General features: G+C 47.2%; 2 protein-coding genes across 2 annotated transcripts; one reads left to right on the forward strand and one right to left on the reverse strand.

Annotated features, from left to right (window-relative positions):
* The first annotated feature begins 1,169 nt into the window (after window positions 1-1,169).
* LOC119398962 (uncharacterized) lies at window positions 1,170-27,765 on the forward strand. Its single transcript, XM_049417480.1, has 8 exons — window positions 1,170-1,954; window positions 3,770-4,180; window positions 14,124-14,201; window positions 16,335-16,415; window positions 23,776-23,922; window positions 25,600-25,689; window positions 26,918-27,033; window positions 27,682-27,765. Exons 1-8 carry the CDS (start codon window positions 1,769-1,771, stop codon window positions 27,704-27,706), a joined length of 1,134 nt encoding a protein of 377 aa, XP_049273437.1. The 5' UTR covers window positions 1,170-1,768; the 3' UTR covers window positions 27,707-27,765.
* A 9,768-nt stretch (window positions 27,766-37,533) lies between these two features.
* On the reverse strand, window positions 37,534-58,136 carry LOC119400867 (uncharacterized). Its single transcript, XM_037667771.2, has 10 exons — window positions 58,007-58,136; window positions 52,247-52,293; window positions 51,412-51,450; window positions 50,617-50,655; window positions 48,168-48,264; window positions 43,756-43,889; window positions 41,875-41,922; window positions 39,550-39,585; window positions 39,034-39,196; window positions 37,534-37,593 (listed from the first exon to the last, which is right to left on the reverse strand). The coding sequence occupies exons 1-10, from the start codon at window positions 58,077-58,079 to the stop codon at window positions 37,559-37,561; spliced, it is 711 nt and encodes a 236-aa protein (XP_037523699.1). The 5' UTR covers window positions 58,080-58,136; the 3' UTR covers window positions 37,534-37,558.
* Window positions 58,137-70,544: the final 12,408 nt, after the last annotated feature.

Raw genomic sequence — 70,544 nt, forward strand, 5'->3', positions numbered from 1 at the left:
GTGCAAGCACGGACGTCTTTTAACATGGAACTCTACCAACTAGCTCAGCTTTATACTATTCTAGACATTTAAAGGTATAGGCGCGTACGGGGTTCTTCATGAAGGGGGTCCCAAGTTTCACTGCAGCGCACCCCCCACCCCCCCACCCCCGCTCCTCTTTGGTTGGTCGAGTCCAAAGCAAAGTAACCTTCGCAATCGATGAAGCAAAATTAAAATTAAGTTAGGACGTGCCTCTCACAACAGCCTGCCCTTGGTCCCCGGCTTTGCGGGGTTAAAGGTGTGGAAGTAAACATCTCGTAATGCAACATCAGGTGTCCTCGGCCGCCATTATGGTCAAAGACCTTCGTGACCATATTCAAACAGGGACAAGACAGGTCCTACCATGTAAAGGTATGGACAGACTTAAAGCATCCCTTAAAACGATCAGGGGGTGTGGGCGCACCCCCCCCCCCCACACACACACACTTCATGCACTTCCCCTGTGCGTACGTTTGTGTTCAAAGGTCCTGAAGTCCAGCCATTTGAAGACACTGAAGTAACGCAGCGTAGCCGGAAGGTAAAAGTAGATGAGAGAGCGTTTATACTCGGTGTTGCTGACGTTTTAACTTAATAGAATTGGTGACGTCACTGGCCATGATAAGCGAGCACGCGACAGGAACAAGCTGTTCTACTCAAACTATACATGAAGCAGAGACACCATTATTGGAAAAAGTTATCGCTCACGGTTCAAGGTTGATATGGGTCTGTACCGTGTTCTTCTAAAGTCTCCATTCTTTGTAGCGCTTCACCATCGTGAGTCTGTTTGCTTGGCGTTGTTGGTTTCTTTCCTCAAGGGCCACTAGGAGACCTGGATGCGTCTAATGCGGTTCCCCCGGTAACGAGGTTACCCCCGCAACCGCCCACAGAGAGCGAGGAAGGCTCACGAAACATTCGCGAACGCTGGGTCGCAAGGCGTTACCAGCTGCGAAAGCTGCTGGGGGTGAGCGTAGAGACCAGCGACGATGTCGAGGACGAATCCGGCTGCCCCTACGCCGTCAGCTCTCCCAGTACCCAGAGCGTGGCACACGTCTTCAGGTCGAGAAGGTTGAAGCGAGCGGTCGCCCTTCGGGACGACCTCAGTGTCGTCCGGAAAGGCGCGCACTTCTTACTGCTGTCGAACGGCGAAGGGCACCGCGGGTACGACGGTAGTGGGGGCATCGAGCAGAGCGCGACCGAGTTCCTGCCGCTCCTCGGAGGTGCTGCCAGAGGGCGTCCGCGCGGGCTGCGCCTTCAGCGGGACCGAAGAGTTCGTGACGGCGTCTTCTTCAGCGACGACGACGCGAACGTTCCCGCGGTGCACCGAGAAGCAGCAGAGCGCCCGGAGGCTTACGATGACTTCATCGGTGGCGGAGGTGTCCTTGTCGGGAACGACACCGACTCCTTCCCGCTGCCCGTGGACGTCAAGAGCTTTAGAAGGCGTCCACGGGGTCGCCCTCACCTAGGCGGCGTCGCCTTCGACGGGAGTGCGCCTGCTTTGCCACTGTGGGAAGACGCCGATGTGGAGACGTCGACCACCGACTCGTCGCTCGAAGTCCACCAGGAAGTCGGGCACGGAGCCGACGGTGAGGGCACTGTCTCGTCCTGGAGAAGAGGTGTCCCCGTCGCACGACTTCAAGGCTACGATGACGACGTTACCGGTGTTCCGAGGTATCCACGAGGTCCGGGCAGAAGTCTCAGCCTTGACGTCAATGAAGGCTCGAAGGAAAGCGACTCCGCCCGCCGTGCTGGGATGCGTCGTTGGAAGCTTGGGCCGAGTCTGGCGACGTTCCCTCGAAAGAACAACACTCATGGTTGGGTGACCCGATGGAACAGTGATCGACGCTTTGCGAAGTTCGGGAGCAACTACACGTCATCCGCGGGTCGGAGCATCCACCGCAAGCACCTTCACAGCAGGCGCGACTACTGGCAAGCTCCGGTAAGTGGACTCAAGCTCATCTCGACGGGACTTCAGGTGCTGTTTACACGTGTTGCTTTGTAATGTAAAGCCATCGAAAAGGAACTTCAGTAGTTTCCATGTTCTTTGTGCAGTCACTAGATTCAGTAATCGACGGAGAAGTCTACGATGAGGCGAGCTGGTCTGTAAGATATGCCCGTAAGTTTAGGGCGTCCACATGTCTTTGACATGTGGTATGAGTGTACAGGCACAATAAATATCTGTACGGAGGGAAAGTAGCCGCTGTGGTCTTTTTAGAGTGCCTCTAGATTCACTTTTAAACGATGTTAAGAAAGTGTCATAATGATGCATAATAGCCTTTCAGACGCATGCATAAAAGCTAAGACTGCTTTATTTTCTACTCTAGACTATTATAATTGTTGCGGCTTCCCAGGCAACTTAGTTACAGAACTCGGACCATATCCGCAAGATGCGTCTAGACTTTGCCTGTGGTATGTAGAAAAGCAGTAAACGTTTGTGAAGATAAATGTTATTGTGGTATTCTGCAAGGCGTCTGTGTACACGCTTTAGTTATTTTGGAGATGTAGATTCAACTGTACGTTCTTCCGAGGGCTGCAGCTTCTTAGTCGAAGAGCGTAGAAGCATATCTATAAAATCTGTCCAAGAGTTGAGATTTGTATCCTGAACTATACTGCACGCAGAAAATGTCCATAAGCATAAAGATTAACCTTCAAGGACGACTACGTTTATACCATCACCTAGGTTCATGTCGCTCGCGGCCCGCAGTCACTTATAGTACAAAAACACCGGAAAGATTATCTGTGAAGGCTGTAGATGCTTGGTATTATTAGGTGGTGTGTAGAAAAGAGCGCAGAATTCTTGAAGCATAAACGTTACATGGCAAGGGTCTATGAATGTACTTTAGATATGTTCAGGCTCCTCGATGGCAAAAAGTTGCTTGTTCCGAAGGCCTACAACCACGTCCATAATATGTGTGTTTATCATAATATCTGGGGTTTTACGTGCCAAAACGATGATAATGATTATGAAGCACGCCGTAGAGGAGGACTCCGGAAATTTCGACCATCAGCTGGGTGTTCTTTAACCTGCACTGACATCGCACAACACACGGACCTCTGGCATATCGCCTCCATCGAAAGGCTACCGCGGCGGCCGGGATAAGCGAACAGCTGTGGACGGACGGACGGAAAAAATTTTATTTAAAAAAGAGCACCTGCAAGGTTGTCGGCCCGGACACCCGGGCATTATGTGCGGTGCGGCATAGCCTTTCCACAGCTGCCAGCGCCCGCTGGATTGCCTACGGTTGTGTAGGTCTGAGCTAGTCAGAGCGCTTAGCCATCAGTCCTCGAGAAAGTCCGGTCCTATGTTGTCCTCTATGTTACCCTGATCTGTGTGCACTTCCATAAGTTATGTGCCATATCTGCGTGTTCGTGCTTGCATGCAGCATACAACTCGCTTCTGCGTATTGTCTGGAATTTACTGTTTAAGTGTACTGGATTTCGGAAGGTTCCGGTCTGCAATCTTCTCCAATCTGTCTAGTTTGTGCGCTGGTGGTGGGTATGCTTCTCGTTGTTGTTTATAGTGTGCCAGTATGTTGTGGTACGTGACCATGGTCTTTCTCTGTCGTCTTGTATCGCTGTTTGCACAGTGAGAGGTTTACAGAGAAGAAAATATATTGAAAGTGAAAGTTTGCAAGGCGTCTACATATGCATATACTGTTGCACATGTTCAGAGTCCTCTGTAGTCCGCAGCCACTTCATTCACAATTAACTCGAGTTACCTTCTTCGCGGTATTATACGTATACCAATACATAGGTACAGGTTCCTCACGATGCCGAGGCCGGTGGTGGTGCTGGACATGACAAGAGCGACGACGACAAAGAGAAACAGGTGGACGACGGCATCAGCGCCTCGCTCAAGCTGTTCACGTTGGACGCGCTGGTGGGCATACTGAACCGGTTCGAGGACTGCCGCTCCAACAAGCACTCGGCCTTCCAGCTGGTGGGACCGGACATGGCCATCGACGTGGCTTCCGCCTTCGTGGGCAACAGCAGTCCCTGGCTGAGCGTGTTCGACGAGCAGGGTGCCCCTCCGAAGTTCGACGCCGTCGAGAAGATGTCGGTCGACCTGTCGTCGCTCCAGCTGCCCGCCGACGTCGAGGGTCGACTCAAGGGATTCGACGACGACTCGCTGACGCCGCTGCACTTCGATGAAATCGGCCGAAACGTACGTGGAAAGCCTTAGGTGACTCGTGAAACGCGAAAAGTGATTGTCGGCGTCAGCACGAGGGATGTAAGAAATCATGTGATGACGTCACCCTATGAGGTTATCGTGACGTCACAGATAGCCTAAACTGTGACATAACTGCGGCTTCATTACGACGTCACGCGGAAATTGACCGTCGGCGTCAATACGAGTGATGAAGAAATCGTCACGTGATGGCATAAACATATGACGTCTCATGACATCATAGATCTCCGAAATTTCACGTAAATATGACGTGACGTCACATGATGTCATCACATAACATCGTCGCATGGTCAAAGGTGGGCCGATTCTGGAGGCCCTGCGAAACCACGTTGGGTGCACAAAGGTTTCGGGTAAGGGGAATGAATACAATCGTCTGAGAACATGGTTTTCGCCTTCTTGTTGTCTTAGGCGAATGTGTAAGGGACCGTGCGACGTTTTTGTGAAGGAGCTGGGCTGTTGTAACAGGTTCTACACTCATACTATAGTCGGACGCAACTTAAGAAGTCCGCGGCATAACCTCCTCAAAAGTGGATGCTCACAAACCTGCACCCATGGGCGCGCACTCCAGATTGACGTCATGGGCCGGACTGTCGGTGACCCCGGCTTCGGATAACACTGCCGAGTGCATGAGCGGCACTATTTCTTTGGTCGCGGGCGCGCTCTGCTGCCACGCTTCAGCCGTAAGGGCGGGGTCTCTCCGGACTGGGTATTTTAGCAGTGCCGTTTTACAGTATGGTAAGTGCGGGAATACCATACCGTCGTGGTCGGCGCCAAGGGCGTCGGCAGGAAGGGTGCGAAAGGGGCACGTCCCCCTCCCCCCTTCCGGCCCGCTTTCTTCCCTCGGTACGTCGCTTTCTTTAATCTCGAGAGCTGTGTTATCCCCTGTATTCGTCTGAACACGTTTCCGCGAGCATCGAAAGATGGAAGCTTGCAGCGATAAAAAATCCTTGCTGCCTTAAAGACAAACCCATTTGCCGAAATGGTGTCTCCAGCCACACCCCGTTTTCAAGGGTTTACCATCGCGCGCGTCGAGCAACTCAGGCAGCTAAACGGTTTCCGGATCTTGGTACATTTGGCACGGAACGCTAATACCACAGCGTCAACAGTCATTACCGTCATTGCTGAAAATCTTCAGAGGGGTTCACTATAACTGCATGCAACTTAGGAAAACGACGGAAGCACGGCAGCCGATCTCTTCCGCGACTAAAGAAATAGTCCCGCTCTTGCACTCGACGCGGTCTCCGAAGGTGGGCCACACTCGGAAGGCGGGGCGCTGGCCGTCCGGCTCATGACGTCAGTCTTGAGTGCACGCCTATTGGTGCATGCTCGCATGCATCCGCCTTTGAGGAGGAAACGCCGGAGACTTCCGAAGTTGTATCCAGCCGTATATAGTTGATTACAATCTATAGTCGGATACAACTTTAGAAAGTCCGCGGCATTTCCTCTTCAAAGGCGGGTGCAAACAAGCCTACCCCAATGGGCGCGCACTCCGGACTGACGTCATGAGGCGGACGGCCGGCGCCCCGCCTTACGAGTGGGCCCCACCTTCGGGGACCGCGCCGAGTGCATGAGGGGGACTATTTCTTCAGTTGCGGAGGCGATCGGCTGCCGCGCTTCGGTCATCTGGGCGGTACCTCTCCGGACTTTTTTGCGATAGCAATTATATGGACAGTCTCGGCTGATTTTTGCCGTCGCCGTCGCCGCCGTCATGCACACACACACACACACACGCACGCACGCACACACACACACACACATATATATATATATATATACATATATATATATATATATATATATATATATATATATATATATATATATATATATATATATATATATATATATATATATATATATATATATAGAAAAGCCACAAAGAAAAATAATTCACAAATACTTTCCGACGCGCGGAATCGAACGGACGACCCCTCCTTCCGAAACGCGCGGCGTTAGACGGCTAAGTCACGGAGACAGCGCCTTTCAGCATGCTAACGGCGAGCTATTTATATACACCATTTACTTCAGCGTGCTTTCTTACTCACCAGCGAGATGGCGCGATGTGCGCGCTGGGCGCTGGGCGCGCTTTAAAGGTCGTCGCCCCGCTCCTGCGAACGCCGAGGCTCTTCGCCCTACAGGGCGTGGTCGCCTTCGTGCGCTTATCTGAAGGAAAAAAGGAGGCGGGCGGGGGGTTGGAGCGGGGGGTTGTATGTCTTGTGCTTTCCCCGCGATGGCCGCGCTGAAGTCGCAGAGCGTGCGAAGGTCACTTCGCTCGCTGCAGCGGCCGCGTTTGCGAAAGGAGCGCGCTGTTCAAACAGAAATAAGTAACAACTGCGACATTTAGTCCGAACTCGTCTTGTGTGTACATGTTTGTTCGTTTCGTGCGTCCTGCTTTATGTTTCAGCAGTGCGCTTCAAGTATCGAGCTGTGACGCATGATAGTGCGCGCTCGTCCTGTGTGCGTTCTTTTTGTGCGTCCTTTGGGCTCGAGCGACACGCTGGCAATTTCGAGCTGCTTTCCGTTCTTCGATTTACATTCCAATTTGTTGCTATCGCATTCATTGCTTCGCCGTTGCGGCGAAACTGTGACTTTTTAAAGTTGTACCCGACCATAAGAGGAAACATAAACTGTGCCATCGGCCATGACTTTCCCGCCGAGAGAAGATTTGCATAGACACTATGCCCATAAGGGGAAGTCTTATTGTGCACTTGTCTCGTTGTACGTAAAGTGCAAAACAAGGATTCAATGTACACTTTTCACCAATACATATTCCGATACATTTACTTTTGTAAGGGAGCGGTGCCAGTTGGAGCCTGAAGTATTTTTCTTTCAGCTCAAGTAAATACTAGGCTTACCGGAATATAAAGGCCAGTGGTTCCTTTGCAAAGTAGTGCGTTTTCCAGCGCCTACTGGCACGAGACTATGATAAAATGTGCCGGGACGTTGGATTTTTTTTACCCCAAAGCAGCACCACAAATGTACACCTATATGGCTAAAGTAAGTGTCTCAAACACTGTGAAGTGTATTAAGTCATGTGAAGTACTAGGAAACGGCTCCATACAAGTGCTTCGAGGCCGCACATAATCAAATCAAATCAAATCAAGTTTATTCATCTTTCGAAGAAAGGAAAGATAGGAGCTGTCACAAAAAGCTACTACAGTGTGTAGCTTGACGAAGTGACAGTCCCTCCTTGATAGGACAGCAGCAGGCAGTGAACATAGTAGAGTACATAGTAATCTAAATTTATTCATCGAACATTTTTTCCAAACGCACAAACCTTCTATACAGCTCTCCCATAGCGAAGCACAGAGGGCTCTAAATCGTCGACTATTCTTTCTAAAGAAACTTTGTCGGATGGATTTCCGTACTAACTGGCCTTGCATTTTTGTACTTGTGTTTACAGGGTGCTTCAAGAAATGTGTCCTAAAATCCCCAAAAGTAAGGGAAATGGAACATTTGATCGCTGCCTTCATAATTACTTTTAAGAGCGTAGCTTTTGAGGTCGAGGTTAATCCTTTGGGAGCGTCGTACGCAGTTTCCTAGTGGTTGTGTGCAGCAGAAATAGAACAGCTCACTACTCACCACTGGTGCACTAAAACTGAAGTCCTCGGGCACGAGAGTATGTGACAGAGGGAGAGAAAGAAAGAAAAAGAAAAAATAGAGAGCGAGAGAGAGAGTGAAAGAAAGAGAGAAACAAAAAGAAAAAAAGAATGGGAGAGAGAAAGGAAGAAAGTAAGAAAGAAAAAGAAAGAAAGACATTTGGTTGGGAGAGTAGGAGGAAAATGTGCATGGCCTCGTTTGTACCGATGCAGGCCATGCCTATCAATGTGACGCCACCAGCTCCGCTCTTTCAGCAGCCTTCGCGACGTTAAGCCAGTGAACATGCTTGAAAATTTCTGTGGCTGCACACATCCAAAGATGGCTAGAGACGTCAATTATGACAGTAATTAAATAAATTCAATAAGTCAATTACCCTTTTGAGTAGTGCAGACTGACGGCCGGCTCAAATGGCCGAAATGAAGTCGATCCTGCGAAGAGCCCGTTGCCGCTTTGAAATTTTAAAAAAGCGGCCTCCGGTAGTTATTGCGGAGCAGCGAATACCGACCAAATTCACCGGCAATACCGAAACCGAAGCGCAGGTGAGCGACTGTAGCAGACGACTAGAATGACGTCGCTGCTCGCGACAGCAATTTCAGTGGTCTTAGTTTTTCTGCATTTGTTAACGTACAGTCGTGAGCCCTCTTAGCGTAAACATGAGAGCACGTGCCACCCGGTGCTGACAGCGGCGCCTACCTATAAAACACGAATCTTTACGCATGCGCGGTGAGTTAGCGGTGAAACCATGCTACCATTGCGTGTACCGCCTCATCTTAGCGCACCTTCGTCGAAGGCGCTCACCGATGACGCGGTGCGCGCGATAGTAAAATAACCACGCCACAAACAAACTACGCATGTGCAGAGCTTCGTGTTGGTGCACGTAGGCGTCGCTGGTAGCGCCGTATGGGCACGCGTTGTCGTGTACGTGCACGTGGTGTGCTAAAATCGAAAGCACAGCCACGAAGATAAGTCGATCGACGGTTGGTCACCGACCCTCGCTCATTCTTGACGTCTCGGAACAGCATGACAGTAGCGCTCTCCCGCGTGTCGGTTTCGCCGACAAAACTGGTCAGAATTCATCGCTCTGATAAAATTGGAAGCGTCTGCTTTTAGCGGCGAAGCACCTCAGGGTCGAGGCTTGTCCGTCCATCCGCGTCCGGCCGTTATGGTACAAGAAACCGAAACCGACAGCGCCGTGTACAATCGAAACCTAAAACATCTGTGAAAAAAAGGTTAACAAAAGGTGAACAAGCGCAAAAGCAAAATGACAAAACACTGTAAGAACAACAAAACATCTAAAGGGTAACAATAGGTGAACGAGCACAAAAATAAAATGACAAAACACCGTAAAAACACCAACATTGAGCGCCCATCAATTAAGCATGTGACAGCACAATGCACGCTGCAGTGAAAAATGGGAGAGGTTCTTCGCAGTACGTTCCACGTGGGTTTCCTTTGCGCATGCGTGGCCGTCGCCTAGCAACGGAGACACACGCCTTGCGAGCGCGGCCAGATGTTCTCCGGCGCGGCCGAGCACAGGCATGTCGGGCGTGTGGCAGTGCAGTGGTAGTGCCGCTTGGCCGCTGCGACTATATACGCTCAGCACTTGTTGGGAGCAGATTCCGTGCCACTTTTCCTGCTGCTCGGGGCACTGTGGAGCCTGCCGTGGCGACAGCACCTGAAGAAGATGTAAGGCACCTGCGGGACTTGTTAGTAGCGACTGACATTTGCGTGCGGTAGATATTGCCGTACTTATGGCGTTTACCGTACGGAGGTGCTAAGATGCCCCAATGAAATGGCCTGTACTGAAGTGCAATAAAAACTCAGGGTCCCTTATGCGTTTGCCTGAAACGACTGGAAGGTGAAAGCCATCGAGATAATGTTCTAGATGAATTACCAACCCGTTCAAACGCTCACGTTAATAGGCCCAGTTGCTGCGTAACTTCGCAGGTAAGAACTTCAGCCCAAACGAGGATGAATTACAAAGAGGATGAGACGAGCCCTGGCGCAGTGCTCGTGTTCCGTCCTATTAGCGCTGAAGTTTTCACTTTCTAAATGTACTGAAGTAACATCTGTATTGGATGGAATGAAGTAGCCCAAGCACAGACCCTTAATATTTTCATGACGCTAGATGCATGGGTAGCGGGCCGCTGCGGATGCCTGCGTGCAGCGCATATAATCGCCCATCCTAGCAGCTGCACGCCCAATACTTCTTTCAAATGTGCCCGCATGGGAGCCTTCGTCCCTTTTAGGGGCGAAGCTCCTTAAGGCGGCACCCGTTCGTCCCTCGTAGTAGTCGTCGTCGTAGTAGTAGCAGTAGTCGTAGTCCGTAACAAGTCTTACGCTTTGACCTCCAAGGTGGTGCCGGTGGGAGATTTTTCCTGTGCGTTGTTGAACAATGAAAAATTCGCAGCGTGCGCGTTAACTAAAAGCCGAATTCTTCTGTCTCTCATTCCCCATTAGCAGCCATTGGCATGTTCCAGTAGGAAACATTAGTAGAAGTAGAAGTGTAAGTGTCAGCTAAAAGCCGACTTCTTCTGTCTCTCATTCCCATTAGCATCCATTGTTTACTTCCAAGGTAGTGCCTGGTGAGATTTCTCCTGTGCGTGATTAAACAATAAAAATTTTGTTCAAAACGCCGTTGATTGATGAAATAAACCAACGAAAGACGCCAGATGTTTTGTAAAAGCAAAACGAAAGAACGCCAGATGTTTCTAAAGCAAAACTAAAAGACGCCAGCTGCTTAACGAAAGACGCCAGATTTTTCTAAAGCAATGGTTTTCTAAGCAATGAAAATTCACAGCGTACATGTAAAATTAAAGTGAGCTGCAAGTCGTCATAACTCATCGAACCTTTAGTATAAACGCGCCCGATCTCACGTCGTTTGGGCAGAATTCACGGAAGATTCACGGTTTACCGATGAACCTCCGCAGCTTCGCCCACTCATCATCATTCACTCCGTGGATATGCTGTGATTTTTTCCTATTCTTCTAAGCTTGATTTCGGCTGTTGTAGAGCGACATTTTTAGTTGGGTCCTCATAGCCGTCGGCGTGCGGCGTCTGTTAGCGCGCGCTGCCATATTTTCCAAGGCCAGGCGTTTGCGGGAGGCGGGTGCCAGTAAAGTCGAAAGAACAGGGAAAAATCTAGGGACTTTAGGTGCCAGCGCATGCTGCCCATGGTTGCCAGGCATGGCCACGCATGCGCAAAGGAGGCCCATGTGGAACGTACTGCAAAGAAACTCTCCCGTGAAAAATAGATGAGAATCACGGGTGATTCACGGTAACACCGAATGATCCCCACGTGCTTGGCCACTCATCATCATTCACTTCGTGGAGATGCGGTGATTTTTGGGAATGTCAAAGCGGCGATGGTCTCTTCGCAAGAAGGGCTCCAGTTCTTCCATTTCACCTGACCGCCTGTCTCCACTAATTAACAAGTTCATTTAATCCGTTTAATTATTTATGTAATTGATGCATCTAGTCGTCTTAAGATGTCTGCCACTATAGAAAAAGAAATTACGAAGGCAGCCATGAAATATTCAATTTCCCTTCCTTTGGAGGATTTTCGGGCTCATTTCTTGAAGCATCCTGCAAACACAAGTGAAAGAATGGGAGACCAGTTAGTACGGATACCCATGCGACACAGTTTGTTGTGAATCTAAGATTTCGAGCGAAGAGTGTGCTTAGAAGCGTATGTGCTCTGCACTCTATTACGGTAGTGCTGTATGTAGCTGTCCATAAGAATGAGACACAGTTTTGCTGGCCTTTCACGCTGTTGCACATACTGTTTTACATACCCGAAAACAGTTCAGCGTGTTTGAGAAAATTCATTTAGTCATAGAGGTGTACATTTGTGGCGCTGGTTTGAGGTAAAGAAATTGAACGTCCCGGCAAATTTTGTGAGGGCCTGATTTCGTGCGCAGCAGAAAACTTCACTACTTTGTAAAGAAACTACTGACTTTTATTTTCTTAGTGTTTACTTGAGCTGAGAGAAAAGTACTTCAGACAGACTCCAACTGGCACGGCTCTCTTAAAAACGTGAAGTAGCAGCAGTGGAGGTTTATTGTTGAAATAACGCTTATTACTGCAGCCCAATAGGGAATACAGTGCAGATAAATATACAGGAAAAGGTAGAAGGGGGCAGGGGGCACAAAAACAGAGAATTGGCTGCAAAAAAAAAAAAAGAGAAAAGAACTGTAAGCGACTGTGAGTGTGGAGAGAGAGAGTCATAATTAGAAATGCTTTTATTTTCCAACAAAATGTTTGGGGGTATCGGGGTCCTTCAGGCAAAAAGCTGCACAACACAGATTGAATGTGCCTGAAGGCCCTCACATGGCAGTAGTAACGCCAAAACCAGCATATATACACATGTTTAACATATATCCAAATATATTACACTAGTTTAATGCAACTAAAAAAGTGCGACATGTTGAATAACGTTAGTGTTTTTCTACGAACACACGGTATTTATAAACAACATAGAAATCTAATACATTTAGTGAGAGTAAATGCCAATGTACATTGTCATACATCAGAAACAGTGGTATTTACAACACTAGGAAAAGCATTGGTATAAACATGACTATGATGCACAATATGATATTAAAACGCCAAGCGCGAAATATATATTACAAAAGAAAATGAGAAAATGTAAGAACGGCCGATTTACAAAAAGCACTCTCTAATTTGTGAGTCAAACTGTTTGGAATAAATTTTTCCCTTTCCAATTTATTTAACAACGAAGGTAAGCTATGTCGCAGTGATTGCGTGAGATAATTTGTGCGTCTGTATGGTACGGACCACCTGTCTTGGCTATGAGGGCGCGAGTCATTCACTTTTTTTTTGTATTCAAGTCGCGACGTATGTTTTAAGGATTTGATATTTTCGGAGCCGAAACAAAATGAATATAGTGGGTGAAAGAAGAAAAAAAAGATAGTAGGGTGACAGTAGGGGAATGACGAGTTGTGGAGAGATTAGGTAATATGTAAGAGTAAAAAAAAAAAGCCCCACGGTCACTTATGCATCTGCCTAAGACGACTGGACGGCGGTTTCCATTATCTTCTTCACCTTTTCTTCTCAGCAGATTGTATAGGTTTCTCCCTCCCCTAAGGCTTTCCTCACACAACGCGGTTTTTCACTGCCTCCGGGATGGGGGTCATTGGAAACTTTGTCCACCTCACGTGTCTTTAAAGCGTAACTGCTAAGGTTTTCGTTACGCCGTGTGGCGACACCAGAAAACTATCGTAATCCCGTACCAGCACGCGCTGTCTTCGTCCTCTTCTCCATCTTCGCCCTCTTCGTATTTCTGCATCGCTCCCGGTACACGTGCGCCGATATGTCATGCGCGGGTTGCAATAACTCTGGTGGGCGAGGGAAGGAGTACAGAGATACATAGAAAGAGAGAGATAGAAAGAAAAATGGTTAGAAAGAGAAAGAGAGCAATAGAGAGAAAGAAAGCGAAGAAAGAGAGAAAAATATAGAAATACACAGAAATAAATAGACAAAGAGAGTAATCGAAACACACAAAAATGTGGAAAAAAGAGCAAAACCGCGTATAGTATAGTAAAGCGAGGGGTGGGAAAAAGAAGTGAAGGTGAGGAGGGAAAGGAGGAGGTGAGAGGGTAAAGCACATCATAGTGTGTGTAGTACATACCTTAGCAAGGTGCGTGTTTGGGCTAGTTGGTACTCCATCTGAACAGTTAAATAGCGATGTCTTTCGATCCCTGAAGTTTGCGCTATTTAACTGTTCAAGTGTAGTATAGTAAGGAATAGGAAAGGGATGTGAGGGTGCGGAGGGGGGAAAGGAGGAGGGCCATGTCACCAGCTCCGCTGATTCCTCAGTCTGAGCATCACTAGTGCGTAACTGCCCCAATTTTCTTTGTTCCTCAGAGATCGGCCCTACTTCCACCAAACGGCGATGTGGTGCGATGGCATCATCATGTGACGTCACGTGATGACGTCAGAAATTTCTGTGACCTGTGACGCCATGATGTGACGTCATCACATGATGACGATCTTTTTGTATCACTCGTGTTTGACCCCGACGTAGCCGACGGTCACTTTTCGAGTTTGATGAGGTATCTTAGGCGTTCGCTTGGATAAGACTCGTTTGGTTGTGGACTTACATTATGAAGCTTTAAATGACAAATATTATGCGTATTCTGTGACTGCGTGGGGTCGGCGGGAAGTGTCCGTGTGCATGTTTGAGGCTTGGTCTCGGAAAAGCGAGTTTTCCGTCATTGCTCTTGTAGTGGTCGAGGTTCAGTAGGTCTTTATCTTGACCCATGTAAACTGCGCCCTTGTTTTTTTTTTCTTGCATCAGGCGAAGAAGGCGCAAACGACCCTGGAGGGCGTCATCAAGTCCAGGCAAACGTTGCAATCAGAGCAACAACAACCAAACGTGGGTACACGGGTCGATGGTGGGCCTGTTTCTTTACTCTATAATGATCACCATCATGATCGTCACCATGATTATCATCACTGCCGTTGCTGAGTTGCAGGGGTAAATTCAACAGGTGCACTCTTTTAGGGCAATTTCGGCGATTTTTTTAATATCCACTGATCCCTAGAAAACTTTCAATATATGGTCGCTTTGGTACTCTAATGACCTGTGCAGAGCTGTACTTTAGGAAGTCATTTAATTTGCCTGTAAATAAACTTAGAGATTTTTAGTGATTTCTCCTCCGTATCATGCATTTGAATGCGGGCCACCCTGTGTTCGTGACGTCGTATCCTACATCACTATGTCGCCGAGCAGGTGGTCAAAAACGGTCGCTCAATTCGTTGCTGTCAAGTGGCGGAAAGCTGGCACACCTCTTGCCGTCGTTGAAGGATATCGCCAGCTCTCATAGGCTTGCACACAGAGGGGGGCAGCACCCACCTCCGTGGCATCTAAGGGGGGCGGGAAGTCTATCCCATGTCTGACCTGTCGCGTCACTTTAGGAAGTCATTTAGTTTGCCTGTAAATAAACTTAGAGATTTTTAGTGATTTCTCCTCCGTATCATGCATTTGAATGCGGGCCACCCTGTGTTCGTGACGTCGTATTCTACATCACTATGTCACCGAGCAGGTGGTCAAAAACGGTCGCTCAATTCGTTGCTGTCAAGTGGCGGAAAGCTGGCACACCTCTTGCCGTCGTTGAAGGATATCGCCAGCTCTCATAGGCTTGCACACAGAGGGGGGCAGCACCCACCTCCGTGGCATCTAAGGGGGGCGGGAAGTCTATCCCATGTCCGACCTGTCGCGTCATTAATTAAAGTGAAGGATTATTACCACGTAAGTTTTTGACGATAATGACGGCCAAGGACATCTTATGTTGCATTATAAGAACTGTTTGCTTCCCACCTTTATCACCGGAAAGCCGGGGACCAAAGGCAGACTATTGTAGGAAGCACTTCATCGCTTCATTTTAATTTCGCATCCTCCATTGTGAAGCGTATTTTCCTTCGGACTCGATTAACGTAAGCGGGGGGGGGGGATGCAAACAGAGAACCCTGTAAAAGCCTATGCCAGTTCTCTTTTCTCGTGCCAGCACTATGGAAGAAGGAAAAAAAAAGAAACTAGGAGGGAGCGTCACGTGATTTCGGTAACGTCGGTCCTCTGACGCCACCCCTTCTGATCAGCGCGCTGTGCCTCCTGGGTAGTATTAGGCCCCCGCAGCGCCTGCAGCAGACGCAACCAAAGCGAGCCGCATGGGCATCGACAGGGGGGTGCAAAGAAGGCTTTTGCCCCCCCCCCACCCCCACCCCGCGCCGCCCGAGGATAATATCCTACCGAAAATCATGGTACCCAGTTGCAGTTTCAGTTTCAGTAGAGTGCACTAGTTTCAGCGAGGACGGAGAGTGGCAGAACCAGGATAGTTTGTTCGTAAACGCAGCTGCCCACGTGACCACAAGAAATAGTGACGCGCGCCACTCGCGGCAACGCGTAAACGTGTTTGCGCCCCGTCAACAACTGCGGTAGAGGGCATGCGCAAGGGGCGTAGCAGCTAACGAAAACTAGAGATGACTTGGTTGGTTGTCGGTTGTTTGCATGGAAATCAAGTTGATGCCGATGTCGCGAGGTGCTCCGCTTTGCGATCAGTTGCGCGGCACACGCTTCAAAAATCATTTTAACTATCTTTTAGGCCATATTTACCGCTGATATTTTGTATAGGACGTGTGTGTGTCCACACAATCATTTTTGCAACAGACGTAAGAGAAGACTCGAAGACAGGACAGGACAGGCACTAGACGTAAACTCAGCAAGAGTTGATGACTGGCGCTCGTCTTGTCTTCGTGTCTTCTCTTGTGTCTGTGTGTTTATATTTTGCGCTGCAAAAATGATTACCAGTTTAAGCAACCAACTAGCCCACATTACCGCTTTCAGTGTTCAGACAAGTCTATCTCACGAGTTATCTCTCCTTGAAAATTTGTCAGTCCTTCTTTAAGTCCAATGACGACGCATAGATGGCAGGGGAACAAGAAGCGACGATACTGTTGTGCCTAAGTAACAAGAGAGTGCCTCTTATATGTTATTTGATCAAATTTTCAGGCTAAAAAGTACGTGGACGATGCCGTTGCCTCCCTGAACGGCATCACCAGAAACATGGAGAAGAACTTCAACGACAGCGTGGTGAGATGAGGGCGCGGGTTCGATTTTTTGTTATGGCTGCCGCAATTAAATGGGCGGGAGGTGGGGTCATGAATGCGAAAAAAATCACAGCATATCCACGGAGTGAATGATGATGAGTGGGCGAAGCTGCGGAGGTTCATCGGTAAACCGTGAATCTTCCGTGAATTCTGCCCAGTACATCATCACCGACGTGAGATCGGGCGCGTTTATACTAAAGGTTCGATGAGTTATGACGACTTGCAGCTCACTTTAATTTTACATGTACGCTGTGAATTTTCATTGTTTAGAAAACCATTGCTTTAGAAAACACCTTGCGTCTTTCGTTAAGCAGCTGGCGTCTTTTTCGTTTTGCTTTAGAAGCATCTGGCGTTCTTTCGTTTTGTTTTTACAAAACATCTGGCGTCTTTCGTTGGTTTATTTCATCAATCAACGGCGTTTTGAACAAAATTTTTATTGTTTAATCACGCACAGGAGAAATCTCACCAGGCACTACCTTGGAGGTAAACAATGGCTGCTAATGGGAATGAGAGACAGAAGAAGTCGGCTTTTAGCTAACACTTACACTTCTACAGAGACAGAAGAATTCGGCTTTTAGTTAACGCGCACGCTGCGAATTTTTTATTGTTCAACAACGCACAGGAGAAATCTCCCACCGGCACCACCTTGGAGGTCAAAGGGTAAGACTTGTTACTCACTACTACGAGCACGACGAGGGACGAACGGGTGCCGCCTTAAGGAGCTTCGCCCCTAAAATGTCTGCGTACTTAGATTTGGGCGCAGGTAAAACATTACACCATTTCCCGCTAAAGGGGACCATGAGGCGATGCGAAGCCGGAGCACTTGCACGATCGCGTTCCGTTGGCGTTCGTTGGGCATCCTACCGACCTCGCTATAACCTCGCGTCGTGGAACGGGAAGAGGAACGCTACGCGCGTCTTGTTTTCCCTCTAGCCTGGCCGTTAATTCTCACAGGGCGAGTGGGGAACGCGCTCGACAGGCGCGCGAGAGAGGGCAGCGTAGGAGAGGAGAGAGAGGGGGAGGGGACGCGCATGCGCTGGCGCTCATCGCGGTGGTGCGCAGGAGAGAATTTCGGCATGTCTAGCCCGCGTTTCAGAGGAAGAGTGGAGGGGGGAGGGGAGAGGGGAAGTGGAGAGGGGAAGGGGAGAGGAGGAGTGGAGAGGGTATGCGCATGTGCAGTAAGCGCGGTCACGTCGCACACCACCACCACCACCGGTTTGAACTCCGCTACAAGATGCTTCGCATCTAAAAAAGCATCAAGAAAACAACACATGGTTAAAATTACTTCGGAGTCCCCGGACGCAACGACGTGCCTCATAACCATATCGTGGTTTTGGCACGCCTTAAAATGTAAATCGCCCCGCCACGGTGCTCTAGTGGGTATGGCGCTCGACTGCTGACCCGAAGGTCGCAGGATCGAGTCCCGGCCGCGGCGGCTGCATTTTCGATGGAGGCGAAAATGTTTGAGGCCCCTGTACTTAGATTTAGGTGCACGTTAAAGAACCCCAGGTGGTCGAAATTTCCGGAGCCCTCCACTATGGCGTCTCTCATAATCATATCGTGGTTTTGGCACGTTAAACCCCAGATATTATAATTATTATTATTATAAAAATGTAAATTTTCTGTCTGCTGAAAGCGCCCTACGTCACCGTCGCAAAAAGATAGCACCTTTCCTTAGCGACGACCCTTTCTCGCTTTTAAACTAGTGGAACTTAACTAGTTGCCTTAGCGTACATGCCACATGCCTATTGTAAAGACCTGTATACGTCCTTGATTATTGTCGTTGTCATGATGTCCTAGATGCAGTGGCGTAGCCAGGGGGGGGGGCACACCAGGCCCGTGCCCCCCCCCCTCGAATTTTTTTTTTGCCATAGCATACACAGCACAAAATGATAGTCGGCCACATCTGCCTGCCCTGCCCCCTCTTCGGATCATGGAGGTGCCCCCCCTCCCCCCGAAAAAGGTTTCTGCCTACGCCCCTGCCTAGATGTCACTACTTTCGAATTATCTTTCATAGGCTGTTCAAATTACCATTTGTTCTATTCAAGACACAATTTCTTGCGTTAAAAACATGAAGACGCTTTTATTCACGTAACACTTCCAACGCAGTATTCGAATACTATCATCGTTCAGGCCTGTCTTTTTTTCACTCTCTAACTGTACTTCGTTCAACATGTCAGAAGAAAAAAGAAAGTTTTCTGTTGCGATTTTTGTGCAGTGCTTGTTTACCTCCAAATATATATAGTATAGAGGCAAAGCAGCTGGTGAGGATCAGGTAACATCAGACCTGTTGAGAGACGGTGGAGAGATTATGTTAGAAAAACTGGCCACCCTGTATTTTGTTGTATTGTTGTTATCTGGGGTTTAACGTCTCAAAACCACGATATGATTATGAGAGACGCCGTAGTGGAGGGCTCCGGAAATTTCGACCACCTGGGGTTCTTTAACGTGCACCTAAATCTAAGTACACGGGCCTCAAACATTTTCGCCTCCATGGCCACCCTGTATACGGAGTGTCTCTCGACGGGGAGGATACCAGAATCTTGGAAGAATGCCAACATCATCTTGATCCATAAGAAAGGGGACGTCAAGGACCTGAAAAATTACAGACCCATCAGCTTACTGTCTGTTGTCTACAAGCTATTTACAAAAGTAATTGCTAACAGAATTAATATGACATTAGAGTTCAATCAACCAAGGGACCAGGCAGAATTTCGTACAGGCTTCTCAACGACATACCATATTCATACTATCAATCAGGTGATAGAGAAATGCGCGGAATACAACAAACCCCTACACATAGCCTTCATAGATTACGAGAAGACATTTGATTCGGTGGAGACATCAGCAGTCATGCAGGCACTGCGGAATCAGGGCATCGACGAAGCCTATATGAACATAATGGAAGAAATATACAGCGGATCCACAGCCACTATAGTCCTCCATAAAGAAAGCGACAGAATCCCAATAATAAAGAGCGTACGGCAGGGAGGCACGATCTCTCCAATGCTATTCACCGCGTGTTTACAGGAGGTTTTCAGGGCCCTAGATTGGAAAGAATTAGGGATAAGAATTATTGGAGAGTATCTCAGTAACCTGCGATTCGCTGATGACGTTGCATTGATGAGTAACGCGGGAGACGAATTACAGCTCATGATTACTGAACTGGATACGGAAAGTAGAAGAGTAGGTCTGAAAATAATATGCATAAAACTAAAGTAATGTGGAACAATCTTGGCAGAGAACAGCGCTTTGCGATAGGTGGCGAGACACTGGAAGTTGTAAAGCAGTACGTCTACTTAGGACAGGTAGTAACCGCGGAGCCGAACCATGAGAGTGAAATAACTAGAAGAATAAGGATGGGTTGGGGCTCATTCGGCAAGCATTATCAAATTATTAATGGTAATCTACCACTATCCCTCAAGAGGAAGGTATATAACAGCTGCATCTTACCGGTACTTACCTACGGAGCAGAAACCTGGAGACTTACGAAGAGGGTTCAACTTAAATTGAGGACGACGCAGCGAGCGATGGAAAGGAAAATGATAGGTGTAACCTTAAGAGACAGGAAGAGAGCAGAGTGGGTCAGGGAACAAACTGGGGTTAAGGATATCACAGTTGAAATCAAGAAGAAGAAATGGATATGGGCCGGGCACGTAGCACGTCGGCGGGATAACCGGTGGTCATTAATGCTAACTGACTGGATTCCAAGAGATGGCAAACGCGTGAGGGGGAGACAGAAAATTAGGTGGGTAGATGAGATTAAGAAGTTTGTAGGTATAACGTGGCAGCAGAAAGCACAGGACCGGGTTGATTGGCGGAACATGGGAGAGGCCTTTGCCCTGGAGTGGGCGTAGACAGGCTGATGATGATGATGATATGTAGTATAAATTCACTGTAGCAATATTCACTATACCAGACCCACCATATCACTGGCCTCCATCTTCACAGTATTGGGAAGGCTCTGAATTTTTTTTCCTCCATAATGTCTCTCATAGAAAACAAGTACGCTCTCCATCTTCACAGTATTGGGAAGGCTCTGAATTTTTTTTCCTCCATAATGTCTCTCATAGAAAACAAGTACGCTCTCCATCTTCACAGTATTGGGAAGGCTCTGAATTTTTTTTCCTCCATAATGTCTCTCATAGAAAACAAGTACGCTATCCATCTTCACAGTATTGGGAAGGCTCTGAATTTTTTTCCTCCATAATGTCTCTCATAGAAAACAAGTACGCTCTCCATCTTCACAGTATTGGGAAGGCTCTGAATTTTTTTTTCCTCCATAATGTCTCTCATAGAAAACAAGTACGCTCTCCATCTTCACAGTATTAGGAAGGCTCTGAATTTTTTTCCCTCCATAATGTCTCTCATAGAAAACAAGTACGCTCTCCATCTTCACAGTATTGGGAAGGCTCTGAATTTTTTTTTTCCTCCATAATGTCTCTCATAGAAAACAAGTACGCTATCCATCTTCACAGTATTGGGAAGGCTCTGAATTTTTTTTTCCCTCCATAATGTCTCTCATAGAAAACAAGTACGCTCTCCATCTTCACAGTATTGGGAAGGCTCTGAATTTTTTTTTCCTCCATAATGTCTCTCATAGAAAACAAGTACGCTCTCCATCTTCACAGTATTGGGAAGGCTCTGAATTTTTTTTTTCCTCCATAATGTCTCTCATAGAAAACAAGTACGCTCTCCATCTTCACGGTATTGGGAAGGCTCTGAATTTTTTTTCCTCCATAATGTCTCTCATAGAAAACAAGTACGCTATCGTCGGGCTACATTCATTGGTGGTTGCAATCGCGCAATTTGACTCCGTAGCCTTGCCTTCATTGCCAAGGGAAGTTGTCCGCGTGCGCAGCGACGGTGATGCGAGAACAATAAAACCTTTCTGACTTTACTAACCGGCGGTATACGCTTTGCTTTACAGCAAAAGGTCGTTGACGTGTGTGACGAAATGCAGAAGGCCCTTACCATCAACTCGCAGACGACTTTCAAGGTCAGTGCTGCTTCGTGTGCCCTTTCTACGATGTTTGCGTTAGTTTGGGATCGACTAAATCACTGATTGTGTGGTCGTTATTAAAGAGACACTGAGGAGAAATAAGATTTTTCTTGTGCTGGTAAATTACTCTTTCACCAAAATCGCCCCGCTTGCCTCGAGAAGTCGCTTGGTAAGCGAGAAAACACGCAGAAAGGAAATGCTGGTGGCGAAACCGCGTTGAAGTACGCGCGTCAATCGCATGACGTCGCAGATTTCGACGGCGTCCACAAGGGCCTGCGTGGTTTCTAATCGGTAAAAATGAAGTAGACGGTCCTCTGCGGCGGCCGGATACTTAACACACCAAGTTTCAGAAGCTTTCGTTGAAGCCGACATCTCCAAAATGCGAAACATACACTTTGAAATCGCTGTTGTCACGCGCGGAGATTTCGGCGCGAAATTTAAAAATGAAGGATCCATGTGAATACACGGCGCTCAAGGAAACACATACGCTGTGGGCAACGGACGAGGACAGGCACTGACTGCCAACAGGAGATTTATTGAGCGTTAAAAATGAATCATTGACCTTCATTTTATCCTCTATGAACCTATGATGGTGTAATTAACGTCATTAGAGTTTTCAGAGTACAATTTATCAATCTAAACCTATTGATTGTTTGACTTTAGCGTTCCGCACAGTAACGCAGGCATGGCAAATGAGCTCCATGGGAGCGTTTTAAAAGTGTCGAAATGATATGCACCTTAACGTTGAAAGAGCAATATTTAACTGTAATGGCGATTTTACAATCGACAAATGGGCGCCGCCATCTTGGGCTGTTGAACGAATGTTTTCCTCTCTTTGTATGTCGTGACGTGGATCCATTTAACAAGGTCATGAAACGTCGAATGCACCCGGCCCAACAGTTCCTCTGCGTGTGCATCTACCGTAGCACTGTTCGCTTAGTTAAACAAAACGGTGAAGTCACTAGCCCAATATGGCAGCATAGAAGCCCATCCATAAAATATTGTATCGTTCACAGTGCCTCCATGGTACTGCAGCCACCTTCAGAACCACACTTGTTGCCGCTTGCTTAAACCGAGGGAGCAGACGTCTCTTTAGGCGAAAGCCTTGGACGCCTCATCAAATGGGAATAGTGACGGTCGGCGGCGTCGGCGTCAACACGAAGTCATGCAAAAAATTGGGGCAGCTATGCACTAGTGCTGCGAAGACTGCGGAAACAGCGGAACTGAGGCCTTGTCCTCCTCCTTACCCTCATCCTCACCCTCACTTCCCTTTCTCGCCCCCTTGCTATACTGTAGTATACATGACTATGCTATGCTTTACCCTCTCCCATCCTCCGTTTCCTCCTCCTCGCCATCACTTCCCTTTCCCACCACCCTTGCCATACTTACTATACTATACATGGATTTGATGCGCTTTCCTCCTCTCTTTCTTTTGTCAGTTTCTCTCTCTCTTTTATTTCTGTCTTTCTCTCTCTCTATCTTGTTTCTCTTTCTTTCTGTTTTTAATTATTTCTATCTTTCTTTCTCTTTCTCTCTATCGTTTTCTCGTTCTCTCGCCCATAGCAACGCAGTCTCATGGTTCCCTTAAATGCTTGGATAGCCTTGTGGTTACGACGCTGGCCTTCGGACGGTGGGTACCCGGGTTCGAATCCCGCCTCGGCAAGAAATTTTATTTCGTTTTATTTACTTCTTCTCCTCCTCTTCACTTCTCATCTCCACTCCTACTCCTTTCCTTCCTCATCTCCGTTTCGCCTAACGCTCGCCTCCCTCCTCCTTCCCGGCTCCTTGCCTCAGCACTCCTCGTGTTTACTAGGCTTTACTCTCCCCCACCCCAGGCTCCAACCTCCTTCCCCACCGCTCTCTATCACTCTCTTTCGCTCCGCTCTCTCCCTGTAATGTATTCGCTTTCCCTCGCACCTGCTGTACTCGGTAGCGGGGCTTGCCCAATTCCTGTGGTAATGGGACCTCCCGAGTTTCTGCGCACGATTTGCATAGGAACGGCCCCTGCTTAAACAGTTCCGCTGTTAAAATCGTGTGATGACGTCACCACTTCACAGATAGCCGAGTTTGTGACGTCCTTTTGACGCGTCACATATCGATACGTCACCTGATGACGTCACACCACATGACATCGTCGTTTGGGTAATGGGGGGCCGATCCCGGAGGCTCTGCAAGACCACGTCAGGCGCAGAAAGCTTTCGTAGGGGGGGGGGGGGGGTCAATGCAATCGGCTAAGAAAAAGCCTTCGAGTCGTCTTAAGCGAATGCATTAGGGACCGTGTGATTTTTCTCTTTGCCGATCGCCTCGGGGAGCCTGAAGGAATTTCCGATGTTGCGCGCAGGATTTACTGTCGTCGAACCTGGATCAGTGGCCGTATCTGACGCGGAACCTGACTGCGGGGCTGGACGGCGTCAAGGACATGCTGCCCAACATACGGAAGATGGTGTACTCGGACATCGGGGCATTCTTCGATCATGCCAGGGTTGAGGTCGGTGCATACAGCGTTAGTTTCATTTCACATCTTTATTCTACCCGCCACGGAGGTCTAGTAGTTATGGCATTTGAGTGCTGACCCGAATGTCGCGGGATCGGATCCCGGCTGCGGCAGCCGCAATTTCGATGGAGGCGAATATGCTTGAGGCCCGTTTACTTAGATTTATGAGCACGTTAAAAAACCCCAGGTAGTCGAAATTTCCGGAGCCCTCCACGACGGCGTCCCAAACTATTATTAATTACACCTTCACTCTCAGGGGGGAATATTTAGTACACTGAAGAGCAGGGTTTGTAAAAATGCGTTCCATAAAATCCCGAGCAAGCGCCCTCCCCGGCCCCTTTCTCCTCCCGCCATTTTTTCAACCTCTTCTCTGCTACAGAATCCTTCAGCTGCATTTCCTGGGAACCCAAGTTCTTAGAGTCTTTAGATATGTGCACGATTTCTTAGTGCTTTTACCGTGTGCTGCCTCGGAGTTGCATTCCGGGTTGTCACAAATTGTCGGTGCATTTGAAGAACGCCTTCATCACAAGTCACAACTAACGAAAATTCACACGAGGATTCCCTCCGGTTCAGTAAAAACAGTAAATGCATGCGTATTCAATAAAGCATTTCATTAGAAGCACAGGTGTGACTTCTTCTTAGAGGCTCTTCCGCCGCCATCTTGGTTTTTTGTCCGCGACCGAGCAAGGCCCCCGCCCCTCCAGATCTTGTCCAATCATCTTTATACCGCAGAGGGGGCGCTTGCTCGGGATTTTACGGTAAGCATAAAAACAACTAAAAGATCTACGCACGCTCTTCTGTTAAGCTAAGATAAAAACAAACGAAACATCGGTGCTTAGACTAATATAAAACAGCAGTCTTGAACGTTCTGGCTCGAGTTTTCAAGGCTGTGAAGCTATTAAGGCGAAAGCTTTTGATGCGGACGTATATTCCCTTACACTAGCGTCCGCAAGATCGGTTCCAAAAGAGTTGCCTACTTGCCTTACTCCATTTAACATTCCAAATTGTTGCTATCGCATTCATTGCTTCGCTCTTACGGAGAAACTGACTTCTTTTAGCAGCGAAGCTGTTTAGCAAATCGTTCCATGTCCGGCGAACCAAAACACTATCATCATCATAAACGGGTTTGTGCCACAGAAATTGGGTAAATCCCACTACTCTCCACTGGTCCACTAAAAATAAAGAAGGCAACAGTTAGCCCAACAACAAATGGCTGCGAAGCGACGGCGGCGAGCCGAAGACCCCCGAGTACGTACAACGAGAGAATACTAGGTAAAGGGAAAGGCAACGGCGGCTGCGAGAAGACCCCGAAGCGATGGAAGGCCTACGCCAACGACGATGTGCCCGTAGATTTATGAGAGGTGCGAACGCTTGGTTTCAGCGCGAGTTCCTGTCTCTGGAGTTTGGACATTCGTGTCGTGTCTGTGACTGTCTGTGGTTTAACTCGAACCTCTCTGCGCTGAGGATCAACGTAGAAACAACCTAGCATCACCTATCTAAAGCCTAGCTACGACCTAGAAGCAACCTAGAAACAACCTGCATCACCTAGCTAAGGCCTAGAAGCAACCTAGAAGCAACCAGATTAGTCTTCAGAATCGCCTATTTCGCTGTTTCATGCCTTGCGCAGCTTAGTGCAAGCTTCGGCAATTTTTTTTTCTTTAATTTACGCAGGTCAGAGAGAATATTGGCGACTGCCGGCCGTTCTACCTGCTCTACAGAACGACCGTGGACGCTGTGTGCACGCAAGGCTTCCGACGATTCGTGAGCATGTCTTTTTTTTTTGTGTGTGAGCATTCACTTCAGCGAACATTAAGCTACATTTCGCACTGCACGCTCGAATACACAAGGTCTTCATCGTCCTAAGAAGGTATACATGCACTAGTACTGGGGTTCATCCAGCATTTTAGCTTCATTGGGTTAAGGGGGATGCTTTGTGGAAAAAAAGTAGTTGGGCTATTTTCTCTATACGTCTATTAATTTATTTCAAATTGGCTTACGCCCGTTACACCTCTTGGTGGCGTGGGCTACCCCCATTTTCTTTTTAGTTGTTAGTGCACACAGGGAGAAAAAAAAAACTTGGAGGACGCTTGAGCCTCGCCTTCAAGAGTAGAACGCGATAGTGTAATCGGTACCCGTGCGCATCGCCTTCTCAAACGCTAGCCTAGCTTCGGTTCTCGGTGCAAGCCTCAAACATGCCGTAAGGAAACGAACAGCTGTGCTCGTAACATTGGCTGTTTCAAACTATCCTAGAATGCCTACTACAAGTTCAGTGGTTAAGTGGCCACTACGCCATAATTCTTCCTTTTTCGAATCAAGGAAGGGCCCACTACACGACCTACGCAGCTGCTCACTTAGTTGATGCTTTTGCAGCTGATGATGATTAAATATGTCTGAGCTCTTTGTAATGGGTTTGCCTTTAAAACATCCACTCGTTGCGCAATTCAAATGTTTTGACGCCTAGCGTGATTCGATCCCTCTGCAATGCAATATTAAATACGTTAAGGCGACTCCTTCCACTGCATGATATTCATGTAGTGTTTTTTTTTTCCGTAAGCAGTTTCAAGCAATGGTGTGGCACTGTGGTAGAACACCTGCTTGCCACGCAAGGTCCAATTCTCATTCGAATCGAAGATCTTTTTATTTATTTTATTTGCATATTTTTTATTTTTGGATCACGGACAAGATGATTTTTTGTTCACAACCAACAACGCCGACACCAAAATCTCTGCGAAGCGAGCTCTTTAACGCTATCGCATTAAAAAGCGCACGCATACGCACGCGCGCGCACATACACGCTGCGAACGGTTACATTTCTAAAGCTGCAAGCGTGGCAGTTTCAAGCCCCTGTCATTGAAACGAGCCAGTGACATTAACGTATCATTCTCGGGCTTACCGCTAAATCGCCACGATATAATTTAATACGGGCACAGCTGCTTGTGGTTCCGTTTGCTGATTGCAACTCACCACCCACACTCTCGTTATCTCGCAGGGTGAGTTCTGGTTTTGCGTGTGGTGCTGGTTCATCCTTGGGATTCCCTGCTTCGTCGCGGCCTTGGCGCTCTCCACGTTATACGCCAAAACGACACCGCAGGCGACCAGCGGAGAGTAAGCCCACGCTCGGCACACGCGGGGGCCACCTATTATCGCTGGGAAGACCCCAAATATACGTGATAGCTTTTTTGTTAATGCTGAAACACTTCTTTACGAACTTCACCCAACTCAAGCCTATCTATCTATCTATCTATCTATCTATCTATCTATCTATCTATCTATCTATCTATCTATCTATCTATCTATCTATCTATCTATCTATCTATCTATCTATCTATCTATCTATCTATCTATCTATCTATCTATCTATCTATCTATCTATCTATCTATCTATCTATCTATCTATCTATCTGTCTGTCTGTCTGTCTGTCTGTCTGTCTGTCTGTCTGTCTGTCTGTCTGTCTGTCTGTCTGTCTGTCTGTCTGTCTGTCTGTCTGTCTGTCTGTCTGTCTGTCTGTCTGTCTGTCTGTCTGTCTGTCTGTAAATATTTATCATTAACAAAATGCGTGGCTCGTTAGCGAAATACGTGAAGAAAAAAGGAGTGAACATTGAACTGAATACACGTAGCCAATGGCGAATTCCACAGCTCTTATGAATGATAAATTGTAGTTTGCATTTCGTTTTTTTTTTTCGATGCGCATTGACACACGCGTCGACAGTAACGAACATTGTCTACGTTCTATTCTTCTTCTTCCGCTTCAGGGGCGGTGGCGATGGCGATGCCTGAAGATCGTGTCGACTCCATTCCGTCTTCTTCCACGCCTTGATGACGTCAGCAGCGTGGCCGAAATCGATTCGGACCAATAGTTGCTGCAGGCATGCCACGGGAAGGGAGACCGTCGACAAAGATTCTCTCTCGTTAATAGTTAATCCGTCGTGTTTTCAGTCAGAGACCGCCACACACTTGTTGGGTTCTACACTTAAGCGCCCACCGATCTACTAGTCTTTCACCATCGTCTCCGACATTACGGAACATTTCGAAAAAGTGCCCATTGTATATTTACTCGTGTTTCATACCCAATGTCGTAGCCGCGAGGTCTTTTGAATTCTGTGATATTTAGGCGATCTTTCCTTATGTTCGGTGTTTTAGTTACCGTACATGTACGGCGACCTTTCTTTATGAGCATGGTACGTTTGTTTAGTACGCTAGCACTCTGACGAGCAGATACGACAGTGCTCACGCTGTTGCGGGGACTGGCCACGTTACTTTCGCAGCACGTGATTATGAAGCGAGATGTGCGCGCTCATTGGACAATCTACAACACGTGACTGGTCGCGATAAATCCTGGCTTATTATTATTATTATTTTTGATTGCGTATAAAAATGCGCGAACGTGTAGCGTTTCGTTACGAAGTGTGTCTTTACAATTACACGTTTTGTAAAAAAAGAAAGGTTTGATGCTGATTTCCGTGAGGGTAGCAGTCGTGCGTGCGAACGTACTTATTAATCAGTGCCGTGTCGACGCCAGCGTTCAAGCGCAGCGTAACATGGTGCTGCCAACAACATGCTTAGATCAAAATATCAACTACTTAATGTGCCATATGAACTTAGCAATGAGCTGACTCCCTTGGAAACGCAAGAGAAAAGAAAGAAAAAAAGAAACGTAGAGTATTCAGGGTACTTTAGTCACGGGTAACTTTTCCTCACAGTCATCTCAAGAGTACAGAGTCAAATCACGCGAGTGCTAGCGCTGTTGAATATAGTCACGTCCACGGTGCAAGAGCATATTATCTTACACCGTGATTGCGTTCCTGCTTCTTGCGTATTAAAAAAAAGCTCATTTTCTACAGGAACCTCTTTGAGACTGAACGCAGCACACACCAGTGAGAAACATTTGAGTGAATCTTTGTCCGAGTGAGCCCCATAAGCGCAAAATATATTTGAGTGACTCTGAGTGAGTTCCACGTTTTTTGGCCGACCTATGGTCCTATCTACTCAACTTCAGCATTACTGTCACCCTTATGTCGGCTGACGTTTATACTTACGTGTACTCACACATGCTCCCACGCACTAGCTTTCATATGCCAGCTGAATATTTGTTGATGAGAAACGCGAGTTACGGGCTTAAGCTCCCGCCCGCAGAATCTTTCACGGGAACTTCTAGTTTTCGATAAAAAAATATCTCTTGTGAGTCATATCAATAAAAATGTGCTCAATACATTGCAACCACTAATAACTCGTATTTGAAGGTACGAGGTCAAAACGCGTATCGTAGAGCACATATTATGCGAGATATTGGCGTTAAAGTGCATTGACAAGATGATAAAAAAAGCTAATTATACCCGAACGGACTTGTGAGTCGACTCACTCAGACTCGGGTCGAGACATGAGTTGGAGTGAGTCCAAGTAATAATGTGATGAGCTTGAGTCCAAGTGAGTCCGGTTGAGAAAAATTTTGGCGAGTCTGAGAGTGGGTCTGAGTGCGCTCCACACTTTTTCCCGTCCTATGGTTTTCAAAAAAGGGGACCATGAGGCGATGCGAAGCCGGAGCACTTGCACGATCGCGTTCCGTTGGCGTTCGTTGGGCATTCTACCGACTTCGGGCATGCTACCGACCTCGCGTCGTGGAACGCGAAGAGGAACGCTACGCGCGTCCTGTCTTCCCTCTAGCCTGGCCGTTAATTCTCACAGGGCGAGCGGGGAGCGCTGTCGACAGGCTCGGGAGAGGGGGGAGTGTAGGAGAGGAGAGAGAGGGGGAGGGGACGCGTAGGCGCTGGCGCTCATCGCGGCGTTGCTCAGGGGGGGCTGAGGCGCGCGAGAGGGACGTAGAGAGGGGGAGCGGGAGAGGTAGCGGAGAGGGCGAGGGGGAGCAGAGAGAAGGTGTGTGGAGAGGGTTTGCGCATGCGCAGTAAGGGTAGACACGCCGCACACCACCATCACCAGATTGAACTCCGCCATAAGATGCTTCGCATCTAAAACTCACGGGGTGCCTTACGGATTCGCCTAAGACGACTCGAAAGCGAAAGCCATCTTCTCAGACGATGCATTGATCCTCCCCGGGCCCTCTCCGAAAGCTTTCTGCAACAAACGTGGTTTTGCGCTGCCTCCGGCCCAACTTTGAGCGAGCGATATCATCATGTGACGTCGAACTGGACTTCTGGAGTTCAGACAACTATGCGCAGTGCTCAATGATGTTCATCAAAGCCAGCCAACACTTGGTTTCTGCTGGTTTTCGCTGCTGTTGTCGAAGTATTTTGCTGTGCAAGAAACACTTCTTTTGCTCACTGGCGTTAATCTATTGGATGTCGATAAAAGCGCGTGCATTTTTTTTTCGAAAGCGGCGTTTAAGGAAATAAGCTTCATAAGAGAAAGGAAGAGGGCGAACATTTTGTATTGGCAATGCAAATCTTGCCTGGTGCAATCAAGACATAAGCACAAATTATAACTTTTATACAGCGCAGTGTGTTCGGCTAGAGTTGTGTTCTAACAGCGGAACTGTAAAGATCGTAGTAAGGCCAGGGTCGTAGACGGAAAACTCGGCGGGTATGCACCGCAGAAATATGTGTGCCAAGCAGCTCCCAGCATAGCAATGCATAGTATAGTAAAGCAAGAGGTGGGAAAAGGAAGTGAGGGCGAGAGGAAGGAAAGGAGCGGGCGCGAGGGTAAGCATGACATAGCCTTGTAGTTGGAGAGGGTAAAAGATGACGTAGCCTTGTATAGCATAGTTTATGCGCCACAGAAAGCGGACATGTGCCAAGCAGCTCCTAGCATACGATATCCATACATGTTATAGCGGGGGCAAGGGTAAGCATGGCATAGCCTTGTAGTTGGAGAGGGTAAAGCATGACATAGCCTTGTATAGCATAGTTTATGCGCCACAGAAAGCGAGCATTCGCCAAGCCACTCCTAGCATACGATAGCCATACATATTATAGCGGGGGCAAGGATAAGCATGGCATAGCCTTGTAGTTGGAGAGGGTAAAGCATGACATAGCCTTGTATAGCATAGTTTATGCGCCACAGAAAGCGAGCATGCGCCAAGCCACTCCTAGCATACGATCGCCATACATGTAATAGTACAGCAGAGGTCTCAAACACGTGGTCCGCGGCCCGCGAACCTTTCTCTACAGGCTTGCGGCTTCGCAGGAATTAAACTTTTGCGACTTTGCTAAGTGGCATTCGCATTCTTTTCTCGCCCATTGCGAATAATAATGCTTTGTTCGAGGGAGTTACAGAACGGGGACTGTTCTCAAGCATTTTTTTTCCTGAGCCACCCCATGCGGTCACTACGTGTTGTAACATCACCGCAGAACAAACTCTTTTTAAGAATTCTAGTTATTCTGCAGATTGGCATTGATATCCGTCACGAAACCTACGTCAAACCCCTGCGGATATGACCCATATGTGAGATTTGGGAAAGGCATTACTTCAGATGGCAACATTAGGTGACATTTCGCCCCTCCCCCCCACCTCCCCCCGCTCCGACTTCTGCCTTTCTTCATTGTCCGGGCCTTCTTCAGACTGAATTTCGGGGCTGTGGCCCGATGGCTGAGGGGAGTTTGAGATCCCTGTAGTATAGCAAAGGAGTGAGGAATGAAAGTGAGGGTGAGAAGGTATGGTGTGAAGGTGAGAAAGAAGGAACGGAGGAGGGGAGAGGGTAAAGCACGGTCAACATCTCCTCTACATTTTTAAATACCAGTGCAAATGCTCGCTCCTCAATAGGAACCGTTGGTCCGCTTTCGTTCAGAGAGTGGTCGTCGTGCGACGCCACCGAAAGGGTATGACTGCTTGCGTCATACGTGCGTCTCAGCGCGTTGCCATGGAGATGTGATAGACGTGCTGTTCCTCTCCACTATCATGGGACTGTCAGATCTGTTCCTTCGTGCTCATTCGTTTGTGGCTCAAAGCAATGCCACCGTCGCCTGACAGCGCTCGTGCGGCACATCTTAAAGGCAGCCCATGCAGCAGCGTCGCTGTGACGTGTCCCCGTTGATAGCCCGCATAGCGCCACGAACGCCGCGTCTCTTAGAGAGCCAGCGTGACAGTCAACATAGTGATCATGAAGGATTCAAGACGCTGCCCCACGGATCTGAATACAACTGAACAAAAAAACAAAAAATTATCTGACCTCCGTCGTGAGGCACCACCTAAAGGGTACTCTCTGCCATGAACGCAAAGTAGACGTGCAGGCTATCCACTGGAGATGAGCAGGAAAGGGCTAGAGGAGAGGGTTGGTGAACGGCTTGATCGGGCGCATCTTGCTGGCATTGAAAGAAATAGAGGAGGCTCTGGCATGGCATTGCCTTGTACAGTAAATTTAGCAGGTGATAGGAAATTGAAGTCAGGGCGAGGAGAACTGCTGTTAAAGACTAGTGTGAAGAGGAGGAAAAAGAAGAGGAAAAGGAGGATGAGAAGGTAAACAATAGCATAACCATGAACAGTATAGCATAGCAATGGGTGGGAAAGAGAAGTGTGGGTGAGGAGCAGGGATGCGAGGGTTAAGAGGAGGGAAATGAGGAGAGAGGGCAATATAAAAATAGAAAGAAGAAAACATGAAAGAAAGAAGAAGACGAAGAAAGATGAAGAAATCGATCTGCGTTCGCAAGGTGGCGGCGCTTGCTTGTCAGCTCCGCTGTTTGCTCAGATTTCACAGAACTGGCCTGCATTTTTTTTTAGGCGAGCGATATAGCTTCCAAAGCAACCTCGATCGGCGGCACTGCTTTCATCATAACTGTGGGCATCCACGGCCACAACACTGCCCCCCCCCCCCCCGCTTCCGCACACGCACGCACAGAGCTCTCGGATTGCATCAGTGGTGGGTCACAATGTAGCTGTTGCTGACCAGCAGTGCTCTGGGCCGAATGAGAAGCGCATGCGCGTACGTGTCCTTGCCGCCGCCGCTGACAAATCCGGTGACAAGCCGCCTTCGCGGGCAGCGTCTGCCCCCAGTAACACATAGCTCAGCCAAATAGCAAGACACACTCGGAAGGTTTGTCGGCCGCTACAATAGGCTGTGGAAACCGAGACCGAGCGTCAGCCACTTCAAAATTTCTTCCTTTGCGGCATTTTAGTTTATATTTGTACGCTGCTGTGGTAATTGCCGATCTTTGCATTCGAGCTACAGCAAGCGCAGGCACAGGCTTGTCGTGGCCTAATATTACGAGCAGTGGCTGATGATCTGTATAAAGAGTGAACTCTCGTCCACGCAAGTAGCGGTGAAAATTTTTAAATCCAAACATCAGTGCTAATGCTTCGCGCTCGTGCTGAGCATAGTATTTCTGTGCTGATGTAAGCGTTATACATGCAAACGCCACTGCCTCTGGTGTCCCTCTGCAGTCTCGCGAAAAATGACAACATCCAATCCATACGGCGAAGCATCACAAGACACAGCAATTGGTTTCGCCACATCGTAAAAGGTGAGCACATTACTCTTGACAAGCAGCAGTTTCGTAGAAGCAAAAGCTTCGCTACACTCCCGTGTCCACGACCACCGTTCGCCCTTGCGCAACAGACTGTACAATGGCTCTGCCACGCAGGCAAGGTTGCTTAGGGACTTTGCGTAAAGGCTAACGTGCCTAGATAAGCTTGTAGCTCTGTTTCGCAAGTGGGCTCTGGCGCTCCTGTGACTGCCTTTATCTTTTCTTCTGTAGGATAGACACCGTCAACGCACACAGTGTGGCCGAAATAAGTCACAGTACTATGAAAAAAAAAACGACACTTTTCTTCTTTCAGTGTCACTTTGTAGTCACTAAGCCGCTGCTGGACTAGTTCCAACGTCTTTTTTTTTTTTTTTTTTGCAGTCGGTGACGTCTTTTCTCGACACAATGACGTCATCTATGTAACATCCCACCTGCGGTACGCTCTTGAGCACCCCATCCCTGAAGAAATGAAAAACGGATGGTGCGCTGGCTACACCAGATGGTAAGCGCTGGAACTCCATTATCCCCCTGTGCGTATTAATGGTTAGTAGGGGTCGGGACACGTCAGTAAGCGGAATCGGCTGATACGCGGCCGAAAGATCCAACTCCCAAAATACTTTGCCGCCATTTGTTGCACAGTACAAGTCTTCCGGTCTGGGCAGTGGGGTAGTGGTCGGTCTTTAAAACAGGATTAATTGTGACTTTGTAGTCCCCGCGCAGCCTCAGTCAACCATCTTTTTTTTTTAATCACGACTACTGGCGTCGACTAAGTGGTCCGATTCACAGGGCGTGTAACACCGCTTTTTTCTAGCCTTTCCAGCTCGCCTTCCACTTTATATCGAAGCACGAATGGGACGTTTCTGGCCTTGCCAAAAACTAGCGTACAATTCTGGCTTGGAACTATCCTTGCTTGATAATTTTTTTACTTTTACGGGTTGCTTGGAAAAAAACCCAGGGAAGTTTTCTTCCACCGCCTCTACCTTGCTAGAGTCGCTTAAGTTCACAGCAAACACACTTTTCCAATCACACCTGAGCCTTTCGAGCCAACTTTGCCCCATCAGCAATGGCAGCTGCTTGCCATGATCCTTGACGACAATAACGGGTAGTCGCAAAGACTGCTTTCCCATCGTAGCGGAAACGTTGCATAGCCCTTTTACTGGAATATGTTCCCTAGCGTATGTCCTTAGGGTGGATCTAGGTGACTCGCACTTGACATGAGGAAATGCGTTCAGCCTCACACTCTCAGGAATCGCTAGATCCTTTTACAGCAGTTACAGCAATCATCAATTTGCATGCGGAGGTCTTGCCCTTCTACGTTTAGTTGCACTTCATATCCAGAATGCACTGCATCAATAACAAGGTAAGCATCTAATTCAGAGCCACTGTTAGAGCAGTCCACCCCGTTTGCAGTCTTGAGTTCTCTGTGCTTACTGGGACACATCTTTTGTAGGTGGCCGATTTGTGAACAGCTGTGACACTGGACATTCTTATACCAGCAAACAGTAGCCGCATGCGCCTTGCCACATCTTTCGCAGACGTGCTTGGCTTCCTTGAACTTCCATTTCTTTTCGCTTCCCTTTTCCCTTATTGATATGCCATACAACGCCGCTTCCTTGCCTTTGCATGAAGTTAACGCTGTCTGTCGCGCAGCCTGATATCTGTCCATGGCTATCTTGCAAGCCTTTTCAAAGGTAAATCTTCTTCAGCAAATAAGGCGAGTTGCGTTTCTTCGGGACTTATGCCTGTCGCTATCCTCTCTCGCAGCGCGTCTTTTAGAAACTGGCCGAAATCGCACTTCCTTGCTAAATGCTTCAAGGCCACTATGGAGTCCTCGACGCTTTCCTGTCCTCTTGTGCTAGCTTGTTACGTTTGCAACGTTCGGCAATGACCGAGCACTGTGGGCTATAGTGTTTCTTCAACAGCACTGTGAGCTCTTCAAAGGACTTCTCCCCAGGAACAGTGGCTACTACCAAACTTTTGAGCACCTCGTATACGTTCGTGGTCCTACCACGCTCAAGGATACCGCGAGCTTCTTTTCCTCTTTGACGCCATTTGCGGTGACGAAGTGCTCTAAACGTTCCAGAAAAGATTCTAAATTCTGATCCTTCTCGTCGAACTCATCTAGCGTCCCTAGTCGCGCCGTTGTTCAGTAAAGGTGCAGTGTACTTATGGGGATGCTCTCACGGCGACTGCGTTGACTCTTGCCGAAGGTGTTGCCGCCGAGTTCAACCGTCCCGTGCCGCGACTGCCGTTGTTTTTGTGCTGCGTGGCTGTCGACCGTCGATCGTCCGCAATAGTGCTTTCGTACTGAGCTAATACAAGGGTGCGATTCGATTCCGCGACCTTCGGGTCAGCAGTCGAGCGCCATAATCACTAAACCACCACGGCGGTGCGTAATCCCAGCCTTTGTCTTGTGCGTTTCTCCTCTTGTGCTCACGTCGTAGCCTGCTGGAACCCTTCGCATTGTCAGAATATTTCAATCGTTGATGACGCACACAAATTATGCAAAACCCCGCAAATATGACGAACGTGGAACGGGCTATTCTCTCTGATGACACAACAGCTCCGTATAAGCAACACTTGAAAATCAGTTCCGCGGAAGTCCGCAAGGTGGCGGAAGGGTTAAGAAAGGGAAAATAGACAACCACCCATTTGTAGCACGAAGCCACAAGGAAATCCAACGGATTTCTCAAACATAAAGTCTCTTAGTCGCCGAAAAGTTCGTCCTGGTCCGGGGCGGTCGCTCTACCAATTGAGCTAACCAGGAAGCTAGCAATTGGCAGCGCGAGGGCGAATTCATCGACAACTCGAAGAAACTGGACACATATTGAAAATCAGTTCCGCGGAAGTCCGCAAGGTGGCGGAAGGGTTAAGAAAGGGAAAATAGACAACCACCCATTTGTAGCACGAAGCCACAAGGAAATCCAACGGATTTCTCAAACATAAAGCCTCTTAGTCGCCGAAAAGTTCGTCCTGGTCCGGGGCGGTCGCTCTACCAATTGAGCTAACCAGGAAGCTAGCAATTGGCAGCGCGAGGGCGAATTCATCGACAACTCGAAGAAACTGGACACATATTGAAAATCAGTTCTGCGGAAGTCCGCAAGGTGGCGGAAGGGTTAAGAAAGGGAAAATAGACAACCACCCATTTGTAGCACGAAGCCACAAGGAAATCCAACGGATTTCTCAAACATAAAGCCTCTTAGTCGCCGAAAAGTTCGTCCTGGTCCGGGGCGGTCGCTCTACCAATTGAGCTAACCAGGAAGCTAGCAATTGGCAGCGCGAGGGCGAATTCATCGACAACTCGAAGAAACTGGACACATATTGAAAATCAGTTCCGCGGAAGTCCGCAAGGTGGCGGAAGGGTTAAGAAAGGGAAAATAGACAACCACCCATTTGTAGCACGAAGCCACAAGGAAATCCAACGGATTTCTCAAACATAAAGCCTCTTAGTCGCCGAAAAGTTCGTCCTGGTCCGGGGCGGTCGCTCTACCAATTGAGCTAACCAGGAAGCTAGCAATTGGCAGCGCGAGGGCGAATTCATCGACAACTCGAAGAAACTGGACACATATTGAAAATCAGTTCCGTGGAAGTCCGCAAGGTGGCGGAAGGGTTAAGAAAGGGAAAATAGACAACCACCCATTTGTAGCACGAAGCCACAAGGAAATCCAACGGATTTCTCAAACATAAAGCCTCTTAGTCGCCGAAAAGTTCGTCCTGGTCCGGGGCGGTCGCTCTACCAATTGAGCTAACCAGGAAGCTAGAAAGTGGCAGCGCGAGGGCGAATTCATCGACAACTCGAAGAAACTGGACACATATTGAAAATAAGTTCTGCGGAAGTCCGCAAGGTGGCGGAAAGGTGAAGAAAAGGAAAATAGACAACCACCCATTTGTGGCACGAAGCTGCTGTTGTCTGTTGTCGATGAATTCGCCCTCGCGCTGCCAATTGCTAGCTTCCTGGTTAGCTCAATTGGCAGAGCGACGGCCCCGGAAAGGCGTTGGTCCCGGGTTCTAACCCGGGACCAGGACGAATTTTCCGGCGACTAAGAGGCTTTATTTTTGATAAGCAACACTTGTAGGCAGGGAGTGGCGTACCGATAATCGATGTAATAAAATAAAAAAAATGATGCTTAATGTTTATTAGGCAGGAAGAAACGGCGATTTATTTAACTTAATGGCCACGCGCTTCTTCCAGTCTGTTCGTTGTCTCTGAATCCAGCTTTTATCCAAAAGTAGGCAGGCTTGGAAGAGAAGAACCTGAAAAAAAAAAGAAAAAGAAAACATCGTTCTTCATTTCCAATGGTGTTGAGGTCAGTGAAAAACGTTCGTCCCCCGTGAACTGTCGCAAACGTCGACCAGAAACGAGGCTTTTAGTTTTTTTAACCATTTTTTTTCTATCTTTATAACGACTGTGACGATAAAACGACTCTGACAATAAGGCAATGCGAAAAGTGCGCAGTGTATCTTCATCACAGAACATTGCTGTCACCACCGTGTTCATGACAGCTTAACCGAATTGGGCAAGCTTTACAGTTTTATAAAGTCATGATAACTTTACTTTGGTAATTTTGTGGTGAACAGGTAGGCCCAGACACACTCTTTAAGCGTCTTTCATAGCTGATGGGTTGGATTAAGACGTCAGAACCTAATACATTTAACTACCGCGGTAATATAGTGGTTATGGCGCTTGACTGCTGACCCGAAGGTCACGAGATCGAATCCCGGCCGCGGAGAAGCCACATTTCGATATACGGAAAAGAGGTCCGTGCGCTTAGATTTAGGTCACGTTAAAGAATACCAGACAGTTGAAATTTCCGGAGCCCTCCACTATGGTGTCTCTCATAATCATATATCGTGGTTTTGGGACGTAAAACCACAACAATTACTGTTAATAAATTGATAACGAGACATTTAAAAACACACTTCGTCCGACTCGTTAGCTGGTGAAGCCTTTCCTGAAGGATAAATCAACAAAAAGAATAGCTTTAGTTGTATCTTGAAAAGATGCAGCTCTGCCAACCAATGCCAGGGCTCATAGCTTATGATTCCTTTTTGAAAACACTCTCTTGCCTGGCTTCTTAAGACCACCCACGCTCTGCAATGGATACCTATGGCTGACGAAAAGCTTGGCCCAATCACAAAGTAATTGCAGTCTATCAGTCCCTAATCATGTCACGAGACTACCACTACAGTGTTGACTCGAATACTAGCAGCTCTCGTTACCATTGGATGATAGTATTAAGCGGTGGCAAAACTATGCATGCTTAATGCCAGCCTAATGTTCGCTAATGTTGCCGAGCTCTGGCTTATATTGGCTAAGGTGGCTGACTGATCGATAATGATGGCTGTCGGATCCGCTGTAGTAACACCTACAACGGCTTCATTCCATGAGAACCCAATGATTCAATAAATTATAATTTGTGGGGTTTTACGTGCCAAGACAACCATATCGTTATGAGGCACGCCTAGTGGAGGGCTCTGGAAATTTCGGCTATCTAGGGTTCTTTGACGTGAACTGACGTCGCATGGTACACGGGCCTCTAGCATTTATTCGCCTCTATCGAAATGCGACCGCAGCGCGGCCGGGATCGAGCCCGCGACTTTCGGGTCAGCAGCCGAGCACCGTAAACACTGCACCACTGCGGCGGTCAATCCAATAATTCAGTACACTACCAATATTTAACATGGTACACTTACATTGGATACCGAGTGCTGTCTGTAGCGACGTCCGAATGCCAATCAGAGCCAGTTGAAGAAATATGTTGCTTGACCCGGCAGAGCTGACCGCTTGCAACAGCGGGCAGACGAAGCTCTGGGCGGCTGTTGCAAACTGGCTTGCCGGAAGTTGACGAAGCAGGCACTGGAATGTACGAAAGCGACGAAATATTTATTGCCTCGGCAGTTACAGTTGCAAATTTCGATAGCACACCGGAAGTAGTAGGGCGCCGTCCGCGCAGGATTTTACCGCAAGATTTTGTAACAGCTGAGCTGTAAATTGCACATCTGGTTGATTTTGGTGGCGTCCTATGACATGACAAATCTTGGCGGAATGTGACGTGATTGTGGCGTCATGAGATGACGTCACCACTTGATTTTCTTGCATCACTTGTGGTGACGCCGACGCCGCGGAACGGCACGCCGACGGTTAAAAATTTTCGCGTTTGATGAAACATCTAGGGCTTTTGCCTAAATAAGAAAGGATAGTTCACTTACGGCAATGGCTTGGAAGTCAGACTGGATCATGCTTGTCTGCAAGAGAAACAAGATTTCACACGAAAGCATTCTGCGAGTTGCGGTCGCGGCAAAGAACACAAAATAGGGGCAGGTGATCGCCAGTCTTGGCAGGGAATACAAAGGGAGAGAAAGGTAAAGGGAAGGCAGGGAGAATCACCAGGTTACACCAGGTTTGCTATCCTGCACGGGGAAGGAAAGCAAGAACGAATAACGCGGGCGCACACATATCAGCTCTCGCCGCGCGTAGCCAGAAGCTCCCAAACTGCAAGCTGTTATAGAAAACGATTCACAACTGCGACTTTCTTAGATTAAGTCGACTGCAATCGATGGTGTTAAAGTGACACTAAAAGCAAATATTAAGTCGACTTTGATTGTTGAAATAGTGGTCCAGAAGCCTTGTAGTGCCACTTTTGTGCCAAGGAAGTGTTTATTTTGAAATAAAATCCCGTTTCAGCAGTCCGCATCGCGTTAGCGCACTTCAAATCACCCGCCTGAGAGCGGTCTTTCTGACGTCCATGCTGCCATGCCCAACGTTGCCCGCCTTTACTGCGCGGCCGCCGACATAAGTAGCAGCATAGCGAAAGTAGCGGGAGCCACAGCAGCAACAACGGCCATCGAAGCCATCGAAGCTTGCCGCAGTCGCCACAATGGATGTCGACGGTGAACCTGACAACGAGATATTGGCTCGCGACGCTGGGCTGCAATACATCGACTTGAGCCCCGATGATCGCGGTATGCTGCGGAGGGCTCGTAGTGCCGGCGTCGTTGCGTACTACGACAGCAGCCTCGGCAGCGACTCTCTACGCGCGCCGTTCCCCGTCGCAACGCCAAACAGGTTCTTTTAGATGCGAAGCATCTCTTGCTCGGGAGTATGTCCTGCAGTGGGCTAGTCCGCACTCACACTACGCATGCGCAGGAGGCGAACCGGCCAAGCGGGTTTTCTCTGGGCTGCTGCCCGCAGGAAAGCCGGACAAGTCGGCGGGGGAGCAGGAAGGCGGCGCGGTGTACTTCCAGGGGGGGGGGGGGGGCGTTTGAGGCGCGGCTGCTTGTCTCGCTCTCCTGCTGTGGGGGCGCGAACGGGTTTTAAAGACGATAGTCTTTCTTGGATAAGTTAAACGCAGAAATTTTGGTTTGTCTGTCTGTCACCCGATTCCGCCAACCGGCCAAAGTTGAACGACTTGCCGAAGGGCCAGCCATGTTGTACTGCTGACTAGGTTCATATTTGTGTACATTGTCGATCAAAAAGCAAACATTACGCATATCTGAGGCGCAACATTCCTAGGTAAGTATTAGGTGGTGTGTTCCTTTAATAGAAGATACATAGATACGCAATTCTAAAGACCCTAGTTTCTTAAGCTGCGCTGATAATGCAGCTGTGCTGAAAATGCGACGCAATGCACGCAGACGAACGCTCTCTATCACGGAGGAAGGAAAGAACCTCCTCCGTACCCTCTGCACAACATGGCTTCCGAGATGGCAGGCGCGCGGCGGGTTTCGCGCCCGCCATCTCGAAGGCCATGTGCACAAACTCATGTTTCCCGACGTATTGCCAGATGGTGCCCATAGCTCACGCAGCGCTAATCGCGGCGACATTTCGGCGACAAGCACGCAGATACGCGGCCAATTTTTGTCCTGCTGTGTACAGCATTCCTCCCGGTTGCTGCTGCTTGCGGGCTCCAGAAGCGGGTTTTGAGGAGAGGGTTTCTGGCTCTCCGGGTGCCTTTGTGACGAGGCCGAGGTCGGTAGCATGCCCGACGAACACCAACGGAACGCGATCGTGCAAGTGCTCCGGCTTCGCATCGCCTCATGGTCCCCTTTTTTTCCACGAATCAAACAGAAATGAACAAGTAGCATTTTATTACGTCTCCTGATGCACGGAAAGTTCTTTTTTTATTGCAGCTAGTTTGATTACGAGTGATTAATTTTAGTCGGACGCTCTCACGTCATCGGGATCATTTCCAAAATGTCCCACTCTTGGCGCACGTCGTGTGATACATTTAGCTTAATTTCTCGGTAAGTAGGGCACTGCTGTTGATAATATTGCCGTTTTAGACGTTCTCATACATTGAACTTTCACTGTGTCCTAAATTGTTATTTGTCTTTAGTGTCCCTTTAAAGAAGGATTGCAAAGACTAGCTCCACTGGCTACTATTGCTTCATTTCTTTTTTGTACAGCAGTTTAATGCATTACTAAAGCTGAAAGTTCTACAGGACGCGAAACCTATGTTAAAAAAAAACAGCAATCTCATGAGACTTTATTTCTTTTCAGCAAGTTGCCTTGCTGACACATGCTGAGAAGCTTACCGTGGTCGGTGATCCAGCCGTGCACGTCATCAGTATGTCACCGGTGCACTGCGTGCATCAATGTCAACAGGTATGAGTTCGTGGGAACATCATCATGCCGATTTTTGTGACGTGATAATGAGAGAGTCAACTTCTGCTAAATTATTTACAAGAGTGAAAAGAAATCGAGAATGAACTTAAGAACTTCATGGACATTCATCGAATAAAGGATGTAGAACGGTTCCTGAAAGTGAGGGTAAACACAGTAACCAACTAGCCCACACAGCTACGCTAATAGGCTGTTGAAACGTTCTACTGAATTGTTTATACAGTTTTAAGACGGCGTAACTCGGCATTTGGCTTAATGGAACACGTCAGCGACAGTGACCTGTGATCGCATGAAGTGTCCATGAAGTGTCCGAATATACCCTCGAACTTTTGTTGCACATAATAATAATAAACTATTTTCTCTCACAAAAGGAATACAAGCAGAACATTAAAACAACGCTGGTCTTAAACTGATGCGATGTGTATCTCTCTCTTCGGGGCATCTTAAAGGGACTGACTATCGATTTTTCTCTGCCAAGCTTTTTTTTACGGCGCACTGAAAAGCTCCTCCTCGGTGGCGGTTAAACCTGCAGCGCTTGGTTGATTCCAAAAGCACGCGGATATTTTGTAAGCAGGATTTTTGTACCTGAAAAGCCGCGATGATAAGCGATAGCGATGCCGATAGCCGTCCTCACAAACTGGTCATTACTCTCAACGTTCTGCTTTCACAGGAGTGAGTACGACTGTGGTTAACCACCCTTTCACATTTTAAAATATTTTTAAGTATAAAAAGAAGGCAGAATAAGTTTTCCGAATGCTCGTCGTCACGTGAAGTCCCTTTAACGAATCACGGGCCAGGTGCTCTTGGTACTTGTCCAGCTCGTAGGCAGGTGCCGCTAGTACTACAAGTAACAACTTTCATGCTGCCTATAGTGAACTATATTGGTTCTAGTTCACTATAATGCTGCCTGACCATGAGTGTCGGATCATACGCCAAGCGAAGGTGGCGCCACAGTTATGCTCAGAATAAATTAAGGCGTATATGCACATTTTTAATGAAAAAATATTAGAATGCAAAAGTGGACTGCATTTCAACACTAAGATAGAGACCATTAACCGCGTACAGCATTAAAAAGTCCCGTGATAGAAATCATAGGCATCTTCGCTTTTTTGTCGCGCAAGAGTAAATTTTTGTGGTATTTTTGAAGGAATAAAAATGTAAATCCGTGTTCAATGAGAAAAACAGGTTTCGTTTTAGCCAATGCAATATACAGTCTTTCCACTTGTGGGGTTATCTCAATTAGTGTTGGGAGTGGTTGTCGGTCCCGTTAACGCGATTTAAACACAAGGTTAACGTGCCATATTTACACGATTGTAAGTCGACTCGAATGCTGGTCGACACCCCCCCCCCCAAATCCCCTAAAATCACAGGGTAAAACACAAAAGCTGCAGCACATTTCTTTAAAAATTTTTCACGATGTCGCTGAAGAAAACAAACTCGAATTCTTGTGCGCAACGGTGGTTTTACGGCAGTTATTCAAAGCTACGCAGGCAAGCTAGCTTTGCAGCAACACGCGGGGATCATTTTTACATAATTTTCCGCGAATCGTTGCTAAGGGAGCGGGTTATACACGAGAAAATACGGTATATGTAACCGGTAGAGCCGGAAAGTAATGTCGTAACCATGCCACAGCGTGCCTGATTTCTCGCTTGTTTTGGTTTTGGATGCAAGTCACCTTACAACCGCAACTAGTTTCGATTGTAGGTCGACTTCCCACCTTCGGATTTCAAGTTTAGATAAAATGGGTCGGCATATAATCGTGTAAACACGGTATGTTCCTTGCCGAGACGCACACTGCTCAGGTTGCCGCCCATGGCAGACAGGGCGATGTTGATCGAGCCATTGCAGGAGTCGTTCCTGACGAGGGAGCCCATGCCGAGTCCTCCTAAACCGCCCGTGTTGAGGAGGCTACCTAGGTTGGCACCACCTAGAAATGGAAGGGTTAGACTAGAATACAGATCCGTCATAATATAAAGAGAAAGTAAAACAAAGTGTCGTATGTAGAAATGCAACATCGATGACGTTTGCCCCGCCGCACAGGAATTTCTTGTTGATTTGAAGCGATTGAATATATCATTCATTTTGTTTTGAGCAAAACTGCATTAATGTTGGCAAGTCGTGACTCCAATGGCGTAAATCAAGGGGGGAGGGTTAGGTTGGGGGGACACACCATTGCAAGTGTCCTCTCCCTGAGATTTATCTTTAAAACATAGCCTGATGACTATGCTAGTCGAGTGGATATTTTGATCCCCTAGGTGGTCATTACTAATTCTGTAAAGAACGTTTCGTAGTCAACTTTTTTAAACGTATGTTTGTGTTTTTGTTGGTAACTCTGCTCAATACCCTAATCTCAGTAAGACTGTACTGAAATTGCCACTGCCGCTCGACCGGTTTCCGAGAATACTAAAAAGCTCAGTGCAACAGTCAAAACGAGTCTGACGAAATCCCGTCTCGTCGGGGACAAACATAGTAAAATACAAGAAAAACGCCGACCAACGTAAAAAGCACAAAAATGTCGACGTTCCGGCTACCGTACGTCTTCTTGAAATTTTTGTGCCTTTTACCTTGGTCGGCGTTTTCGTTTTATTACAGCACAGTACTATTACAGCAGGTGGGAACCTATGCTCGTTTTACTTATTTCGAAGCATGATTTGAATTTTTATATCATTAAAATAAAACCTGCATTACAAAATAAAATGGCCGCCATCACATTATGTGTATCCCCCCTCGTGAGTTTTCTGCATTTACGCCACTGAAACGAACACTGACCCTACGAAAAGCAACCCTACCATAGAAATTGGGCAAACCCAAGGAGGTTTAAATTGGACAAACCCGACTACCCACCATTGCACTGCTACAAAAATTAAGGGAACACACAGAGGCGGCGAACACCAACGTATATGCCACACTAATTAGGCGAACCCCACAACTCACAACTGGTCCTCTAAAATGTCGCGAAACATAGACTGTGGCAAAAAGATGCACGATGCTCAAATGGAATACTTTAAAAGAGCATATGTTAAATTCAAAAGAGACCTGCTGCACCTTTCTGTACTTTTCATGAGAATTCTGCACTTTTGCATGCATTTCTGTACTTTTAATAAAAGATCTGTGTCACCTCCGTGCATAGGTCGACAAACTCACTCATGAGTCAACTCACTCAGACTCACTCAGACTCAGATCGAGCCGTGAGTCTGAGTCTGAGTGAGTCTGGATGAGTAATATTTTAGTGGGCTTGAGTCCGAGTGAGTCTGCTTGAGAAACATTTTAGTGAGTCTGAGTCCGGGTGAGTCCGGTAGAGGGAAATTTTGATGAGTCTGAGTCCGAGTGAGCCCTAGCGCAAAATATTTTTCTGGGGTGAGTCTGAGTGAAGTTCACTATTCTTTGCCGACCTATTGTTCGATCTACACAACCAGCATTACTATCAGCCTTGTGTCGGCGCACGTTTATACTCCCGCCGACTCGCACATACTTCAAAGCACTAGCGTTCATACGCCAGCTCAATATTTGCTAGAGAGGCGTGTATTACGTAGAACGAAGGGGGGGGGAGGCAGGTTGGCCTCCCCCCGGAACCTCTTTCACAGGAAGTTCATGATAAAAATATCTCGTGTCAGTCACCACTTTCAATAAAAATGTTCTTACTAGATTGTAACCACTGTTAACTCATAATCGAAGGTTCGAGGTCAAAAGGAGCCAAGTAGAACACCAATTATGCGAGATATTGGTGTTAAAGAGCATTGACACCATGGTCAAAAACGACAATTATACGCTAACCGACCCACGAGTCCACTCACTCAGACTCAGATAGGGCCGTGAGTCTGAGTCTGAGTGAGTCCGAGTGAGTAATATTTTGGTGAGCTTGAGTCCGAGTGAGTCCGAGTGAGTCCGGCTGAGAAAAATTTCAGTGAGTCTGAGTCCAAGTGAGTAGTCCACTTGAGGAAAATTTTGGTGAGTCTGAGTCCGAGTGAGCCCTAAGGGCAAAATGTATTTCATGAGTGAGTCTGAGTGAGCTCCACATTTTCTGCCGACCTATGCCTCTGTGCCGTGTGCTACATATCTTCGCTGGTCGTTCACCTTCACACAGTGGAATGGCCCATTAAATTGTTTCTTACACCGGTCGCATAATATTGATAACGTTTCGATAATTGTGTTCGTGAAGATTTTTTTATGTGTTTTTTATTCTTCATAGTCGACGAATATCTCCATTGCAGGTTATGATGCCGATCGTGCAGGTCACAACAGCAATAAGTTGCGCGACGGAGTTCCAGAACAAGTTTTATGTGACAGCTCTGGTTAGCAAAGAGATGGAAGATGCACGCAAAACGGAGCCGGCCCAGCTTCAGGAACATGCTATCACATAGCGGAGAGTATAAATACATCATAGTCGCTTACGACCCATAAGAAAAAAGTTGGCCGCGTATCTGCGTGCTTCGCTGCAAATGTCGTCTAAAGACGATAGAAGAGGCGCTGCGTGAGATATGGACGCCATCTGGCAATACGTCGGGAAACACGAGTGCTGTGTTGCGGGCTGGTACTCCCGGCGCAGCGGCAGGCGAAGACCGGCGGTGACCAACGCGACCGGTGGGGACGCCGGCCAGCCCGAACACGCTGTTTGGCGCGATGCGCCGAAGGAGAAGAAACGTCCGCACTCAACGAGTACTCTCCACACACTCTTTTATTTACACGTCGCCTGGTTAAAACAGCAATGCCAGAGCGGCGCCCCCTGTCATTCGTACAATGCAATACTGAACCGAAACCGAAACACAACATGAGCTTGTGCAGAGGGCACGGAGGAAGACAAGTTTCAGCGCAGTCGCATTTTCAGCGCAGCTTAAGAAACTAGGGTTGTAACATTGTAGGGCGAGTAGGGCCAGAAGGACCGTCACGACGAAAACCTGCCTCCTCAGTCGTATTCGCCTGGAACGTTGGTGTGGCTTCGCGTTCCCTCCTCCACTCCTGGCCTTTCCACAAAGCTACTGCCTAAGTACGAAGGCCCCTACCGCGTCCTACGTCAAGCATCCCCAGTTAACTATATGATTGAGCCTGTTCAATCATCTACGGGCCGCCTTCGTCGCGGCCGCGAGACTGTTCACGTCGATCGACTGAAGCCGCATTATGACCCACCAGCTGTACCTGTTCCTTAGGTCGCCAGGATGGCTCCTTTTCCGCGGGGGAGTGATTTGTAACATGGTACGGCGCAGACAAGAACGCCTGCGAAAGAAGAAGACGAAGACGGTGGCTGTTGGCGCTCGCGCTTGCTCGGCTTGGAGCGCTGATCGCTTCAGCTGTGGCAATCTTTTAATAAACGCGTTACTGTCTCAACGTTAAACGCATACCATCAAGGTCTTTAAAATTGCGTATCTATGTATTTTCTGTTAAAGGAACACACCGCCTAATGCTTACCTAGTGATGTTGCGCCTCAGATATGCGAAATGTTTGCTTTTTGATCAAAAATGTACACAAGTATGAACCTAGTCAGCCGTTCACGATGGCTGGCCCTTGGGCAAGTGGTTCAACTTTGGCCGAGTGGTTGAATCGAGGGACGTGCCGACAAACAGAAAGACAGACAGAAAGACAGACAGAAGGACAGACAGAAAGACAGACCAAAATTTCTGCGTTTAAGTTCCCCAAGAAAGACTATCGTCTTTAAAAAACCCCTCCCTACCCCCGTTTATACGTGACAGATTTCCTTCTAGAAAGTGTTTGTAGTAAGCGTCTTTATCAAGTGAGCTGGTGGGGGGGGGGGGGGGGGACAACAGGGTAATGTCATGGGTATATAAATAGGCATGCGCAGGTTTCTCTATTGGGGGGGGGGGAGTTTTACCGCAGCCACAACCCCCCTCCCCCCCCCCACCCCCACCCTATGGTTAAACGAGTCTAAGAGAAAAGGAGCTCCGCAATACATGCAAAAATGAAGCGATGGCGTGCTTCCCACAAGGGCCTGCCATTGGTCCCTGGTTTTCCGGGAATAAAGGTGACAAGTAAACAGTTCTTTGAATGCAACACCAAGAGTCCTTCATCGCCGTTATCGCCAAGAAAAATGCGTAGCCGTAAGCCAGCGCATTAAAAAATGACGTGAAAGGAACGAGTGAGTTAAGGTATAGGGAAGAATTGGCGCCCCCCTCCTTTATCTCCATGGGGGGGGGGGGGGGCTCCTGCCCCCCTCGTGCGCATGCGTATGGGTTTACATGTCGCTATATCTTACCTGGAACGTAGCGGCTCACTGTTATCACAAGCAGGGGCAGCAGAGTATCGATGATTCCTTGAGGCGAACCATTGGCGACGATTCCCTGGATGGCGCACTGCGAAGAAGACATGACTGTGCGTTAGGATTCAGAACCTAGAATTCAGTGCAAGCTCGGCGCACAGCAGATCAGCAGCGCAACTGTATACCCCGTGTATCCCTTAGCGCTCCAAGCTTTTCAGGGACGACGACAAAGACAGTGGGCCTCTGCCGTGGTCCCAGTGAAGTGAAATGAAAGACTGCGTATTGTGGATTGCAGCTGGGAAACTACGGGACAAATAAAGGAAGTCTAAACAGGACGGAAGTTCGGGAGAAGGTGGACGCTTGAAGACACGGCTATTTCTGAACACGTTGTGTCGCTGGAGGCGACGTTTCGACGAATGGTCTTCTCTTTTTCAAGACAGCAACGGCCTTGAAATAGACAAGGCCACTTGCCGAAACGTTGCCTCCAGCGAAATCCCCCTCTTCAGAAATATTGATGAAATGATGGAAAGTCTGTGATTAAATGAAACTTGACGTCATTGTCCGACAGCAATACTGACTGACTGTAATGACTGGCTCACTGACTGGACTGATTGGACTGACTGAGACATGACTTAACTGGGCGGGGCTTCACTTGATTGGCCTGATCAACCTGAGTGACCGGATTTAGCTACAATAAGTGACACCTGGCAACGAGAGATGCCGCATATAGGGGGAGGGCTGTTGAAGTTTCTGAAAGAGTTGTCAGCTATTTTATGCAAACCACGATTTTAGCGACAATGTGTAGCCGATCGGCTGTCATACGTAGAGTAGTCGTATGTATAATATTATAGTATATATATATGACCGTAGCGGCTCTACATATGATATGAGAGTAGAGAAGCTACAGTCACGTAATATCACCGAGAAATCTTGTTGCAACAACATCGCGGCCGCATTTTCGATGAAGGCGAAAATACTTGAGGCCCGTGTACCTACTGTAGGTGCACGTTAAAAGAACGCCAGGTGGTCGAAATTTCCGGAGCCCTCCACCGTACGGCGTCTCTCATAATCATATCGTGGCTTTGGGACGTTAAACCACAACAATTATTATTAATATATTATTACACGTCGTTTCGCTTGCTGCGTGCGCACGGTTCTTTCGCTCGAAGTACGGTTGGGAGCGCTGAAATACGCTAGCACATGAGAGCAGTCACATGGTTTCATTTCATATTTGGGGCCTTTCTTTAAACGCTCGAAGAAATCACCGGAATGTACGTTGCCACAAAGAATATGATGGGTCGTTTTGGAATGCCCTCTACAACGTAACGAAACGCTCTTGGCCCTAAAGCGAATATACTTTGCGTAATTGTTGTTTGTTAATTAACTAATTAAACGCCATGTAAAAATACCGCAACAAGTGCCGAATGATGACAAACCATAGGTTGTTGGTTTCGTTCAGTTGCGGCTAACAACTTTATCTTAAACGTCCTCGGTCCATGTTACGTGGAACACCATGCATATATATCTGCCTAGCCGAATACGAGCAGGTCTACTGGTGCTAGAGCTGTTGGTATTTTTATAATCGCCCCGGCGGTAACAGTGCCATCCTGGTGCTATTAAATGGTACCATGTAACTTTATGCGGAACCATGTAAAGTGACGTCACGCACGTAACATAAGCACCTCAGTTTCAAACGCATGTTTGGTAACACGAACGCGTTTACCAAATCAGCACTACCACAAGCCATCCGTATGTCGAATGATCTTCCTGATCCTATCATTCCTGATAGTAACCCTTTCACGTTTCGACACAAACCTGACGTGCTCTTTCTTACAACCGCGTCGTAAGATTGTTTTATCGCTTAACTTTGAAGCTTTACTTATTTTTACGAGGTGTTGCATTTTCATTTTCCTAATATGGTGTAATCTGCTGTTGTATGTGCTGTTGTATTTCGCTAACGTACTGCATTGTTAATTTTCTTGCCTCGTATTTTTCTCGGTTGCTATTGTTTACTTGAATTGTAAACCTGTTCCTTGCAAGTTTACTTGTGATTTCATTGTAACCCCTTCACTCAATGTCATTGGGACTGTAAGGTATTTTTCAATGAATGAATGAATGAATGAATGAATGAATGAATGAATGAATGAATGAATGAATGAATGAATGAATGGCCAACATCGAGAGGATAATAGTTTACAGCTTGAGCCGACAAATGTCAACGACATCAATCACTGCATGTATTTTTCCCGAATGTAAGAAGCACGTGCTACTAGTTAAAGCTTGGGGGAAAAGAGTAGCATAAAAAAAGAGCAATATCCCTAGACAAGTGTATTCATGCATGCCAAATAGTTTCATAAGGTTGTTTGTATCATAGTGCCGTGAAGAGAGAGTAAAATAAACAATGCCTCAGTAAGAATTTAGGAATGACGGACGTTGTCCGACTTACTCTCGTTATTGTAGCGATGGCTTGGGCCGAGGCACTTGCCTGAAGAGAAAAAAGAAAAGTTATGAAGTGGAGAAGGCGTTTAAGGCACGCAATACATTCACAGAGAAATAAAGAAGGCAGCAAGAAAAAAAAATTACCGCCAGGACTGCGCGGAACACGCAGCGCAGTCACGGAAAGCTAAAGGATCGGCCTTTCTAGAACCCGTAGTAAATTCTCTTGGGGTAACTACTGCAAGTAGAATTGCAAAGTGCCCACTACGCCATAAATCATCATAATATTTGGTAGGAAAGCACCCACTATGCCTGTATTCACCATCCTGCGGAGAAGCGAGGTACTCACTATACACATCTCTAAGGCATTATGTGCACTTTGTTGTTGCTGCGGCTGATGACAATGAATAAGTATGCCTGAGCCCTTTGTAATGGGTGGGAAGCTTTAAAAGATCCACTAGTTGCGCAATTGCCATTGTGTGACGCCTGGTTGTTACTTTATTCTAATACCACGCTATATTACATCTGTTAACGAAATTCCTCGCCTGATATAATGTCTGTATAGGGTCTTTTTGCGACAAATTTTCAAGCGCTAGTGTGGCTCTGTAATAGAACGCTCAAGTGCTACTGGCAGTGCCTGGTTTCAAATCCCGCTTGATCTTCGATATCTTTTTTTCCTCATCGGGCGCGATTGCGGTTACGGACAACCGCAGCGGCAGCGGCGGCGGCGGACAACTGCGTCACCAAAAATCGGCCGTTGTTGCGATCTCATAGCAGCTTTCGCTGTAAAAAAGGCCATACTTACATTGCTGCTGCCACAGAAGTTTGTAGAACTGCCGATACACTGGAGGAGAAAGAGGAAAAGCAAGAAAAAACAAGTGCTGTTTCACTTCAAAAACGCCGAAAGAATCAACACCAATGATCGTTATCATTACTATAGCCTATCTTATGTCTTAATAAAGTTCTTTGACTGACGGACTGATCATGTGCACTGCAGAGCGAGGGCCTCTCTCACTGATCTCCATTTTACCCTACCTTGTGAGAGCTTATTGAGTCATCCCCGTGAACTTCTTAATTCTGTCCCTCCATCTAATTCTCTGCCCTTCCAAGCACTTCCGGTCGAGCCCTCACTTTCGGTTTTCCGAACATTCATAAAAATCGTTCTAGAAAGCAGAAGATGATGCTGGTTCAAGTTAAGAGTTATACTGGATACATAATGATATCGGAGCATAAGTTACTTCAGATATGATCCTAGTAATTCGCCGGATATTTAGTGAAAATTGATTGAATGAGTTTATTGAAAGAGGAGACGCTTTTGTGACCAGCTGAGATCGTTGCGGCGCCTGGCGGAACAGATCTCAATCACGTGCCTCTTTCTACGTGGACTCTGAGATCCGCCTTGGCAGCGCGACGAGATAGAAAGTTAACCCAAAGAATACACCAGCGCACACGAACGCCGACGGGCGAGTGCCACTACAAATACCGGAGACAAGGATCAGGGTCATCTCCAAAAAAATAGTTTTTTGGTGCCGTGGTTTCACGTTTGCTACAAGCTTTAAGGACGAAGTGATACGTCATGTTTCCTCTTTGTGTGTTCTGCAGGTAAACAGGTGCGTTTAAATTGCGTTCTGATCACTTACGTTGCCGATGCCCAGTATGTTAGTGAGTGTGATGTTGATGCACGAAGCTGGAAAGAAATACCGAAAATACAATTTAAAAAGTACCAGCAACAATGATTGCAGTTCCTATCTAAGACGTCGTTCACGCAGCGCAGAAGCAGATACAGTACGGATGGAAAGAAAGAGACTAGGGGTAGGTCACGTTTTTTGTAATCTTTTTTTTTTTCCACAAATTCTACTGCCGCACGCTTCGTGGCCGATCCCCCATAGTGGGTTGAGCCGTTTCCCTAGGACCCAACCGACCAACCAACGTTCGGCTTTTGTTCGGTTTATGAACGTTCGGTCGTGGCTCGCGTCGCGATTGGCCAGAAACCAATTCGACAACTACGGCGGCGTTCTGTCAAAGCGTAAGATGTAGAACCGTACGTTCGAAATCCGAACAGTCGCCGAATACTTACTTTTAAAACATATTTTCTTGCCCTAAATCACCCGAACGCTTCACGGGAACGAGGGCTGAGAGCAAATTTGCGCATGCAGAGTTGACACAAGGTTCTCTATCTTTTTTTTAATAGCGAGGCTGTTTAAGCTGTCGGTAACTTTTGCTCCGTCGTGAAAAAACTATCGTCATCATTAACCAGCACGCGCTCTCTTCATTCTCTTTACAATGAAGCTGTTTAAGCTACCGGTTACTTGTGCTCCATCGCGCAAAACTCCTTGAGTGGGTATGCGGCGCAGGAATTGAACATAGCCCACTACAGTGTACAGCAGGTGCTAGTGTCAAACGAAAACGTGAAAAATACAGAGCGAGAGACAAAAGTGACAGAAAGAAAGAGAAGAGAAAAATAGAGAGAAATAAAGGGAATAAATACATAAAAAAGACATAAAAGCTTAGACAGAGAGTGAGACAGAAAGAGATAGAAAGAAAGAGGAAAGAAACATACAAAAACAGAGATACAATGAACAGAGAGAAAGAGAAAGAAAGAAAACAAGAAAGGAAGAAAGAAAATAAAATGAAAAATATTGGCCGCGCATCTGCGTGCTTCGCTGCGAATGTCCTCTAAAGGCGATAGAAGAGGCGCTGCGTGAGATATGAACGCCATCTGGCAATACGTCGGGAAACCTGAATGCTGTGTTGCTGGCTGGTTGTCCCGGCGCAGCAGCAGGCGAAGACCGGCATTGACGAACGCGACCGGCGGGGACGCCAGCCAGCCCGAACACGCGGTTTGGCGCAAAGCGCCGAAGCAGAAGAAACGTCCGCACTCAACGAGTACTCTCCACACCCTCTTTTATATTCACGTCGCCTGGGTAAAAGCAGGAATGCCAGAGCGGCGCCCCATGGAATTCGTACAGTGCAATACTGAACCGAAACCGAAACACAACAATGAGCTCGTGCAGAGGGCACGGAGGAAGCCAAGTTTCGGCGCAGTCGCATTTTCAGCGCAGCTTAAGAAACTAGGGTCTCTAGAATTACGTATCTATGTATTTTCTATTAAAGGAACACACCACCTAATACTTACCTAGTGATGTTGCGCCTCAGATATGCGTAATGTTTGCTTTTTGATCAACAATGTACACAAGTATGAACCTAGTCAGCCGTTCACGATGGCTGGCCCTTGGGCAAGTGGTTCAACTTTGGCCGAGTGGCTGAACCGAGGGACGTGCCGACAAACAGACAGAAAGACAGACCAAGATTTCTAAATGTTCGTAACGTCCTACGATGAAATAAACTTTTTCTAAACAAAAATTTCTGTGTTTAAGTTCCCCAAGAAAGACTATCGTCTGTAAAATTACACCATCTCCCGCTAAAGGGGACCATGAGGCGATGCGAAGCCGGAGTGCTTGCACGAACGCGTTCCGTCGGCGTTCGTTGGGCATGCTACCGACCTCGCTCAGATTGTTATCGAAGCAAAGTCGGTCGCACACGTTGCAGCTGTGCCCGAAGCTCCGGTCGAGGAATTCGCGCTGGAACCGGGCGTCGGCACCGTCGAATCCCGGGCGTAGAAGTTGTCTTGCGAGGCGTTCTGCACGGGCGTTGGACTCGCGTTGTATGTCCGCAGCCGACGCGTTGGCTCGACGCTGACGCTTGGCTTCGACGTCGGCGTTGCGTACGGCGGGGCTTGCTTGCCGACGCTGCCGTTGCGTTTCGGCATGTCGAGCCCACGTTTCATCCGTAGCAGTTTCCTGCCGACGTTGGCGTTTGCGCTGGGCTTCCCTAGCCCGGAGTCCGCTTGCCGACGTTTAAGTTGCGCTTCGGCGCGTCGAGCCTTCCGCTGCTCCACCCGCTGCTCCGCGATCTCGGCAGGCGTTAAGTGGAGAGGGGGAGTAGAGAGGAGGTTTGTGGAGAGGGTTTGCGCATGCACAGTAAGGGTGGTCACGCCGCACACCACCACCAGACTGAACTCCGCCATAAGATGCTTCGCATCTAAAAGAAAGGCCGCCGAGCTCCGCTCCTCCTTCAGACTTGGCACCACTAGTGCCAAGCTGGCATAATTTTTTTCTTTGAACACGAAAGTGTATTATACCGGGCTTCTCGAGGATTGACTGGCGTCACTTCGATCACGGTAATATCTGAATGCTACCAAATAAGACCCTTTCGCTGTTTACAAACAAGGCTGCTGGACGACTTCCGGTTTTGTGCGCCGGAGTAGCCGAGCAGCGTTGGCGAGGAACAAAAGCCATAGCGAGTAACCGGCACATTTTCAACACTTTTCTCCCTGTGTCTGGCCAAATATTTTATATGAATATTTACCTAAGCTGCACACACAACATTATAAGAGTTAGTCCTTCACTTTAAGCGCCTTCTTTTTACCTGAAAGCGGAAAATGAGTCTTTCCTTACTCTGGCACAACTCCAAAAGCACGCTTTCTGCTTCGGCATTAGAGAGTGATAATTGAAGTGACCGGAAGTTTCTTGGGTGCAACACCTGCTTCTGCTATCGCAATCTTGAAACCGGCCGAAAAGGCGATACAAGCGTGCCCCCACCTCTAGCGTCATTGGATCCAAGTCTATATCGCAAGATATCGCGGATGCCGCCTTACGCATCCTTCAAAAATGTGATTGCTCGGTCGGTTGCCTTTAATAACATGTTGTGTGTAATTACTGTTCGTTGTAGTTTTTACGAAGGTATGTTATGAAAAGTTTAGCCGCTTCTTGCGACTTTTATGAGGTACTTGATAATGGTTCAGCCGAAAGAAAAAAAAAATCTTACAAGGTCCCTGATAAATTCGCTTTAAGACGTCTCGAAGGCAAAGAGCATACGGTGTGGCTATTTTACCGCCCTCTTTATATCAAACAAACGCTTATTTTTTTTCTAAAAGTCACGCCAACGCCGCAAACACGAAGTGAACGCGAAGCTCCCGGGTGGTCACGTGACTTCTTTTCTTCACAACTCATAGCATCTTCCAGTCATTGAGAGCATAGAGTTTCCTGCAATGTTTACAAGAGGGAACTCTGGCGCTGCGATCGTTCATCCACCAAGAGAATGATGGGTAGTACATGGATTTGCCTAATCTTCATGCATGCGGCTTAGAGCGTACTTGTGGCCTTGTTTATGGTTGTGTTTTGGCTTTTCTTTCGGTCAGGAGAATGGATCGTTGTGAACTTCACGAGGCGATTTGAAATGGTGAGCTTAAAAAGCTCAAGGCGGTGAAGTTGAACTGCTGAACGTTTGCTGAACTTCGTCTTGCGACAAAGCGGCTACAGGCCACATGGAGCTAAACGGAGCCGAAAGAACTAAGCTTAGAGAAATCCGTGTGCTACCCATCATTCCCATGCTGGCTGAAGCGCCACGCGTTGCAGCGCCCCTAGATACTAGTGCCAGATTTCCCCTAGTGAATTAATAGGAACCTCTATGATTGAGAGTACTTGCCATATAAACGAAACCTTGTGGACGGTAGGACGCGATGAGGGTACATAAACCGTTATCACGTTGTCCGTCCGGTACACAGAATGTATAAGATTACGCCGCAACGCTGACTTTCAACTGAAACTTATTTACAAAGGAACCCGAAGTACACATGTAGAAAAATTTTTATGTGTTCCGTGTTCTTCAACTTCCGCTCAAGTCCGAGGTTCTCTTCGCCCTCCTGTCGGTCTTTGATCCACCTCTGCGATGTGGAGACAATGCGGAATCCCAACTAGCTCGTACTCACAGTTTGAGTCCGTTATTTAAATACAATATTTAAGGGGTTAGAAAGGGACGCAGATATTCTGTTGGTGAATTAAAGCTGGCGATCGGAGCCACGCGTTTACCAAAGCTTTATGGACAATCTACACATAATTAAAAAATATATACGTGGGCCTATAGTTAGTTCATGTTGATTCCGAGTACGTGCTCGCTTAAAGGGGCACTGACACGACAATTTCCATTTGTTATTTTCTTGAGTCAAGAGACAGACAAAGTCCTCAAGAGCCCAGAAAATGTGCTGCAAAGCGTGAATGAACCCTCAAAAAGTAATTACAGTGTGTTTTTAAAAGCTAGTTTCGGTTCCTACTGCACCCTGACGTCCCAACACGTGACCAGTGTGTGGCACGATCCCGGTGTGCCACCTCCTGGCTACGCTACTGCTATTATGTACCTGCCATGTGTTTGAGTAAACTCAACTCACCAACTCAACCCAGGAACAACAACGGTTACGTTAACAAGCAGCTTTGTTTCCTTTATGCGGGCTCTCTCAGCTATGTTTAGCAAATCCAGGACCAGTGCAAGCTGCAACAATGTGCGGTTACTGGACAAATGCGGTGTTTGGTCATCTGCACACTTTCGCTAATAACGCTATGTTTGTGAATCAGTGACATTGTTGGTCTTCTGCAGTGGCTAATAAAAGTAAAACTAACAAAAAAGAGACCTCAAAGGATCACGAATGTTGTATATTTTTTGTCTATTTGAAGTTTATGCGTCACACTCCGAATTAAGGCCTGGTAATGGAAGCCGCAAGTGATTACCAACTCGAATATTACAACAGAACTTGCCATCAGGACAGCAGAAACTCCAATTGTTATAACATAATAATTATTGTGGTTTGTGGTCCCAAAACCACGATAGGATTATGAGAGACACTGTAGTGGAGGGCTCCGGAAATTTCGACCACCTGGGATTCTCTAACGTGCACCTAAATCTAAGCACAAGGGCCTCAAGCATTTTCGCCTCCATCGAAAATGCGGCCGCGATGTTGTTGCAACAAGATTTCTCCGTATATAGTTACCACAGGTCCTGATGCAGTGACAGACCTTCCTTGTGTGCAAGAGACATCTTTTTTTCCGTTGGGACGTGAGAAATGAAGTCTGTCTTCGGCTCTCTGTTTACAACAGAGAGCCGAAGTTCTACAGTAAATGTTCGTAGTACCGCAGAAAAATATCTTCACAAAGCAGGCAGCGAATTGTCAGGACAGAGCGGTTTCTGAAATATCGCCGCAAATTTGTTGTAGCGCTACAGAAACCTGTTTACACAAAAGACACCCAACAGAGCCTCACGACAGAAGGCACGGTAACAACAGCATGCCATGTCCCAAAATGCGAAAAGACATCAGAATTCTTTGTGTATTCCGTTGTGATTTCTGACTGAGCGGATAGACCGGAAAAATTAACATGCAGGGAACGTGGTGTTTTGCTTTTCTTTGGCGATACTTGTCGAGACTTAGCGAGATTCCACGAGACATGTTCCCGTAGAACGCTTCGCCTTAAAAGTGTACTTCCTATACCTATATGGTGAAGTAGCGCACTTTGGACGGGGACAAAGGGCACAAGAAGGACACGACACTTGCCACTCATGCATATACTCACGCGCTGAGGCAGCGGCTCCCGACGCTGCGATGGCCACGACCAGAACGGCGGCCATAACCTTGGTACAACTCATGGTTGACTCTTTTCGCTTGGTGACTGCGTCACTTACACGTTACCAGGGCGTTATCTGAACTGAGATCGCGCGGTACCTTTCTATTTAACCGAAATCATCTATTGCCTATCCGGATGCGGTGACGTGAGCGCAGATGTCTTTCCGAGTCCGGGTGGAGATTTTTTTGTATATTTTTGTTATTATCGATTTTTTTTCAATCCATGTATTTGTATGGGATCTGCGCACACAGCGTGGGGAGTCATTACATGCGTATCCGTTTTTTTTTTTTTGCAGTAGCATCATTTATAAACATGCCCACACGGGGGAATAATTGTTGACGTTCTAGGAACGCAGGGAAAAATATTAACAGGCGGGGGCGGTGCGTTTACGTCCACGAAAGCTGCGACACCGCGAAAAACAGAGGAAGTGAGTGATCGAGCTTCTGTTATTTGATTTTATTTTTTATTTTATTTTATGCGCGCGTGTTTGCAATCTGTGTGACGCGCCGATTTCATTTTGTACTTAATAACCCGCCCGTTTTATCACAGCGAGAAGTCTTGCATGCGCTGCTGTGTTTGCGGCCATATTGGCCAGGGCGATGCAGGAAAGGCACCTGCGTGTGCCGTGCTCGCAGAAGCGAAAAGTAAACCCGTTGTCATACCGGATGTGAAGAGAGCGCCGCTTACAAAACGCGGCCGAGGAACAATTAACGACCGACCGACATGCCGAGTGCCGTGGCAGCAATATAATACCGGTAATAAACGAGCGAGCAGTCAAAGTATCCGGCGCAGTTGTTGATAGCAGTACACGTGCAGGATGCGTTTAAGTAGCAAGAGCTATTAACAATAAAATTGTTTGCCCCTTGACGCTAACAATGAGCACCGTAGTGTGCATGGTTAAGGGACCGTACACTTCGCGTTGAGCCTAAATTTTCGCATAAGTTCATAAAAAAAAGTAGTTCTCGCCCTGTCTGGAAAATCCCCGGGGAAAACGCAGCTTGGCGTGCGCGTGCATGACCTACTCTCTTTCTTTCTCTCTTTCGTTCTTTCTCTCTCTCTCTCTCTCTTTCTTTCTTTCTTTCTTTCTTTCTTTCTTTCTTTCTTTCTTTCTTTCTTTCTTTCTTTCGCTCTGCGCAATGCTCCCTCCTGACTTTTTCCTTCCTCCGTGCCGGGAATTGGACCTTCATTCAGGTGCTTAGCAGCGCAGCACTTCAGTCGCTACAGGCAACAACGACGGTCACGCGTTCATGTCCAGGCAACAATGAAAGGTGGCAACGTCAAATGACAAGCCACCTCGACGAAAGATCAGATTGCCAACATCAGAGACGGCTGATCGCCGACAAGGCCACGATCGAGAGGGCATCGGTTATTGGAAAACGGCGCGTACATATACGGATGTGACCGGTGCATGCACCTTCGAGGGCTGCTTTTCTGTACACTCGCCGGCGCCGGCTTTTTCGCGTAGAACGCCGCCGCCACCCCCGAAAGCGTAATTCATAACGAGGTTCGCTTGAAAAATGACGAGGTTGTTTACACGTTTACACTGGCACGTGAACGTCCTTCCGGTGAGCGACTCTGCCTTGGACACGAATTAAATTAATTGTTTGGTTAAGTAAAACTCAACTGGACCCAAAAAATACTGAAGGCCGGTTTCGTTGCACGTAGCAATGAATGCTCAAACGGGGAGCATATCATAAGCGGGCATATCTTGCAGCGTTTTTGTTCAGATGAGGAACAGAAGCGCAGTCTTACGCGCAGGACGCTGCATAGTCGCGCTGCAAGTGGGAGAAGCGGCATTCTAAAAGCTCGTCGCAAACTCTGTTAGGGCGCCCATGGACAGAGAGCATAGAATGCGGTGTTTTCATGCGCGCGCGGTTATCGGAATGCTGTCAGGTGTGCTTTGTGATCAGAAGAGTACGATGCGAAGCATATGCAGTTTGACACAACGAACGCTTACTTTGTAAACACAATAGTCGGCGTAAGCTGAGGCATGCGCCCAAGGGGGCGGGGTTGGAGGGTGAACCCTGCCTTTTTATTGTTCAGCGTTCAGGATCATGGGTATACAGGCTGTTGACGAAAATGGCCAATGGGAACCCTTTATGTTCCATTCAAAGAGAAGATCACTTTCAACGATTACCCAGGAAAGACGCGGACCTGTTGTGAGATGTACGTCATCGATTAACTTTCATTTTTGCATTCATTGGGAAGCATTTGGAATTTACCAATAGATTGGGAGAGGGGGGAGGGGTGGACGCGGTGGTGAAACTTGGCCACCCCTAAAGGAGAATACGCCCGCCATTGGACATAACACCATATGAAGGTCATGGCACGACCCCTGGGAGATCATAGAGAACAAGGTAGCATAGTTTTCGACGCCATCTTGGTTTTTGTTTTTCCTGTGTGACCATCGTTTGTATTCGTTGTCAGCAGTTATAAGTACTTGTTTGCACTCATTTGCTGCATGTACGTTCGCATTTTGGCAACAGTATAGTACCGGACGCAAGATCTCAGGCGTATCACGTTCCACTGTTGACAGTGACACATGTTTGGCCTGATTTGTTACTAGGTCAAACATGCGTCAATGTCGGCAGTGGAACGCGATACGCCTGCTATCCCGCGTCCAGTAATACTCGCGAGGCAATAAACTCATTTTAATGAAGCCATTCGATGATTACTTGGAAAACTGTTGCAGCGCCCCTTTAGGCTCACGCGAATCACTTCTTTATATCTTCCCAGTACCTAGGAAAAGAAGTGTATGCTCACTTCTTTCTATATCTCTATCTTTTCATCCCTTAATCCCCTTCCCCCAGCGTAGGATAGCAAACCGGACGCGCGTCTGGTTGACCTTCCTGCTCCTTCTCTCTCTTAGTCCTCCATCGTAGAGCATCTATTAGAGAATGTTTCCATCTCCGCATGCCCCTGTCTTCGACAGCTCACTACTTTCCGAGTGCACCAACGATCGTATAGAAACAATAACATAAGGATCCTACACATTCGTTACGGGAGGAAGAATGGTTTTGTTACTGGCGAAAATGTTTGAGCGAAAAGCGCAGGCGTTTTCGCAATTCGTTTCGTTGAAACAGCGCGTTACTAGACCAGGGACAAGAAGAGGTGTGCACAGGACGTGCCCTCAACTCATCACTTAAGTTTATTGAAAAAGAATACTTATAACATATATACTATGTATGATAGTAACCGGCCACGGGTATCTAAGTGTTGTGCAGCTCTACTGCTGACCCGATTGAATCTTGGCCACGGCGGCCGCATTTAGATGGAGGTGAATTGCCTCAAGTCCTTATATTTCGATTACGATGCTCTTCAAAGAACCCCAGCTTCGAAATTACTGAGAGGACCTTTTAGGCAGATTTTCACCTAAGTTTGACCCGACGGTGTCGCGTTATGTGTCGCTTCATGTGTAAACTTATTAAGGAGAAAGCCTTAGATGCCTCATCAAACACGAAAAATCACCGTCGGCGGCGTCAACACGGAGTGATGCGAAAGATCATCATCGCGCATGACGTCACGCCATAATGTCACCATGACGTCACATAATGCCAAAGTTCGCGACGTCATCATGACATCACATCACGTGAAGTAACATGATGACGCTATCACACGACATCGTCACGTGGTGAAAGGTGTGCCGATATCGGAGCCAGTGTAACACCAGGTGAGGTGCACAAGGCTTTTGGAGGGAGGCGGGGAAGGATCACAGGCCTGGGCAATATCACGATGCAAGTGTATCGCGATAGTATCTTAGAGATACTTTTGTATTTCTGTATCGAGATACATTCGAAAAATGCACTTATATCTCACCAGTGAAATACCCTTGAAGAGTGCGTAATCGCGACTATAGACATGGGCTTGGAAAGAAAGGCAGACACAGACGCAGCGCCACTGTCAACTAATATTTTATTTTGCACGAACTGATAAATATATACCAAGCGAACGGAAACAACAGAAATAACAAATGGACATTCAATGGGGCATATCACTGAACCGAACACGTGTACAGGGCAATACCACGACATAGCAAAAATATCACCGCCACAAAGCAAGATATTACAATTTTTTTTTTCCTTCTCAAAAAGAGTTGCAATGTCTTGCTTTGTCGGGGTAATAATCTTTGCTATGTAGTGATATTGCCCTGTACACGTGTTCGGTTCAGCGATATGTCCCACTGAATGTTCATTTGATATTTCTGTCGCTTCCGCTCACTCGGTATATATTTATCGGTTTGTGCGAAAATAAAATATCAGTTGAAAGTGGCGCTGCATTGTTCTCTGTTTTCTTTCTACATCATTTTTAGTCGCGCTTGCTCACCCTTCATTGACGCGAACCAGCTAGCCCGCCAACGTGATTTTGCAGTGAAATACTTTTACAATGTATCGATCGTATCGCGATACTTTGCAGGACAGAGGTATCTCGTTACTTTTTTGTCGGAAATGAGCTGACGTGTTTCCAAATGGGAAAGGTAGACTTTTTGTGCTAGGCCAAATAAAGACGCGGCCGCCTGTCTGCTACACGGGAGTGACAGCGAAGGGTTCCCCAGATGCACAGAATGAAGCATCTGGTAAAGCTCCCGACGCCGCTGATGGCATAATCACAGAGAGTGTATCCCGTAGGCCCCTGCCGATGGCAGTCGCTCCCTCTCAGGACCATAGATCGGCAAGCTCACTCATGAGTCGACCTCACTCAGACTCAAATCGAGCCTTGAGTCTGAGTCTGAGTGAGTCCGGGTGAGTAATATTTTAGTGAGTTTGAGTCCGAGTGAGTTCGCTTGAGACAAATTTTATTGAGTCTGAGTCCAAGTGAGTCAGCTGGAGGAACACTTTGGTGAGACTGGGTCCGAGTGAGCCATAAGCGCCAAATATACTTCTTGAGTGAGTCTGAGTGAGCTCTGCATTTTCCTGCGGAACTATGATCAGGGCCGGTGCAGCATCCCTAATTTCTTTCGGTACCTAGTTGACCCGAGAAGAGGTATGACCCTGTTGCAGGACGTTCCGGCCTTGAAGGCGGTATTTATTTGTTAAAACACGTACTTGTGCTAGTATGACGCGCTTGAGAGACTTTCATCGTTCGCGAGTCTTGAGGCCGAACCCATGTTGTCTAGAAGACAAGCTATTTGAGGAGCGGCGGTTGCTTAAGTACAACTAACGCAGCAACTTTCTCCGCAAAATATATTCTGTGCGTAATTCACTTATTTCACTGGCGGTCGTTTGTGGTTCGAGCGATATGCTTGCAAGTTTCAATGCGCTGCAACGTTGTTCATACTATTATGCGCGACTAAATAAATGTATTCGCAGGAGCGTTAGCATCTCCTAAACAAAAAAGTATTCCAGTATCGGTATTACTGTATTTGTATTCCTGGATACTTTTTCGTCTTTTTAGTAAAAGTATCTCCGGAATATCCCGTTACGTCCAAGACAACTGTATTTCAGTATCTGTGTTTTAGGCTTCCTGCACATGCGTTTCGATATCCGTATTCCGGAAAACGTTTCTGAGTATCTCTGCCCTGCCTTGGAGGATGAACACATCGACTAAGAAGAAAAAAGAAGATGGCTTTCGCTTTCGAGTCGAATCTCTGGAGCACTTCTTTCTGTCGTGCCGAAGATTTAAAACACAAAGGAAAAGACTACTAGAAGAACCACTACGGAAGTTGGACTTGAATTTATCACTTCCGGTGATTCTTTCATTTGGGGCAACCATATTTGGTTTTAGTCACAGGAGCGCTTTTCAACGCTGTATCTAATTTTTTACAAAAATCTAAAAGAACTGAATATTAGGTGTAGCCGAATTCAGTTGTCTTAGTTACAACTGTATATATTAGTTTTTAATGTTGTTGTTGTTTCCCTATAGGGTTTTTAGGAGCGAAGCTTCTTAGGGTGTAGGGTCGTTCCCTCCTCTGTAGTATGTATGTATGTAGCCAGCTCTAGTTTAATGAATTGCTCACTAGATGAGCAATTCACTAGATATCATAATTTAGAAGACATCGTAGTGTTCCTTGATTTAATCACACTAAAAGACATACTTTGCGGGCGATATACTCTAGTGAGCTTTCAACTTTTCGTCTTAATGTGCATGATAAAGAAATTATTTCTACGAAAAACGCAAAGCACGCCTTGAGCAAGATGTTTGGTTTTGGGACGCTTTATGTACAGTACACGCCGTGCATTTTTCGCGAAGCCGGAGCACTTGTACGATCGCGTTCCCTTATTTGCATGTGTTAAGGACACCCTGTGGACATTTCTGTTAAAACGTTTCGTGTATATTGGGTTTAGTCATTTGTGTATATTAATGTGTTGTATAGAGGCTGTTTCCAAGTGTTCGTAGCGTCTTTTGATGGAATAATTTTTTTTCTAAACAGTTGGCTTTCGTTGGGCATGCTACCGACTTGCCGTCGTGGAACGCGAAGAGGAACGCTACGCGCGTCATGTCTTCCCTCTAGCCTTGCCGTTAATGCTCACAGGGCGAGCGGTCAACGCGCTCGCTCTTGGCGCGCTTTCTCTTTCGCTCGGGAGCGGACACTTTCCCTGCATTTCACCGATCACAAAGCAGTGATAACGAAGGGACCACGTAAACCAACAGTACAATAAAAGTTTGACATTTAATATATACACGGTGTTTCATACTCTTTATATGCTGTACTGGGCGAATTTCACGGAAGAGTTTGAATGTTTATCTATGATTCCCTCCGGAGCTTCGCCCCACTCATTATCATTCACCCCGTGGATATGCTGTAATTTCTTTTTTCGTGCGAGTTTGTATTACTAATCTGTAATGGCTAAAAATTTCATTTTCAACTTTTTCCTTCAGTAAGTGTATTAGTTTCCTAAGCAAGGCACCGTCCGATTCATGGCCTATCCCCCAGGGTGGGTTGCTCCAAGGTACTGAGGAACCAACCAACCAAGCAATCTTAGGAGAATGCGCAAGGGACCATGTGAGTACTTTTTCTGTTTCTATGTGACTGGACTTTGCCTATTTCAAATGTTTTCACGTGACTGGACGTTATGCGTAGTGTCATTTTCCGCATATACGTTGTTCGTGCGACAGCATTCTATGTGGTCTGTAGTGTTTTTGCGACTGGACTGTACTTTGATTTGTTTTTCGTGTCGCTGCGCGAACGGACTTACATGAACTCTCCCTGGCTGCTCTTTCATGTAACTTTTTTCCCCCGTTCCTGTGCTTTTCACATATCCTATGAGCGTTGAAAATGAGTAGCTGGCGCTACATAAAGGCGCTAACGTCTCCTAGACAACATATATACGTAGGTTGGTGGCAACAACAATCTAAGTCAGGCGAGATAGGCTATTTCTTTGTCACACAGTGCCAGGCAATGTTGACTAACGCAATTTTTATCTCTCCTTACAAGATGGAAGGCTTCAACCACCTCGCGTGTTGTCTGATTCTTGAGTGAAAATAATCCGCCACGGTAATTTAGTGGTTATCGTGCTGAACTGCTGGCCCGAAGGTCGCGGGATCGAATCCCGGCCGAGAGGGCTGCATTTTGATGGAGGCGAATTGCTAAAAACTCGCGTACTTAGATTTAGGAGCGCGTCATAGGACATTAGATGGTCAACATTTTAGGAGCACTTCACTACGGCGTCCCCCATGATCATATCGTGGTTTTGGGGCTTAAAACCCCAACAATTATTATTATCATTATTGTTATCATTGAGCCAAAATAAAACCTCGGTAATTGCCCGCGTTTTCCGACCTAGCTTCTCTTGATCATCATTGTGATGTTAACGGCCATAGTTCATGATAATTTCGGTACTAAGTGCACGAAAAATGTTTGTATGCAGCCGATCCGCGACAATCTGTGCAACGGGCCTATGTATTTTCTACTCTGCCCACGAATGCATTAATTGTACACTGGCGACCGCGTTGTATACTGCTTATACTTCTTTCAATGATTTCTTTCTTTTCCTGTTTGTTTGTTAAATTGACGTCAATTTAATCATGTTCGAATAGCCGGCTCGCATGCAACCTACGTCCTCATGTTTCATATATAAATAAAGAAAAAAATGTGCAGTGGCTTAGCTCGGTTATACCAGGATATACGTAGCGTTAGCAAAGGTTCAGCTGATTATTCTTAGCTTTCCAGATTGTCTGGGATTATTAGCCTTCTTCTGTTCATTCTTCGTACGCTGAACCGCAAATTGCCAGGCAACTGCTTCGGGATCCGATGAGATAAGCTTCTCGGCTCTTCTGCGCCGTCGAGCAGCATTTGCGCTCTCCTTCTTCATGGCGTTACCCACCTGTAAACGCCAGTCAGAGGCGCTATCAAGCGGCCCCAGCGCAGTGTCAGACGGCGACTGCACAGCGAAGGCGAATAGCTGCGCGCGCGCCGGCGCCACTGTGTCTATCGCTACGACGTCACTCCTCTCGAATGCGGCGCAGACCAGCAGCGGCGAGCCGCGCGCGGCGGTGGTGGAGTCCGCGCGCGCCGGCGCCAGTGTGTCTGCCACGCCTACGACGCCACTCCTCCCGAACGCGCAGACCAGCAGCGGCGAGCCGCGCGCGGCGGTATCAGAGTGAGATGCCAGCTCCGGTGACCCAGCTGTGTGACATCACTGATCCTCGCGCATGCGCAGCACGGCTCATGACCCTCCACGCGAAATCGGCTCCGACTAGGCAAGTGTAGCTAGCGCCACAAAAAGAACACCAGGCCTGCGTGGAACACGCAGCACAGTCACAGCGATAGCTGAAGAAGCAGCTTTTCTGGAGCCTGTTGAAAACTCTCTTGGTGCAACTTCTACAATTACTTACAAGTACAGTTGCAAGGTACTCGCCATCATAATTTTGCGAAGTAGACAAGTGCCCACTACACTATTATTCATCATTCTGCGGAGAAGCGAGGTACCCGCTACACATCTATAAGGTATTATGTGCGCTTCGTTGCTGCTGTGGCTGATGACGATGAAGAATTAAGGCTGAGCTCCTTGTTGTGGGTAGGAATCTTTGAACCACCCGCTCGTTACGCTATTCGCTTTGCGTGACGCCTCGTTGTTATTTTATTCTTATACCACGCTATATTTCATCTGTTAAGGTGGTTCCTTGCATGACATGACGCCTGTATACGGTCTTTTTGCGAGGGAGTTTCATACGATGGCGTGGCTCTGTGGCAAACACAGATGGATGTGCCAGAGTGGGTTTCCAGAGTGGAGTCGTTGTTACACATGCCAAAGTTTTAACATGCAGTCAGGTAACAGCTGATGGTGTATCATTGTACTGTTCCCTGGTTTACGATTAGTATGCGAAAATACTTGTGTGAGGCGATAAAGAAAAAAAAAAAAACCGGCGTGGCTCTGTGGCACAATGCTCATCTGGTATGCAGAGGGCATGGGTTCAATTCCCACCCGAATCCTGAATGTTTCTTTTTTTTTTCGTTGCTCGCGATAGCGCTTACAGGCACCGGCGGCGGCAGACAACTACGCCACCAAAATCAGCTGTTCTTGTGAATCCCACAAAAAGTTTTCGCCGTAAAAGGTCAGGAAATAAATCGCGTGTATCAAGAACCGAAAACAGCGCGCAGGATACGATGCGCATTTTACCAAAAGGGGCGTGGCATCGCGGGCACGCCGCTGTATCACAGGTTTTAGAGGCATCGTTGAGCAGGAATCCTTCACAGGGAGCATCCGCTTAACTGTTCGTTTCGTTCGCATCTTGGCTTGGCCTGTGAACGATGTAGTACATAAACATCAAAATTAGCGTGATCTATTACGTTGTGACGTTTGTGAAGGATGCAGGCAAACATTCGCGTCGTTAAACACAGGGCACTCAAGCAGCGATAATCTTAATACTGCTTTTGCGTTCGAATGTGTACGGCGACAGATAAATTTTCTGGAGCTAAGTAGAGGAACAATTTGCCTCTTGAAATAAAGCTCGCAAGAAATTTTGCCATTACCTACATGCAAACGATACTTCCTTTTCCAACTACGCATACACTTCAGTGTTTAATGAGAACTAACAGACAATAACGCCAAGGAAAGTACAGGGGGTGTTATCTGTAGTATTTAGAATATAAATGTGAAGAAAGTAAAGTGGACGAAAAGATGACTTGCCGCCGGCAGGGACCGAACCTGCGACCTTCGAATAACGCGTCCGATGCTCTACCACTGAGCTACGGCGGCGGTCATCCTCCCGTCCACTTTCTGGGGTATATATGTTGATTTAAACCTAGGAGTGTTAGTCAGCGCCAATCGCAGCCATGGCGGCGAGTGTGGAACACTCTTTTTTTTTTTGCCTGTTGGCGTCACGTAGCACGTGATCTTTATACGAGTTGGCAGCTGACCAATAATCCCTCGCATACTACCTGAAGGCATTGAGTCTGCCAGGACGAGACCCTAGCTATGAATGAAGGAAAGCAGATGATTTTTCAAGGGCTCGTTTATCTTTGTTAGACACAATATTAATGAGAACTAACAGACAATAACGCCAAGGAAAGTACAGGGGCAGGTTCGGTCCCTGCCGGCGGCAAGTCATCTTTTCGTCCATTTTACTTTCTTCACATTTATATTCTAAATACTACAGATAACACCCCCTGTACTTTCCTTGGCGTTATTGTCTGTTAGTTCTCATTAATATTGTGTCTAACAAAGATAGACGAGCCCTTGAAACTTCAGTGTTTAAGTATTTTAATAAATTTCATCTATAGTTAGCGTGTTCTTAGTCATTATGTGTTCGTCGTTTTTAGTGCGGCTCTTTGAATGCGTATTATACTTATCGCTTATGTATGATAATTTCGCTATTGTTTGTGTTTTCTGTACAAGACTACCAATAATTATAACATTGTTTGTATTGGGTCCATAACTATCCGCTTAGGTTACGAGTCCGAATATCTATGTGCACCTTTTTCACATACTGTGCACTAAAATTCCCTTCGGGTTGTCTGATAGATTGCTAAAGATATTTTCATGGTCGTACTTCACTTTTGTTTTTGTATTTCATTTGTTGATTTTTTTTTCTCTCTTTCAAGCTTCATTTCCTGTTTGTGTTCCCTCCTACCGGAAGAGCAGGCAGACGTCGTACCCCTCACGGTAGCAGTGGTCAGCCCTTCATCCATCTTCCTCTTTGTCTTAGTATACCCGCATATGTTTGCGTATGAAATAATAATATGCATTTGTGGGCTAGTTGGTGAGCCATGATATTGATAAAGCAGTGCACGGAAAACATGTACACGCACACATAAGGACAGACAAAAGCGCATTGGGCGTCTTTATGTGTTCGTGAACGAAGTGTCTCTAAGTCAGTATCATGTAGTAGTAGTAGTATTAGTAGTAGTAGTCATAATAATAATAATAATAATAATAATAATAATAATAATAATAATAATAATAATAATAATAATAATAATAATAATAATAATAATAATAATAATAATAATAATAATAATAATAAATTTTTACTTGCACGACAATGTGAACCGACGGCTGATATGCAAGGCTAGACAGATAGGAAATTCCCTTACGCGCGCACAATTCAACTCTGCGCTCACGCCTCACTTACTCCGTTCCATACGTAGCAGTAAACTCTGTCGAGGCTAGCGAGACTTCTTGCAGTAGATGTGTTAGCACCAGGAAATAGTTCATTCTTGTTTCGCACCCGCAATCTAATTTCTTTCAGTTTGATGCGGAGGAATAAATCAGAAATTTTTGTGGCTTGGAGATAAACAACTCTGTTATACGGCTGTGAATATGTTGTTATGTACAGTAAAACCTCGGTGATACGATCACGGCTCGTACGAATTTCGGGGTGATACGAATTTTTCTCTGGTCCCGGCTAAGGCCCATTAGCCTCCAATGTATTGGAGTACGGTTGTTGCGAACCGATTTGCACCCAGCGGCGTTTGATACGAACTTACGCTAGCGCACAGTTACGAACAGGTGCTGCCCGCGCTGTCGCGGAAGACGCGGCAGTCACTCGCGAGCGCGGGCATGCGCGCTGCGCGACCATCAACGGTCGGTCGTTGCCTCCGAGATAGTGTGCGCGAATCTTCGAGGCCTTTAGGCGCCTTCACGTTTCGAATACAAATGACGTTAACGTCGCGCTTTCTTTCTTTCTTTTCGTCGCGTTGACGCGTACTCCTGTGCTCGAGGCAGCAGCCTATTTGTACTGTGTTAACACGTGCCTGCCACGCCGATGCAAGCCATGTCCCCGCAATCAGACGTTCTATGAAACAAGACTGAAACTTGGGCTGCGGGTCCGTCATGATGTACCATGAAAGGTGGACAAAGACACCAAGAGACGAAGCGGACGGTCGCGGCGAAGGAGTTTGGCCTCTTATCGATCGTGTGCGAAGCGCTTAAGTCACTTTCGCCGCAGCACTCTGGTGTCATGCAGAAAAGCGTAGTTAGATTAGGAAGGCGCTACAAGCGGTCACGGGGCACAACACATCTAATCCATTAATTACACACGCGCATGCACCTTATATTCACGAGTAAAAGTATGATCGTTGACGTCTAAAAAACTTTACTGACAATCA

The sequence above is a fragment of the Rhipicephalus sanguineus genome, chromosome 7 (assembly GCF_013339695.2).
Source record: "Rhipicephalus sanguineus isolate Rsan-2018 chromosome 7, BIME_Rsan_1.4, whole genome shotgun sequence".
NCBI classification, from domain to species: domain Eukaryota; kingdom Metazoa; phylum Arthropoda; class Arachnida; order Ixodida; family Ixodidae; genus Rhipicephalus; species Rhipicephalus sanguineus.

Bases quoted from the DNA above. Each gene is read 5' to 3' on its own strand.
- LOC119398962 (XM_049417480.1), top strand. From the start codon at position 1,769: ATGCGTCGTTGGAAGCTTGGGCCGAGTCTGGCGACGTTCCCTCGAAAG. The intron at 4,181-14,123 runs GTACGTGGAAAG...TTCTTGCATCAG, and splicing joins TCGATGAAATCGGCCGAAAC to GCGAAGAAGGCGCAAACGAC. The intron at 23,923-25,599 runs GTCGGTGCATAC...TAATTTACGCAG, and splicing joins TCGATCATGCCAGGGTTGAG to GTCAGAGAGAATATTGGCGA.
- LOC119400867 (XM_037667771.2), bottom strand. From the start codon at position 58,079: ATGAGTTGTACCAAGGTTATGGCCGCCGTTCTGGTCGTGGCCATCGCA. The intron at 51,451-52,246 runs GTAAGTGATCAG...TTTCTCCTCCAG, and splicing joins ACATACTGGGCATCGGCAAC to TGTATCGGCAGTTCTACAAA. The intron at 48,265-50,616 runs GTAAGTCGGACA...TCTTCTTCGCAG, and splicing joins CCATCGCTACAATAACGAGA to TGCGCCATCCAGGGAATCGT.